Source organism: Dipodomys merriami, unplaced genomic scaffold, assembly GCF_024711535.1.
Source record: "Dipodomys merriami isolate MVZ:Mamm:240054 unplaced genomic scaffold, mDipMer1.0.p SCAF_227, whole genome shotgun sequence".
Classification (NCBI taxonomy): Eukaryota; Metazoa; Chordata; class Mammalia; order Rodentia; family Heteromyidae; genus Dipodomys; species Dipodomys merriami.
Genome location: NW_027203682.1, coordinates 596,428 through 668,516, shown reverse-complemented (window position 1 = coordinate 668,516; position 72,089 = coordinate 596,428). Strand labels below are relative to the sequence as shown.

The following is a 72,089-nucleotide window of genomic DNA, read 5'->3' as shown; positions in this document are numbered from 1 at the left end:
TTTATCATAACAATGATAACCTATCCTTTATTAAAGGAAGGGAAGAATCAGGTTTGAATTTTTACTGGGAAACTTCATCTAGCTAGTTTATTTTTTTTTAAGATGCTCTGTTTTGTATATAAAATTGTAACTTATTCCAATCCCCTGAATTACAAATAAGTGTTCAAAGTAAAGACCTAGTCATGCTGTCTCCTCTACAAACCTCCCTAAAATCAAAGGCTCCTTCGCTCCTTATTGTTTTATCTCTAAAAATTTCAATAAGCTGTTCTGCTGAAATTCAGGTGACACCTGTTTTTATTGTATTCAGGCCACCGTTTCTGCAAATGTCTTCATTGGGTTGTCAAAAGGCATTTCAACCATCCAACCTGGGTAAAAGTAAACTCAACTGAAATATACATGTTCATAACTGAGACAACTTTATTAAAGAAAAACATAAGTTTAAATGATTTTGTAGTAAGTTCTGCAATCCTGTCTTAATTTTAACCTAGTTAAATTCAGATGATTTATTATATAATATATGTAGATATTAGATAAAAATATCTGGCTACAGTAAATGAGTATATAGTCAGTTGATTGAATTTATGTTATTTACCAGTCACTATGTTTAACTCTAAAAAAAGGAAGGTAAATAAAATATGTTAATAGATTTAATTTCTGTAAACTTTAAATTTACGATACTAGTTTTACAATATTCATCTAAAATTTATACCTGAAGTAAGTTTTTGAGAGTTAGGTAATATATCCCATGGCATTAAACAGTCAGGCTAGCTGAAATATGCCCAAGACTTATCCTTGTGTTCTTCATGATACCTTATTTAACTCTCAGAATCTCAAAATCTAAACTGTTACAACTTCAGCAAATATATTCACTTAGTATTTGCAGTATTCTAAGTTGCTATTTTTTATAACATTACACATGGCCATGTTTCAAAACTGAATGGAATGTAAATAGTTTGGAGTAGTCACACTTCTTTGCATCCTAGATTTTATCAATTGCAAAAGAAGTTGGTTTTAAAGACGTTTAGATGGTTTGGAAGGTTCTTAAGGCAGGTAAATGGAGATGAACAACAAAAAGATGAGAAAAGAAAAACTAGGAAATGATAAACTTTTGATGATTAGAGGAGGGTATATAATGCTAGCAGAGGGAGAAGAAAAGAAAGGTTGACTAGACTTTTAAATGAAGTTGACTCACAAAAGATCTTAAATAGGAAGACTATATGAAGAACTGTGTTTTAAGATCCACCTGACAAGAATGTACAGGTTGAATCAAGAGATACAGGAATAAAAGAGTATGGAAACTATGTCTGAGGACATGTAAATAACTTCATGGTGGTGAAGGCATGGACTGAGTGGCAGTCATGGAGCCAAAAAGAAAGGATACTTCCAACTACTCACTAACTGTCCTGAGATTATATATCTGCAGAGCTTCCAGGCACTGGTCTCCCCTCTAGAAAAAAAAGACAACAATAGAAAGTTGAGGAGATGAGCAGCAGACATGCCCCAAGGTATGAACACCAAAGGAAGTAATCTAATTGTATCAGGGCAAGTGAGATCCCAATAGCAGTACCTCAAGGAACTACTAGGAGGCACAGGAGCAAACCATCAGAATCAGATAAGCCCCTATGAGCCAATATAGGCAAACTTCAGGAAAACAGGGATTATTCTGTTTTTCTGAAGATCTTGATGAAACTAAGGCTATAGAAAAAATATTTCACACCTTTGAAATACTACCTCTTAAGGTGAGATGGAGTAGACAAGGAAAGTGAGGCATAGGAAACAGCAGCACAGAATTCAGAGACACTGTATTAATAATTCTATTAAAAGCAAAAAAGCATTATCTTTAAGGCTGACATTCCATCAAAAGCTTCAGTATTAGTTAAAAGAAAAAGAATAAAGAAAAAGAGTAGATCTCTTCCTCTGACTTAGCCTGCTTGTCCAAAATAAAGTGTGATCTCAATGGAATTCTATGCCTCCATCAGAAAGAATGACATTGCCCTATTTGTTAGGAAATGGAAAGACTTGGAAAAAATTATATTAAGTGAAGTAAGCCAGGCCCAAAGAAACATAGGTCCCATGGTTTCCCTTATTTGTAATAACTAGTATATGTCTGAGCCAAGCACTAAAAGTCAGATAAGTTGATGTTAGGGGAATGAACCCCAAGATAAGTATTCAATTTTTTTTTCTTTCATGCAATTGTTTCTAACACATTTATAAGATGAGTTCTATGTTGCCTTATACGTCCCTCCCCCACAGTATAACCTCTGCCTTCACTGTATTTGATGTTCGTATAATTTGTGGAGGGGAAGGGCAAAAACAAATTGTTTAACCAGGGATACAGGTGGACCCATTGCAACAATGAGATGTACAAGTCGTTATGTCAAAAAACGAACTTTACAACTTTGGGGGAGGGGAAGATCGGGTGGGGGAAGGTGGGGAGAGTATGGGAAGAGATGGGAAGGGGAAACAAAGAGGAGGAAACAATGCTTGATAAGAAATGTACCCGTTATCTTGCCCATGTAATTGTAACTCCTATGTACGGTATTCTTACAATAAAAAAAATATATAAAGTGTGATCTGGAAACTTAACTACGATATCTTAAAGAGACTCATCCTGGAAAAAACAGACATTTGGGAAAAATAACTTTTCTTGATAAAATGTGATTAAAGTTTTATTTATCTCACGAATGGACACCTGTCTTGGAGCATGTGGCAAAATTCATCCTTTTAAGGGCTTACCAGACATCAATGACCAAAATTTAACAAATAGGTCAGTCTAGAAGTCTCTGAGCCTAATTGATGAAAGTGTACCTTATGTATTTATCTTTGTTCACACACTTGGTACATTTAATCACTCTTAATAAATATGAGTCAAACCCTCAACCTCCATTTGAGCACAGATATGCAGATAGTTTTAAGATCATGAAGAATTTATGGTCAGATATGCCCATACCCATGGCTGGGTTGTGCACTATCTTTCTTTGTTTCATTAACTCTGCTTTACTAATAAACTTTCTTGGCCTTTAATTTGTATCCTCAAATTCTTTTCTGAGACAAATCAGGAACTCAGTATGCAAGGGCCAGGCAGATGACTCCCTGTTGGAGACATCCTCCTTGGGGCATCAAGGATCAGCAATCCTGTAACAATGGAATTATCTTCAGTGTGCTCTTGCTGTGAGTTGCCTGCTGGAACATTACTGTGTAATTTCAAAATGGCTGCCTAAGCAGGTTTTGGTGGCTCAGAGTTCTATTCCTAGCTACTCAGGAGGCTGATCGTAACCATCATGAAGAAGCAAACTCTGTGAGATTCTTATCTCCAATTAACCACCAAAAACCCTAGAACTGGAGCTGTGACTCAAGTTTTAAAATGCTAAACTTGAGTAAAAAAATTCAGGGGCAGAGTCCAGGCCCTGAGTTCAAGCCCTAGAACAGGCACAGAAAAAGGCTCCCTGTTTTGACATGTAATTTCTACATTCTAATTTACAGTCATGCATATTTTCTATTTTCCTTGTTTGACTGTCCATTTATGAAACATAATTAGGATCTAGTAAGCTATAAGTAAGGTAGAGCTATACATGTGAGAGATTCTTTTCTGTGACTGATTACCCTTGGCACAAACTGTACAGTGGCATGATCTTCTTAAAAACAGAATAATGATCTTTCCAACTGGCAAACTTGCATAATTAAAGGCATCAGCAGTGCATAGAATTAGCACTTCATGTTTTTTTCCACAGGTTTGGACAGCATCCTTCATCAGCTTGACAGATGGAATTTTTTTAAGTTCTTCATTTTGTTCTCATGTCTATAGCTACACAGTCCCTTTCGAGGACCCCATGGAAGATAAAGAGTCATGGGCCCAGGATACTTGTCTGTAGGCATGATCTGTTAGCTTGTTTTATTATTTATCACCAGAAACTCTTAACTATGTGCCATTAAAGACCAATCTGGGCTGGGAAGATGGCTCAGTGGTAGATCGCTTGCCTTGCATGCCTGAGGCCCTGGGTTCGATTCCTCAGCACCACATAAGCAAAATGAAAAAAGCCGGAAGTGGAGCTGTGACTCAAGTGGTAGAGCTCTAGCCTTGAGCTGAAGAGCTGAGGGACAGCGCCCAGGCCCAGAGTTCAGGCCCCACAACCGGACCAAAAAAAAAAAAAAAAAAAAAAAAAGACCAATCTGCCCAATCTGACATAGGAGAGAACTAGTAACAGAGCACACAAGCATTGGCATTCTCTAGCTGGAAATTGAAAAGATGACATCTTTGCTTGCTGGAAAAATTTTCGGAGAACCTCTATGCACTTAGTTCTAGGTGTTACTACCGCAATTATAGATGGTTTGTGCTTGCAGCTGCACATTCTAGCTTTAGTTATCCCTTTAATAATAACTACTAGAGTTCTTGACATGTCACAGACTCTGTCCTCTCATGTTAAAGCTGAATAAACTTGAGAGCTAAAGTCACATGCTTAGTAATAGAATCATATATAGAACAACCTATATAAGTAGATACATGTAGCTTATTAGTAGGCAGAATGATTTATTTTGTTTTCAGATATGTAAGAAAGTCCATAAGGAAGATAGAGCAGAAAAATAATCTATTATTTAACTGTAGGCAGAAGCAAAAGCAATATTCAAATCAGAGGGATAGGTTCTAAAACTATCTGCTATTAGACATTTATCCATGGAATGGTATGATAATATGGCGATTTTTTTGGTCAGTTGTGGGGCCTGAATTCTGGGCCTGTCAAGGTCCCTCAGCTATTCAGCTCAAGGCTAACGCTCTGGGAGCCCTGAGTCCTAATAGCCTGCAAGTCTTAACACTGTACTTCCTTAGTGATGGGATAGGAATTTCAGCCTTACTGGACTTAGCATTGATTTCTATGTCCTTTCCTAGAACCTGGCCAAAATTATGATACATAGTTACAGAATTAAAATGTAATGCCATCTTAAGAAAGTCATTTAGGGCTCTGGGAATGTGACTTCATTCCTAGCATACATGAAACTCTAGGTTAAATTCTTCAATACCACATAAACAGAAAAAGAAACACTGGAAGTGCTGCTGTGCCTCAAGTAGTAGAGTGCTAGCCTTGAGCAAAAAAAAAAAAATGCTCAGGATAATTCCCTAGCCCCAGGGACTAGTTTAAGCCCCAGGACTGGCAAAAATAAATAAATAAATAAATAAATAAATAAATAAATAAATAAATAAATAAATAAATAAATAAAACAAAGACAACATTTAGTTAGTAAATGCAAAATAAATAACCCATACTTGGAATATATAATTGCTCCTTTCATACTGATACCTGACAATAGTCTCTAATTCATGTACTTTACCTATATTAGGATACCGTGTTGAAAAAAAAAAAGATTTGTTCATTAGGTCACAGCAATTAATGCCAGGAATGTGGTTAGATGTCAGGTGAAGATTAATTCTGGAAATTCAAAGATTCCAGGCTTTGAGTGATCACTACTAATCACAATCAAAAGGGTAGTCTAAGTGAGATTTGGAAATCTTTTTGGTCAGTCATGGCATCAAAAAGGCAAAGGCTAATTAGCAGTTGTGACAGAAGAGAACGAATGACTCCAGATGGAAGGAATAAATGATAGTAATTAAGGTATACCAGAAACTGTTCTCAGGAACCATTTTTGGTTATTGAAGAACTAATTATCAACTAGGCTTATTCCTCATTGCCTTTAACATTCTAAATCTCTTAGGCTAATTCTTAATCTCTGTATGATATATGTCTCTCCTTCTATATTGTTCTTTCAAGTAATCACTATTAAAGGGATCAGATCCAATGAAGAATGAATCAGAGACCCTGCAGGTGCATCTGAAAATGTTCATATCCTGTGTCAAATGTTAGAACATCTTTGAATCTAGTACATAAACAGTCTGAGCAGTCAGTCTAGTGGATATCATTGGAGAAATTCAGGTCACATTTTTTCCAGCAAATCTTATCCCCTATAATAAATGACAGCCTCCTGTGTCAGCCTCCTATTAATATGACAAAGTACTTTATAAAATCAACTTAAAAGAAGAAAATATTAATCTTGGCTTCTGATTTTATACATTTCAGTTTATGTTTCTTATCCTCATTGCTTTGGATTGGTGGTGGCACTGTACCCCTTGTCAGGAACATTAGATGGAGCATGTGTTCATAGAAGCCAGCAAGTAAAGAAGAGGAGGAATAGGAGTGGGAGAGGAAGAAAGAGGAGGAGGGGGAGAGGGAGAGGAAGAGGGAGAGGGAGAAGAAAAAATAGACGGAGACAGAGAAGAAAAAGAAGGAACAGGAGGAAAGGACTTTGATCTTAATGTCCTCTTTGATCACAATTTCTCAGTGACCAAATCTCTGTGCCCACTTGAAAAGGTTCACTACCTCTTTATGGCAACATAGTGAAAGCTAATTATTAATCCCAATACTTTATGATTTCAGATTTAATTTCTAGAGTGGTGGGTAAATATTTCTATACAATTGTGATAACTTCTGTTCAAAAATATTTTTTTTTAATTTAATTTTATTTTATTTGAGAACATACTGTACAGAGGGGCTACAATTACATGGGCAGGATAATGCATACATTTCTTACCAAGCATTGCAGCCTCCTCCTTTGTTTACACTTCACCTCCCTTCCCCGCCTCCCCCCTCCCCCCACCCAATTATACCCCCCCACACACCGATATTGTAAAGCTGGTTTTGACATGACATTTTGTACTTCTCATTGTTGCAACAGGTCCACCTGAATCCTTAAACGACTTGTTTGTCCCCATCTACTCCATATGTTATACTGACATCAAATATAGTGAAAGCGGGGGTTACACTGTGGGGGAGGGACATACAAAGCAACAAAGAAATAATCTTATAAATGCGTTAGAAACACATGCATGAAAGAAACAAAAAAATTAAAATACATATTTAAGGGTTCATTTTCCTAACACCACATTATCTGACCTTTTCCGCTTGACTCATACCTATACTACATATTACAAATAAGGGAAACCATGGGACCTATGCTCCTTTGGGCCTGGCTTACTTCACTTAACATAATTTTTTCCAAACCTTTCCATTTCCTAACAAATGGGGAAATGTCATTCTTTCTGATGGAGGCATAGAATTCCACTGTGTATATATACCACATTTTCTTGATCCATTCATCTACTGAGGGGCATCTAGGTTGGTTCCATATCTTAGCTATGGTAAATAATGCTGCAATAAACATAGTTGTGCTGGTAGCTTTAGTGCGGTCTTGTTTGTAAACATTTGGATAAATGCCCAAAAGTGGGATTGCTGGATCATAGGGGAGATCTATGTGAAGTCTTTTGAGGAACCTCCATACTGCTTTCCAAAGTGGTTGAACAAGTTTACATTCCCACCAACAATGAAGTAAGGTTCCTTTCTGTCCACATCCCCTCCAGCATCGGTTGTTGTTAGAGTTCTTGATTTTTGCTGTTCTAACTGGAGTGAGGTGATATCTCAATGTTGTTTTGATTTGCATTTCTTTTATGGCTAGGGATGTTGAACATTTCTTCATGTGTCTATTGGCCATCCTTCTTTCTTCTTCAGAGAAGCTTCTCTTTAAGTCTTTCGCCCACTTATTTATTGGGAAGTTGTTTCTTTGAGGATTTGTTGTTGGGTGGTTTAATTTTTTGAGTTCCAAGTATATTTTAGATATCAGACACTTGTCCGTTGTATGGCTAGTAAAGATCTTCTCCCAATCGGTGGGCTTTCTTTTGATCTTGCCAGCTATGTCATTTGCCCTGCAGAAGCTCGGCAACCTTATGCAATCCCATTTGTCCAAATTTTCTTTGATTTGTTGTGCTTCCGGGTCTCTATTCAGAAAATTTCGGCCTGAGCCAAGGAGACCTAGGGTTTCTCCTATTCCATCCTGTAATGTTTTCAGAGTGTCTGATTTGAGTTCAAGGTCTTTGATCCATTTGGAGTTGATTCTGGTGCAGGGTGATATATAATGATCTAACTTTAGTTTTCTACATGTAGTTAACCAATTTTGCCAGCACCATTTACTGAAGAGGCTGTCTTTCTTCCATTCTATTTTTTTAGCTTCCTTATCGAAGATTAGATGGCTATAGGTCTGTAGGTTCATTTCTGGGTTTTCAATTCTATTCCTTTGTTCCTGAGGTCTGTTCTTATGCCAATACCAAGCTGTTTTGATTACTATGGCTTTATAGTAGAGTTTGAAATTTGGTATTGATATTCCTCCAGCAGTGTTCTTTCCGTTGAGGAGCGTTTTTGCTATTCGGGGTCTTTTATTGTTCCATATGAATTTTTGGATTGCCTCTTCTATTTCCTTGAAGAATGAGGGTGGAATTTTGATAGGTATAGCTTTGAATTTGTAGATAGCCTTGGGAAGTATTGCCATTTTCACGATGTTAATCTTGCCAATCCAGGAGCATGGGAGGCTTTGCCATTTATTAAGTTCTGTGTTGATTTCCTTTTTCAAGATTTTAAAGTTTTCTTCATAGAGGTCCTTCACTTCTTTGGTTAAGTTAATTCCTAGGTATTTTATTTTTTGTGGGGCTATTACAAATGGAGTTGCTTTCCTAATTTCAGCCACACTTTTCTCATTGTTGGCATATAGAAAAGCCATTGATTTTGGGGGTTAATTTTATAACCTGCTACTTTGCCAAAGTTTTGAATCAGCTTGAGTAATTTGGGAGTGGAGTCTATGGGATTCTTTAAATACAAGATCATGTCATCTGCAAAGAGGGAGAGTTTTATTTCTTCTTTCCCTATTTGGATCCCCTTTATGTCTGCATCTTGTCTTATTGCTGTAGCTAGGCATTCTAATACTAGATTGAAGAGAAGTGGAGAGAGTGGGCATCCTTGTCTTGTTCCTGAGTTAAGAGGAAATGGCTTTAGTTTTTCACCATTGAGTATAATGCTGGCTGTAGGTTTGTCATATACAGCCTTTATTGTATTGAGGAATGTTCCATGGATTCCTAATTTTTCCAGGGGTGATGGATCTTGTCAAATGCTTTTTCTGCATCTATTGAGATAACCATGTGGTTCTTATTCTTGCTCCTGTTGATGTGATGAATAATATTAATTGATTTGCGTATATTGAACCAGCTTTGCATCCCTGAAATGAATCCTGTTTGATCATGGTGTATGATTTTTTGGATGAATTGTTGAAGTCGATTGGCCAAAATTTTGTTGAGAAGTTTTGCATCAATGTTCATCAAAGAAATGAGTCTATAGTTCTCTTTCTTTGATGAGTCCCTGCCTGGGTTTGGGATGAGGGTTATGATGGCTTCATAGAATGTGTTCGGTAGTGAGCTTTCTCTTTCAATTTCATTGAAGACTTGGAGGAGTATTGGTGTGATCTCTGCTTTGAAGGCCTTGTAAAATTCCGCTGTAAAACCATCTGGTCCTGGACTTTTCTTAGCTGGGAGGTCTCTTATTGCTGTTTCTATTTCAATGCTTGATAAGGGCCTGTTAAGCTGGTTTAACTCATCTTGGTTTAGTTTTGGCATGTCAATATTTGCTAGGAAAAGGTCCATTTCTGTCAAGTTCTCAAACTTATTAGCATAAAGTTTTGAGAAGTATTCCCTTATAATGTTCTGAATCTTGGTTGTTTCTGTGGTGATGTTTCCATTCTCATCTCTGAGTTTATTAATTTGGGTGTGTTCTCTCCTTTTTCTGATAAGGTTTGCTAAGGGTCTGTCAATTTTGTTAAGGTTTTCGAAGAACCAACTCTTTGTTTTGTTGATTCTTTCTATAGTTTTTTGGATTCTAATTCATTTAATTCTGATTTAAATTTGATTATTTCTTTCCATCTACTGGATTGGGGTTTATCTTGCTGCTCTTTTTCAAGGAGGTTTAGATGTGTCATTAAATTGTTAGTTTCAGATCTCTCCAATTTGTTGATGTAGGAGCTCAGAGGTATAAACTTGCCTCTGAGTACTGCCTTTGCTGTGTCCCAGAGGAGCTGGTAATTTGTGTGTTCATTTTTGTTGAATAGTATGAACATTTGAATTTCCTTTCTAATCTCTTCCATGACCCACTCATGATTCAGCAGTGTGTTGTTAAGCCTCCATGTGATACTGGACTTTCTTTGGTGGCTTTTGGTGTTGAGTTCTAATTTTATTCCCTTGTGGTCAGAGAGAATGCAAGGTATAACTTCAATGTTTCTGAATTTAGACAAGTTTGCTTTGTGGCCTAGAATGTGGTCTATTTTAGAAAACGTTCCATGTGCTGCTGAGAAGAACGTGTATTCTGATGCTGCTGGGTGAAATGTTCGGTAAATGTCTGTTAAGTCTAGTTGATCTATGCAGCTGTTTAGATCTGCGGTTTCTCTGTTGAGTTTTTGCCGAGTTGATCTATCTAGTGGGGAAAGTGGTGTGTTAAAATCCCCAACAATTAATGTCTTTGGATCTATATGGGATTTGAGGGAAAGTAGTGTTTCTTTGATAAATTTGGGTGCTCCATTGTTTGGTGAATAGGTATTTAGAACTGTAATATCCTCCTGAAAGAGAGATCCTTTAATTAGTATGTAGCGACCTTCTTTATCTCTTCTCACGAATTTTAATTTGAAGTCTATTTTATCTGATATTAGGATTGCAACTCCCGCCTGTTTATGAGGGCTGTTTGATTGGTAGATTTTGTTCCAGCCTTTAACCTTGAAAATGTGTTTGTTTTTGCGGGCAAGATGTGACTCCTGCAGGCAGCAGATAGAAGGGTCTTGTTTTTTAATCCAACTAGACAGTCTATGTCGCTTAATTGGAGAGTTCAGTCCGTTAACGTTAAGAGATAGGACTGAGAGTTATTTGGGAGTTCCTGCCATGTTATCCACCTTCTTGGGGGCTGTGAAAACTGGGTTCTTCCTAAGGTTCTTGGATTCTCAGTTTGGGTGCAGTTTCTTGGCCTTTGTTGCGTTCTTGTTGGTTTTCTATGTGTAGGACATCTTTAAGAATCTTTTGCAGGGCTGGTTTGGTGGAGATGTATTGTTTCAATTTTTCTTTGCTATGGAAGGTTTTTATTTGGCCTTCAGTTATGAAGGAGAGTTTAGCTGTGTACAGTATTCTTGGTTGATAGTTGTTTGTTTTTAGGGCTTGGCATACGTCATTCCAGGCTCTTCTTGCTTTGATTGTCTCTGCTGAGAAATCTGAGGTAATTCTAATTGGTTTCCCTTTATAGGTGATTAACCTTTTCTCCTTGACAGCTTTAAGGATCTTTTCCTTGGTCTGGGTTGATCCTGTGTGGATTATAATGTGACGGTGGGATGTCCTATTCTGGTCTGGTCTATTTGGGGTTCTAAAAGCTTCTTGTATCTGAATAGGCCTATCTTTTTATATGTTTGGGAAGTTCTCTGCTAGGATCCTGTTAAACAAATTTCCTAGACCATTAACTTCTGTTTCTAGGTGCTCCTCTACACCCATTATCCTTAGATTGGGCCTTCTGATGGTGTCTTCCAGGTGTTGGATAGACCTATCATATTTCTTGGACTTGTCTTGGATGGTTGTATGTTCTTTCTCTATAATATCTAGGCTGTCTTCAATCCGTGAGATTCGATCTTCTGCATGGTCTAACCTGCTGTCAAGACTCTCTACTTTGTTTTTTATCTTTTTCCTTCTAATTGGTCAGCTTTGATGGCTTCAAGTTCTTTGTTGAAGCTCTGTTTTAGGTCTTGTATGAATTTCTTTACTTCCTTAATTTGGTTTTCAGTGTTTGTTCTCAAATCACTTAGTTGATTGGTTATGGTTTCTTTGGACTCCCATTCCTTCTGTTGGGTTCCATTCAGCATTCCCTTTGTGGTCTACCTGAATTCCTTCAGCTCTTTGTTAATGGATTCCATGAATGCCTTTAGTGATCTTTGTGTATTCTCTACCTGGTCTCTTAATTCGTGAATTACTTTTTGATTAGCTTCCTCCCGTCTGTGGGATTCCTGGAGTTCTCTTTCTTGCCGTTCCTGGGATTCCTGCAGTTCTCTTTGAGTGTTCTCTGCCTGCTCACGCCATTCCTCCCTTTCTCTTTGAGTATTCTCAAGTTGTTCACGCAAATCCTGTATCAGTTTTTGAGTAGCTTCCTCACGCTTATGATATTCCTGTATAAACTTCTGGGATGCCTCCTCTCTCTCCCTATCACGCTCATACAGAGTCCTTTGTACATTGTCAAACTTCTCATTTATCATGTTTGCTAGTAGTGTTTGTAGAGCTATTTGGGAACTCTCCTCTGGATTATTCTTTATCTGTTCTAATCCCTGATTATCAAGATTGGGAATTGAGATATCTGAATTTGCCATTTTTCTTGTGTTTTTCCGACTTACTCGGCCCATTTGAAATGAAGATTGCACCAGTTTTTTGCTAGAACACTATCTTAAGGCAACCATCAACCAAAGTTTGTATTTGTACAGTCAATAGTCTACAGATACAATCTAGTTCAACAGATACATCTATTCGACATCAAACAACTATATGTTAAAGGACTTCGAACCACAGAAAAGAATTTGGAAAACCAGAAATTATTAGGATTAGGGAGAGATGTGGGTAAAAAATAGGAATAGATTGGTGTGGGGAGGCACAGGGAGAGTTAACTATGTCCTAAGCACAATGCAGGAAATGGGTTGGGTAGGATGCAAGTAGAGAGAGAGAGAAAAAGAAGAGACGGAAAGGGGAATAAAAAGAGACCAGAAAAAAAATAGAAACGTAAAAATTAATGTTATTATAGAGGTTAAAAGACCGTCTATTTAGAGAGGAATGTGAATATGTTCAGAGAAGGGGAGGGACATAGAGGAGATGTGAAAAACTTTAAGGATGGGAAAGGGAGAAGAAAAGATAAGAAGTTCAGTAGAGCTAGATAAAAAACAAAAAGATAATTAAGAAAGAAAGAAAAAGAGAAAGAAGACAAGAAAAGAAATGAAAACGCTCATTCACGTATTCCTAAAATAAAAATTATAAGATGAGGAAAGAAAAAAAAAAAAAAGAAAGTTACTGGAAAACGATTTTTTTTTCAGAAGAGGCAAAAATTAAAGATTAATAAAAGTTTTAGAAGGGAAATAAATTTATATATATATATATATATATATATATATATATATATATAAGGTAACAAAAAACAAAATACAAGCAAAAAAAAAGAAAAGAAGAAGAAGAAAAAAAAAGAAAAAGAAAAGAAAAAAAAAGGAAAAAAAAAAGTCTTTTGATTTTTTTTTGAGGGGGGAGGGGTGGGAAGAATCCTGTATCTCCCTTTTGTCTGTAACCAGTCTCGTTGGAGTCTCTGGTCAGCTTGAGGTCCTGTGGCTTGATTGGTTTCTTAACTCGGTTGGTTGGAAGAGGCAGAAAAATGCTCTGCTTTACCCAAGATTTTGAGATCCCCCTCCCAGGTTAGTTTTCTGGGAGGGTGGTCTGCTTTGAGAATCACAAAAGAGGGGGATGTGGTGGTGAGGCTAGGTTCTGGGTAGAGTTGAGGCCTTTCAACAAGCAGTAGCTTTTCCCTGGGGCTATTTTGTGATAAAGCTCACAGCGCCCAGCCTGCAGCCGTTCTCAGGGATTCTGTTTTTCAATTGATTGTTGAGGCTGCTAGAGGGAGGGGCAGCCTCTGGCTCTGGTTACCCAGTGAGGGAAGCCACTCCAATGTCTGGCGCCTGAGCTGGGTGACTTTTCCCTGGATGGAGCCGAGTCTTGCAGGTCACTTTGCCGTTAAGTTCTTGTGACCTGCTAAATGACTCGTTTTATTCCAAGGCCTGAGCTGGAGCTAGCAGCTCCTCCGAGCTTTGTCGGTATCCAAGATGGAGATCACCGGTGCTGGGGGGGGAGGGGTGGCCTTCCCTCCTCTGCTCCCTGAGGAGTCAGGATCTCGGGCTTGTACTCACGCCGAGTCTTGGATCCTGGGTCGTCTCTGGTCTGCAAACAGCAGGATGAAGATGTTCGCTCCTTGTCGGTTCTTGTTGGTGTTGAGTAGAATCCGCTTGTCCGCTGCGTCTGGCTCCTTCGTCCCCGACTCTCTGTGTCTCAGGTATGACCCCGCGGCGGTGGTTGCCGCCGCGACCCTGCTGCCGCAGCGGCAGCTGCTGGCAGGCGCTCAGATGTGTCTTTTTGCCTTGGCTTCCCCTCTCTTGTCTAACTCTCTGTCCTGTGATTGCACACTTGGTGTGATTCTCTGGCTTAGGACTGTTCACTGGAACTCTATAACTGCTTTCTATGTGAGAGCTTGTTCAGATTCCAGCTTCTCCTCCGCCATTTTCCCGGAACCTTCCTGTTCCTAAATATGTACTTGAATTAATCAGAGGATCTATTTGCCATGGAGTTGGTTTGGTTATACAATTGTTGGATAGATGAATGACATATTTAGAATGCAAATACATTTTATTTAATAGATAAAGAAGCTTCAAGAGATGTAATTTTGTGATTTTCAAAAATGACTATTTTGATGGAGTTCCAGGAGGATGGCAGAGGAGAAGCTGGAGGCGAAACAAGCTCTTGCATAGAAAGCAGTTTTAGTGTTCCAGTGAACAGTCCTAAAACGAGAGAATCACACCAAATGTGCCATCACAGTGCAGAGACTTAGGCCAGAGAGGGAAAATCCAGGCAAGGAGACAGATCTGAGCACTTGCCAGCCGCCGCAGCTGTGGTAGCAGTGGCCATAGCCGCCATACTTGCAACACAGAGAGTCCAGGACAAAGGTGTCAGATGCGGCAGGTGATCGGATTCTACTCAACACCAGCAAGAACCAGCAAGGAGCAGACATCTTCATCCTGCACTTCGCAGACCAGAGATGATCCAGGAACTAAGACTCTGGTGTGAGTAGAAGCCTGACATCCTCACTCCTTCTCAGGGAGCAGAGGAGGGAAGGCCACCCCCCCATTAATACATAGTTGTTTGATGTTGAATAGATATATCTATTGAACTAGATTGTATCTGCAGACTTTTGACTGTGCAACTACAGACTTTGGTTGATGCTTGCCTTAAAATAGTGTGCTAACACAAAACTGGTGTTACTTTCATCCCAAATGGGCAGAGCAATCCGGAAAAACACAAGAAAAATGGCAAGTCTGTGTATCTCAACTCCCACTCATAATCAGGGGACAGAACAGATAATGAATAATCCAGAGGAGAGTTCCCAAAAAGCTCTACAAACACTACTGGTAAACATGGTAAATGAAAAGATTGAAAACCTGCAAAGGACTCTGTATGAGCATGATAGGGAGAGAGAGGAGGAAAAACAAACTTTAAATGCAGGAATATCATAAGCATGAGGAAGCTACTCAGAGATTGATACAGGAATTGTGTGAGCAACTTGAGAACACTCAAAAAGAAAGTCAGGAATGGCATGAGCAGGTTGAGAACACTCAAAGAGAACTACAGGAAGTGCGTGAATGTGAGGAAGCTAATCAGAGAGTAATACAGGAATTGAGAGAGCAGGATGAGAATACAGAAAGATCACTAAAGGGATTCATGGAATACATAAACACAGAGCTGAAGGAAGTCAGGGAGACCACAAAGGGAATGCTGAATGGAACACAACAGAAGGAATGGGAGTCCAAGGAAACCATAACCAATCAACTAAGTGATTTGAGAATAAACACTGAACACCAAATTAAGGAAGAAAAGAAGTTAATACAAGATCTAAAACAAAGCTCCAACAAAGAATTTGAAGCCATGAAAGCCGACCAAGTAGAAGGAAAATAAATAAGAAACAAAGTAGAAAGCCTTGATAATAGGTTAGACCATGCAGAAGATCGAATTTCAGGGATTGAAGACAGCCTAGCTATTATAGAGAAAGAACATACAACCATCCAAGCCAAATCCAAGAAATATGATAGATCTATTCAACACTTGGAAGACACAATCAGAAGACTTAATCTGAGGATAATGGTTGTAGAGGAGCACATAGAGACAGAAGTTAATGGTCTAGGAAATTTGTTTAACAGGATCCTAGCAGAGAACTTCCCAAACATGCAAAAAGAAAGGCCTATTCAGACACAAGAAGCTTTTAGAACTCCAAATAGACCAGACCAGAATAGGATATACCACTGCCCCATTATAATTCACACAGGATCAATTCAGACCAAAGAAAGGATCCTTAAAACTGTCAAGAACAAAGTGTCAATCACCTATAAAGGGAAACCAGTTAGAATCACCTCAGATTTCTCAGCAGAGACAATCAAAGCAAGAAGAGCCTGGAATGATGTATGCCATGCCCTAAAGACAAACAACTATCAACCCAGAATTCTGTATCCAGCTAAACTTTCCTTCATAGCCTCAGGTCAAATAAAACCTTCCATAGCAAAGAAAAGCTGAAACAATATATCTCCACCAAACCAGCCCTACAAAAGATTCTTAAAGATGTCCTGCACATAGAAAACCAATAAGACCACAATAAAGGCCAAGAAACCTCACCCAAACTGAGAATCCAAGAACCATAGGAATAACCCAGTTGCCGCAACCCCCAAGAAGGTGGATAAAATGGCAGGAACTCCCAAATACCTCTCAGTCCTATCTCTCAACATTAACGGACTTAAGTCTCCAATTAAGCGACATAGACTGTCTAGTTGGATTAAAAAGCAAGATCTTTCTATCTGCTGCCTTCAGGAGTCACAACTTGCCCATAAAAACAAACACATTTTCAATATGAAAGGCTGGAACAAAATCTACCAAGCAAATGGCCCCCATAAACAGGTGGGAGTTGCAATCCTAATATCAGATAACATAGACTTCAAATTAAAATTAGTGAGAAGAGATAAAGAAGGTCGCTACATACTAATTAAGGGATCTCTCCTTCAGGAGCATATTACAATCCTAAATATCTATTCGCCAAAAAAACAGAGCACCCAAATTTAACCAAGAAACACTACTATAACTCAAATCCCACATAGATCCAAAGACATTAATTGTTGGGGATTTTAACACACCACTTTCCCCACTAGATAGATCAACTCTGCAAAAACTCAACAGAGAAATCGCAGACCTAAACAACTGCAAAGATCAATTAGACGTAACAGACATCTACTGAATATTTCACCCAGCAGCATCAGAATACACGTTTTTCTCAGAAGCACATGGAACATTTTCCAAAATAGACAACATTTTAGGCCACAAAGCAAACTTGTCCAAATTCAGAAACATTGAAGTTATACCTTGAATTCTCTCAGACCAAAAGGTAACAAAATTAGAACTCAGCACCAAAAGCCACCAAAGAAAATCCTGTAACACATGGAGGCTTAAAAACACACTGCTGAATCACGAGTGGGTCATGGAAGAGATTAGAAAGGAGATTCAAATGTTCATGATATTCAAGAAAAATGAACACAAAAATTACCAGCTCCTCTGAGACACAGCAAAGGCAGAACTTAGAGGCAAGTTTATAGCTCTGAGTTCCTACATCAACAAATTGGAGAGATCTGAAACCAACAATTTAATGAGATATCTGAGCCTCCTTAAAAAGAGAAGCAAGAAAAGACCCAATCCAGTAGATGGAAAGAAATAATTAAAACTAAATCAAAATTAAATGAATTAGAATACAAAAAATCATACAAAGAATCAACAAAACGAAGAGTTGGTTCTTTGAAAGAATTAACAAAATTGACAGACCCTTGGCAAATCTTATCAGAAAAAGAAGAGAACATACCCAAATAAATAAACTCAGAGATGAGAATAAAAACATCACCACAGAAACAACCAAGATTCAGAACATTATACTGGAATACTTCTCAAAACTTTATGCTAATAAGTTTGAGAACTTGGCAGAAATAGGCTTTTTCCTAGCAAATATTGACATGTCAAAACTAAACCAAGATGAGTTAAACCATCTTAACAGGCCCATATCAAGCATTGAAATAGAAACAGCACTAAGAGACCTCGCATCTAAGAAAATCCCAGGACCAGATGGCTTTACAATGGAATTCTACAAAGCCTTCAAAGCAGAGCTCACACCAATACTCCTCCAACTCTTCAATGAAACTGAAAGAGAAAGTTCACTACCGAACTCATTCTATGAAGACATCATAACCCTCATCCTAAAACCAGGCAGGGAGTCATCAAAGAAAGAGTCCTATAGACTCATTTCTTTCATGAACATTGATGCAAAACTTCTCAACAAAATTCTGGCCAATCGACTTCAATAATTCATCCAAAAAATCATACACCACAATCAAACAGGATTCATTTCAGGGATGCAAAGCTGGGTCAATATACACAAATCAATAAATAAATTCATCATATTAACAGGAGCAAGGATAAGAACCACAGGGTTATCTCAATAAATGCAGAAAAAGCATTTGACAAGATCCAACACTCCCTTATGATGAAGGTTCTGGAAAAATTAGGAATCCATGGAACATTCCTCAATACAATAAAGGCTGTATATGTCAAACCTACAGCCAGCATTATACTTAATGGTGAAAAACTAAAACCATTTCCTCTTAACTCAGGAATGAGACAAGGATGTCCACTCTCTCCACTTCTCTTCAATCTAATATTAGAATGCCTAGTTACAGCAATAAGACAAGATGCAAACATAAAATGGATCCAAATAGGGAAAGAAGAAGTAAAACTCTCCCTCTTTGAAGATGACATAATCTTGTATTTAAAGAATCCCACAGAATCCACTCCAAAATTACTCGAGCTGATTCAAAATTTTGGTAAAGCAGCAGGTTATAAATTTAACCCTCAAAAATCAATGGCTTTTCTGTATTTCAACAATGAGAAAAGTGTGGCTGAAATTAGGAAAGCAACTCTATTAGTAATATTCCCACATAAAATAAAATACCTAGAAATTAACTTAACCAAAGAAGTGAAGGACCTCTATGATAGAAACTTTAACAACTTGAAAAAGGAAATCAAAACAGAACTTAGAAAGTGGCAAAAAAAAAAAAGGGGCTGGGAAGGTGGCTCAGTGGTAGAGCGCTTGCCTTGCATGCATGAGGCCCTGGGTTCGATTCCTCAGCAACACATAAGCAAAAAGAAAAAAGCCGGAAGTGGCGCTGTGGCTCAAGTGGTAGAGCGCTAGCCTTGAGCTGAAGAGCTGAGGGACAGCGCCCAGGCCCAGAGTTCAGGCCCCACGACCGGACCCCCAAAAAAAAAAAAAAAAAAAAACCTCCCATGCTCCTGGATTGGAAAGATCAACATCGTGAAAATGGCAATACTTCCCAAGGCTATCTACAAATTCAAGGCTATACCTATCAATATTCCAACCTCATTCTTCAAGGAAATAGAAGAAGCAATCCAAAAATTCATATGTAACAATAAAAGACCCCGAATAGCAAAAACGATCCTCAACAGAAAGAACAGTGCTGAAGGAATATCAATACCAAATTTCAAACTCTACTATAAAGCCATAATAATCAAAACAGCTTGGTACTAGCACAAGAACAGACCTCCTGACCAGTGGAATAGAATTGAAAACCCAGAAATGAACCTACAGACCTATAGCCATCTAATCTTCGATAAGGGAGCAAAAAAAAATAGAATGGAAGAAAGATAGCCTCTTCAGTAAATGGTGCTGGCAAAATTGGTTACCCACTTGTAGAAAACTAAAGCAAGATCCTTATATATCACCCTGCACCAGAATTAACTCCAAATGGATCAAAGACCTCGAAATCAAAGCAGACACTCTGAAAACAGTACAGGATGGAATAGGAGAAACCCTAGGTCTCCTTGGACAGGCCAAAATTTTCTTAATAGAGACCCAGAAACACAACAAATCAAAGAAAGGTTGGAGAAATGGGATTGCATGACACTGCAGAGCTTCTGCATGGCAAAGGACATAGCTAGCAAGATCAATAGAAAGCCCACAGATTGGGAGATCTTCACTAACCATACAACAAACAAGGGTTTCACATCTAAAATATACCTGGAACTCTCAAAAGTAAATCCAACAACAACAAATCTTCAAAGAAACAACTGCCCAGTAAATAAGTGGTCTAAAGACTTAAAGAGAAACTTCTCTGAAGAGGAAAGAAGGATGACCAATAGACACATGAAGAAATGCTCAATCTCCCTAGCTATAAAAGAAATGCAAATCAAAACAACATTAAAATACCACCTCATCCCAGTTAGAATGGCTATAATCAAGAACTCTAATAACAACAGATGCTGGAGGAGATGTGGACAGAAGGGAACTCTACTGCATTGTTGGTGGTCGTGCAAAGTTGTTCAACCACTTTGGAAAGTAGTATGGAGGTTCCTCAAAAGACTCCACATAGAGCTCCCCTATGATCCAGCAATCCCACTTTTTGACATTTACCCAAATGTTCACAAACAAGACCACACTAAAGCTACCAGCACGACTATGTTTATTGAAGCCTTATTTACCATAGCTAAGATATGGAAACAACCCAGATGCCCCTCAGTAGATGAATGGATCAAGAAAATGTGGTATATATACACAATGGAATTCTATGCCTCATCAGAAAGAATGAGATTGCCCCATTTGTTAGGAAATGGAAAGACTTGGGGAAAAAATTATATTAAGTGAAATAAGCCAGGCCCAAAGAAGCATAGGTCCCATGGTTTCCCTTATTTGCAATAGTTAGTATATGTCTGAGTCAAGCAGAAAAGATCAGATTAGTTGGTGTTAAGGAAATGAAGCCTAAGATATGTATTTAAATTTTTTTTTCATACGATTGTTTCTAACACATTTATAAGATGATTTCTATGTTGCCTTGTACGTTCCTCCCCCACGGTATAACCCCTGCCTTCACTGTATTTGATGTTGTCATAATTTGTGAAGGGGAAGGGAAAAAACAAATTGTTTAACCAGGGAATCAGGTGGACGCATTGCAGCCATGAGATATACAAGTCGTTTTGTCGAAAACGAACTTTACAAGTTTGGTGGGGGCAGAGGAGGATTGGGGAGAGGGCCGGCGGGAGAATGGGAAGTGATGGGAAGGGGAAACAAAGGAAGAAGCTACAATGCTTGATAAGGAATGTACTCATTATCTTGCCTAGGTAATTGTAACCCCTCTGTACAGTATTTTCAAACACACACACACACAAAGAAAACAAATTAGAACAATCTTGAATCAGTACTAATGTTGCAACACTAGGTCCTTGAAAAACAGGAGCAGGCCTAACCAAAACCCAGTAGACAGAAATAATACAAATTCGATTAAAGATGTAAATAAATTAGAGTCTCAAAAGAAACATACAAGAAATCATAATTGACTTTTTTTTTTTTTTTTTTTTTTTTTTTTGTCGGTCGTGGGGCTTGAACTCTGGGCCTGAGCGCTGTCCCTCAGCTCTTCAGCTCAAGGCGAGCGCTCTACCACTTGAGCTACAGCGCCACTTCCGGTTTTCTGGTGGTTTATTGGAGATAGGAGTCTCACGGTCTCTCCTGCCCGGGCTGGCTTTGAACCGCGATCCTCAGATCTCAGCCTCCTGAGTAGCTAGGATTACAGGCGTGAGCCACCAGCGCCCGGCTCATAATTGACTTTTATATACTAGTAGCTCACAAATTCACTCAATGAATATCAATGTAGATATTTTTAGAAATAGACTCAAGCAGCCAAAACCAGTGAACAAAAAAAATCTAGAATTCTAAGAAACAACATTCTGTTTGAGTTTTAAAATTTTTCTCTGTTGTTATTATTAAGGTGATTTATAGAGGGATTACAATTACATAAGTCATGTAATGAGTACATTTCCTTTTATAGAATATCTTCAGTTCCCTCACTTGTTCCTCATCCCTCCCTCCTGTCCCCATCCATGTGTTAAATCATCAATGTTCAATGAACTCCACTACTGCAATTTTCACCCTTTTCCCTAAAGCTCTGTGCCCACCTCCCACCTTCCTGAAGACGTACAATGAATATACCATGCATATGGTAAAGAAGACAGAATCATCCCATTCTATAACGAACAACAAACACAAAAATAAAAAAGGAGTCTTTTGTTTCCATATCTCATACTTTGAGTACGTATATCATGTTATATAAATATAATTGTTTTTATCATAAAATCAATTCAGGAATTAAGGTGTGATAACTTACAATGTTGCTTTCTATTTAATAATTCTTTTTGTTTTAAAATTAAAGTTGTCGTGAAGTTGAAGTAATAATGAAATTTGAATGTTCAGATTTAAAGTTAAAATTTCAAAATGTCTAACAGTTCCATTTTGGCAACCAAAATGAAAAACAGTGATGTTTTATCCTCATGAATGTCATTATTTCATGGGCCAAAAAGGAAAATAAATGCAATATTAATTCAGCGGAAATAAGAAATCTGTAGGGAGCCAGGGTAAACGCCATTACAAGATGGCGCCCACTCCCTTGCAGCTTTGAGGTAACCACTCCATTTCAGGCGGTGCTTGACGGGACGGTGGGTCCTGGGCTTTGCGCATGCGCGAGCCACGTAGAGTCCCCAGCCAATCCCGTGGCACCTGGTGACGGTGAAAGGCAGACGACCAATGATAGAAAGACCCGTGTTCCTATTCCCTATATAAGCGGCCATGTTTCAGGTGCACGCTCTCTCGTGCTCAAGCTCTCCCATCAACTAAAAGGCTCTCCAATAAAGCGTGATCTGAGAAGACTCCTGGTGTGGTGTTCGTTCTTCCTCGCTGGTAGAGAAGGCGCGCGCCGCAGAAATCAAATACTTATGCAATGCCTCAATTCCGTAGATTATGAGATCTATTGATAAAAGTAATAAAACTTGTAAAGTTGGTTTTTGGACATAACATCTTGTACATCTCATTGTTGCAATGGGTCCACCTATATGCTATTAAAACAATGTGTTTTTTTTTTTTCCCTTCCCCTCCAGAACTTATACCAATGGGGAGATGGAAAGGGATGGGAAGGGGAAATAAAGGAGAAGGCAAAAATGCTTGATAAGAAATGTACTCATTACCTTATCCATGTAATTGTAACCCCTCTGTACGGTATTTTCACAATTAAAAAATAAATAATAAATAATTTTAGAAACCCAGGACTGGCAAAAAAAAATTATTTTAAGAGAAAAAGACTAATAAAACTTGTTTTAAGTAGATTACTTAAGACATGAAGCAAGTGATAATTTTCTTTTCTAGGTGAAGTTGATATAGAAATGAAAGCGCAAAGATTCCAGAGTTCTGTGTGCTTGATATATGTCGATTTACACATATGCTTGACTCATCTCAACGTTATTTGAAGATAACTGAGAACAGGACTAGAATTTAAAAAGTCACTCAAATGTTTAGCTTTATTTTGTGACTAAATATGTCTTTTTATATCTATTTATTTTATTTTAATAATGTGGTAAATTTATTTAGGTCACATCAACAATAATGAGAAATAAACAGCCCCTAGCTCCTTAAAAGACAATAAGACAAAAAGGAAACAACAAAGAAAAAAATTGAACCTCATTTTGCACGTGGTCTTTGTATATTGTGGTGCTTTGTAATTGTGGATTATGTGCTATCACATGAATCTGGGCTCAAATTACAAGGACTACTGGAAGAAATTTTCAAAATCTAGAGCAGCTAACACAGCTGTGCAGTTGTTTGTGGGTTTCACTACAGTAGCAGCTGGGCATAAACTGTACAAAGGAAATAATTCTACTGCTTTGCAGGCAAGAATGTGATGAAAAGCATACTTTTATCTTGTTAGATGAAATAAGAAAACCACACTTTAAAAGCTTACTAAACGATCATCCCTTTAAAGAACAGTACCATTTTTTTTTTTTTTTTTTTGGTCGGTCGTGGGGCTTGAACTCTGGGCTTGGGCGCTGTCCCTCAGCTCTTCAGCTCAAGGCGAGCGCTCTACCACTTGAGCTACAGCGCCACTTCCGGTTTTCTGGTGGTTTATTGGAGATAGGAGTCTCATGGTCTCTCCTGCCCGGGCTGGCTTTGAACCGCGATCCTCAGATCTCAGCCTCCTGAGTAGCTAGGATTACAGGCGTGAGAGAACAGTACCATTTTTAAGGTACTCTAGATAATTCAAGTCCTTCATCCCCCCACAACCATTACTGCCAGTCACAAATCATTGCCAAGTGAATTTCCAGTTCTTTTTGATGTTTCAAATGGCTTAGGAGTAACACCAACAATAATTCAAGTTGTTGAGAATATTTAATTTAGAATACGCAAACAAATCAGATTCAACTCCATAGCCTAACCTTTAGGAAAAATGAATTAAGGAATATGGCATGTCCTTTGTAATTTAATATTAGACATGATGGCAAAATGCCGGAAACAGACTCTGCAAGAAGGAAACAGAAGTCTTTGATAAGATATATTAAAGATTACCTAGGGACAAGTAATTTTACCTACATTTTCTATTATATGATAGCATATTTTTGTCTGCTAATCAGAGACTCAGAAAGATTTTTAATTATTATATGAAAAATGAATCATCATGAATGAATGAAATCAGGGAGTAAATGGCTCAGGAGCTGGATGGTTCTTTTAAATATTCTCATTATTTTGAATGATCTGGTATTTTTGTATGTGTGGAATTATGAATGTATTTTATATCTGGGCAGGAAAGTTTGATTATTAGATCATTGTCTGATACTCAATGTCAGGAACCTAACCTGAGTCAGAATGGTAAATATGTGTGTATGTGTGTGTGTGTGTGTGTGTGTGTGTGTGTGTGTGTGTGTGTGTGTGTGTGCGCGTGGGCACGTGTATGCCTGCAAATCTGTATTTAGAAGGAAGAATCTTATTTCTCTCAAGGTATATACTTAATTGTATTAGTTATACTACATTAATGACAGCAGATAAAGGTAATTAACATTTTGAGCCATATGTTTATGTTTCTATGATTGCATGAACAAACTAAAAAGTTATGTTTGGGGTATGATTTTTGTGGAAGGTCAGTAGAAAATATAAACGTTTGGAATATTGAGAAAGGTACAATGGCAATTATTTCAGTGTAGATCAGTTTTAGACAACACTTGAAAGGATATGTAATCCTATATGAAAATGCAACATTTATTTATTTTCCAAAGCTACACTATTCTATAAATTTGTAGGAAATTTAAATTATGGAAACAAAAAAGTAATGTGATTGTTTATTGCATACAGTTTTACACTTTAGTTTTGTCAAATCAAACTACCATTTATTTCTACTGTATAGGAAGGAAAACCCTAAATATTAGAGTTTGTGCCATATTTGACATTGGGAAAGTCTGTCTGTATCAATGTTTATTTCTTTTGTTTCTGCTTTCCTATTCATAGCTCTGTTTCTCATAGTATTCTAAGGACTTTTTCTTTCTCCCAATTTGGGCTTGAACATACCTCATGTTCTCTGTTTGTTAACAATAATCAGTCTACCATTTGAACCATGTCTCCAGCCCAGAAATTTTTATAGTTAATTGGAGATAGTATTCATGAATTTTCCTACTAGCCTGAAAAGCATTATCCCCCATGTCTCATCCTTCTTAATCACTAGCATTGTAGAGATGAGTCATGGACCCCAAGAGTCAATGACTTTTCATGTCTTATAGATTCCACATTTGTTATTAATTGTAATAACACACTACCACAGATTGGGTAGCATTAACACTGTAAATACATTGCCTCTGAGTTGGTGGAACTAAAACTCCAAGATCAGAGTTGGCTTCTTCAGAGTCCTCTTTCCTTGGAATATTCAAGGCCTTCTGATTTTCTTGGAGGAGACTTCAACTTAAATGCTACCTTTGAGATTCTGTTTCCAAATGCAGTCACTTTCTAAGGCAATGGATTTTTTATCTTTAGTGTGATTTCATTGGGACAGTATCCAACACATAACATATTCGTTAACGGATAGGAGAAAAGCTCTGATAGGAAATTATTTGGTTTGGGCATGGAAGTTATGGTATATTTTTTAAAAAATACCAAAAGAGGTAAAGGTTTTATTAGAGCTTGTAAAAAGAGTGTGAAATCTTGACCTTAGACATGCCAAATTCTTGCCCGGTCACACACTTAAATGCCTAGCAGTGCTGGAAGATTGAACCCAAAACTCTATACTTGTGAAACAGCATCTCTACTACTGCCATAACTGCAGAATGTAATTTGATTGCTTATTTTGAGGTAGTATCACTATGCCTGGGCCTGCTTGAACAAGCAAAACACATTGCACCCAGCAAATGGTTAGAGTTTCTGAAACTTTGTTTGTCTGTGCTTGCCTGGAACTGGAATTCTCTAATCTATGTTTTCCAGGCAGATAATATTACAGGTTTGAACCACTTTATCCAGTAAAAATATACAATTTCAAAATATCTTGATATTGCCTATATTTGTGCTTAACATATATAGCTAACCTTCATTTTCTCCCTCTTTTGTTTAGTACTCTGAGTTGAAAACATTGGCTTTCTTGATATACTTGGCTTCGTTTTCAATGGAATCCTATCAGAATCAAAAAAAGTCCTAAAAGTTTATGTTAAAAATCATGGAAAAGAAGGTTTCGGGTTGGAAAAAAAAACACTGATCCTTAAGTGATAAATGCAGTATATTTACAGGGTTAGTCAATGCTTTCTGAAGTATGAGAAGAGAAGGAAGGCAGAAATGTGAACGATGTCAGGTCTCTGTAGAAATTCTGTAGTTGTCACTTCATGTTATCTTCCTTCCTTAAAGCTTGCTTTATTAAAAGCCTCTGGGTGTATATTGGTTGGACTGATTGGTAACCTTACCTAGGAAATGAAGCTGGTTTTAGAAGGCAGATTGTGTGGTAAATAAAGGAATGATGAGAATGAGCACAGATATTGTCACAGAATGAGCTGACCAGTTTCAGCTTCCGAACAAAATAACAAAGCAAAGTTTCAAGTCTATTTATCCACATTGGAATATATATATATAGAGAGAGAATACAGAATATATAGATATAAATAGATAGATATGTAGATAGATAGATAGATAGATAGATAGATAGATACATAGATAGATAGATAGATAGGTAGATACATGTACATATACATATATATACATACATGAAAAAGTAAATCTCCAGTAGAATATAGAAAAACTTGGCATGACAAATATTAAACTATATCAAACTGATTGCAGGAAAGGTACAGTAAATATCAATAGTTTAGCATAGATTTTGCATACATTTTGTAAAGGCTGAACATTCTTTATTATAAACTTTACAAATATCCATGTTTTAAGGTTTTTTTTACTGTGAAAATACCATAAAGAGGGGTTGCAATTACATGGGCAAGGTAATGAGTATATTTCTTATCAAGCATTGTTGCCTCCTCCTTTGTTTCCCCTTACCATCCCTACCTATCTCCCCTACCCCGCTCCCCACTCCTGTGCCAAAGTTGTAAAGTTCATTTTTCTACATAACGTCTTGTACATCTCACTGTTGCAATAGGTCCATCTGTATCCCTATTTAAACAATTTGTTTGTTCCCTTCCCCCCACACACACACAAATTATACCATCATCAAATACAATGGAAACAGGGTTACTTTTTTAAAAATATTGTAGTAAGAGCATCTACACAATGCTGGAAATTGGAATTACACAAAATATGCAACATGGTTAGGCACTGGTAGTTCAAGGATGTAATCTTAGCTAGTTAAGAGATTGAGATCCGAAGATCACAGTTCAAAGCCATCCTAAGTAGGAAACTTCATTAGATTCTCATCTCCAATTAACCACCAGGGGAAATGGAGTTCAGTTCAGATTGTATGTCAAGCTCTGGCCTAGAAAACAAAAGAACCATCCAGGTCCTGAGTTTAAGCCCTAGGACTAGCAGAAACAAAAACACAAAATACAATATGGAGTTAGATATTTTATAATGAAGCACATTTTAATATATTCTACATTGTTAGAAAGACTAGACTTCTGTGTTAGCTTAATAACCTACCATAATAATGATATTGTCCATTTATTAAGCAGCTTACTCAGATTTACAAGTTCGAAGATTTCAGGGTATGTTCAGTTGGTTTTATTGCTTTGGTGGCCTGTGACAAGACAATGTGAAAGTGGAGAGTATGTCAAAGAGAAAAGTTTTTGACTTAGAATGATTAAAGATAAAAGAAGATGAGAGTCTATGTTCTCATGGGTTTCACTCTGAAGAACTTAATCTCCAGAGGAAATATTCAGGTATTCTCAGGAAATGGTAAATCATTTTTCTTTAACACAGGTCTTTCTGGGGCATTCTAAATTCAAATGGCAACATCTTCACCAGTGATGATGACTTGTCCAGGGGTGGAAGCAGCTAGATATTACTATAAATTCAAGTCAGATCTCAGCAGACAATATTATATGGAATTCCTATTAAAATATTTCCTTGCAGACTGCCTGGGTCTTTATACTACACGTGTTTGTATGTGTGTATGTGTGTATTTGAATAAATATATAGCAACTGTTGGCAATGAAGATGGATATGCGTTTCTTTTATCAAAGAAACAAACATATGAAATGGTAGCCTTTATATATAAAACCTTAATAGTAACAATAAAATTAATATTATTACTATTATTATTTTTTGATGGCTGTAGGGCTTGAACTCTGGGTCTGGGCATTGTCCCTAAGCTCTGCAGCTCAAGGCTAGCACTCTACTACTTGAGCAACAGTGCCACTTCACATTTTCTGAACCTTTAGTTGGAGATAAGGGTCTCACAGACTTTCCTGCCTGGACTGGCTTTGAACAGAGAACCTCAATTCTCAGCCTCCTTAGTAGCTAGGATTACAGGTGTGAGCCACTGGCACCCGGCAGTAAAGTTATTTTGAAAAAGAAAAAAATCCCACAATTGTATACTGAAAAAAAAAATCACAATCTGGCAAGTGTATCTCTAATGTTGCTATGTCAAGTAACCATAGGCAGCAATCATTTTTAGATCTCACTATGCCCTGAACAATGCCAGATAATATTTCATTAATTTACTTTAATTTTTCATAACAAAGTTCATTATGAATGCCCAACAGCACAATTTTCTAGTGAACATAAAGAATTCTTCAACATATTTATTTCAACAAACAGCATTTTGTGCTTGGTTGGTTTGTTTTTGTTTTTCTTTTTGTTTTTAATTTTGCCAGCCCTGGGGGCTTGAAATCAGGGCCTGGGCACTCTCTCTAAACTTCTCTTGCTCTAGGCTAGCACACTACCAATTGAGCCACAGCACCACTTCCAGTTTTTCTGCTTACATCATACTGAGGAATCAAATCAAGTGTATCATGCATGCTAGGCCAGCATTCTACCACTAACCACATACCCAGTCATTGGGTCCTGGTATATTTCCCCTTCTAGATTAATAGAAACATTCCAGGTTCCGAACTTGAAGCTGATCCTTGCCATCCAACAACATCACATTCTTGTGAATAGCACTAGCTGGCCTCATGAGCATAGCAGCCACCTGGAGCTCAGCTATCTGATGGCCTTGGCCTCCAACAATGCAATCATTTCTGTGCACAGACTGAAAACTGTTATAGGAAATTTTGATTTATTCCATCCTATTCTCAGCTAGTTGCCATTCTCAGCTTTGTATGTTTTAAATTCTGTTAGACATTTATTACTCTTTCCTGCCATTCTCAAAAGTAACATATATGTTTTACTTTAAAGTTCATCAAACATGCAAAAATGTTAATGTAGTTGCTATCCAACAGTGGCTCATGTTTTAAAAACCTAGCTACTTTAGAGGTCAAAAAGTGAGGATTCAGGTTTAAATCATCCCATGCAGAAAAATCTGAGATATTTCTCCAATTAAGAAACCAAAATCGAGAAGTGGAGATGTGGCTCAAGTGGTAATGTCAGCTTTGAGCAAAAAGACTAAGCAAGAATAATAGGTCGACTTCTAACTCCATTATTTACTCATGGAACACACACACACACACACACACACACACACACACACAGAGTCAACATTCTCCTAGACTCCCCTTCTTGAACAATATTCAATGCCATTAACTGAATGCAAGTTTTCTCCAAATTCTTATAGTAGGGATTAAACTACATTTGTATTTATGATAATGTATTTTTTGTTTTGCAATTTTTTGTACTAATGTGAGAGAACAGTGTTTTGTGAAGACTAAACAGAAATCAATGTGTTGGTAAATAGGTAGGTGACAAGTAGACTGAAAGATTCAGATAATACCACTTGAAATTTTATTTCTCCAAATTTAAATATATATACATATGTATGTATTTATAATTTCTGCCAAGATTTTATTTCCATTAACAATGATCTATTTGTTCCATTACATAAATTTAACATATTGTGTGCTTCATAGTAGATTAATATTTTTAGAATTTCTTTCACTTGGAGACCAGGTTCTGCAGTGTAGACCAAGCTTTCCTCAACTCCTTATTCTCCTGAGTATTGGCTGGCATTACCATGTGGTTGCATATTACCATGTCCAGCTATATTGTTTACATTTTGTCCAGTAGAATATTACTGTGAACAGCTTTAAGCCATATATCTTCATAAGTAGGAATGGATTTCTTGCAGAAAATATAATAAATAAAGTTACTGAGTGAAGCCAATTATGGTAGGCATGCCTGTAATCCCAGCGCCCAGGAGGATTGTAAGTTTAAGAGCAGTCTGAGCTACACAGCAAGTCCCTTTTAAAACAAAAAAAACAACAACTGGTGAACTTGGAAGAGGGAAAGTATTATTAAGTGGGATGATAGGAACATACAAAATTTAGTGTGTGTGTGTGTGTGTGTGTGTGTGTGTGTGTGTGTGTGTGTGTGTGTGTGTGTGTGTGTGTGTGTGTGTGTGTGCTTGTCCTAGGGCTTGAACTAAGGGTCTGGGCACTGTTCCTGAGGTTTATGCTAAGTCTAGCACTCTACCACTTGAACCAAACTCCACCTCAAGCTTTTTTAGAGCTCATTGGAGATGAGTCTGCTCCAGTTTCCTGTTCAGGCTTAGAACCTTTTGTAAGTAAGATTACAGGAGTGAGTCTGTAGTAGTTGTTGTATTACTGTTAAGTAATATAGTAAACATCATGCCAGTTTATACTCCTTCCAGCAGTGTTTGAGTGTTGAACACACACCTAAAATAAAACCCGCTCCATGTTTGATGACATCCAGATCTCATAATCCCTTGATATAAGTATTGTTATGCTCACTTTACCTGTGAAGAATTTGAGATCCAGAGAGTTTAGTTAATTTTGAGTCCCCAGCTAGTATACAGTGGAGCCTGTATTCAAGCCCAACTAGGTCTGTTTATTTCAGAAAACATAGAGTCATCATGTGTTCTAGTCAACATGTGTTCTAGCAAGTACTGCTCATTGCAAGTACAGTTCTGTTCCTGACAGATTACCTTTCTCTCTCTTTAACTGTTTGCACCCCCTTTCATAAGCTAGGGAAAGCACAAGTGATGAGAAGAGCCATTTTTTGAAGGGGAAATTGATGATGGGGTTTGAACTTGGTATCACATACATATTAGTCTGATCTTCCATTTGGGTTATGCCTCCAGCACTATATTTCTGTTTTTTCTTTTGTATTATTATTATTATCAAGGTGAGTTACACAGAGGTTACAGTCATATAAGTCAGGTCAGGATACATTTCTTTTTTGAAATGTCACTCCTTCCCTTGCTCTCTCAATTTTTCTCTCTCACTGGTTTGGTTTTATTAACTTCCTCCTCCTCCTCCTCCTCCTCCTCCTGCCCAGGGAGGAAGGCTTTTATGCTAGACCTCCAAGTTGAACAAAGAATAATTCTTCTACCTCAGACTACATGTCCAGGCTATACATACCAAAGAAAGCTAAGGACAAGAGATTAGTCTGACTTGGGAACAATGCAGATCACAAACATGAATTCCATGTAAACAGAAATGAAAAAAATTTTTTCTTTATTTATATAATACAATAAAAAGCACTACTTTTCTCATTATCACTTAATTGTGGTTATATGTACTTAGTACTAGCTTCTTGAAAGTCCTAAAAAAAACACTTTGACATGAACTCAGAAGTTCTGTTAGTATCAGCTTGAGATTTTTATGAAAAAACCTTTTTTAATTTTTATATTTCTAAAAATCAATTTTATTATAAAGATGCTGTACATAGGGGTTACATTTACATGATTAAGTAACACTTCTCATTGAACATTGGTACCTACTCCAGTGTTTTTCACCCTCTGTCCCTTCCCTCCACTCCCCCCCTTACATTGTAAAGTTAATTTCTGCCATAGTGTACTGTGAGTATCATTGTTGCAATGGGTCACCTTTTGTACTTCTTTCAGCATTTTGTTATTTCCCTTCCCTTCTCCCAATCAGATAAAGGCATATACAGGACTTTTCACACACTAGGGCTTTTCACACACTGAGCTATGCTACACAGAATGCTTGAGACTAAAGGTGAGGTAAATGATGTCATCATCCCATTCATCTACATCTCTTGCTAACATATGCATATACTGTGGTGTTGACATGCTTATTTTGTGTATGAGAGCTTTGAGTATGGGGCGTGAATTCAGGACCTAAATACTGTCCCTTAGCTTTTGTATGTGATGCTAGCACTCTACCAGTTGAAGCACAGCTCAGCTTTCTTTTAATTTAATCTTACAGGAGGTAAGAGTCTTTTTTGCTCAGTTGTCTTTGAACTGAGTTCCTCATATCTCAGCGTTCTGAGTAGCTAGTTTTACAGGCCTGAGCTTCCAGTGCCTAGCTTTTCATTACTTCTTTCACAAGCTACATGCTCACACACATTTCATTCAAAAATCTCAGTTTAACCCCTGCTTTCACTATATTTGATGTCGGTATAATTTGTGGAGGAGATGGGGAAAAACAAGTCGTTTAAGAATACAGGTGGAGCCGGGCACTGGTGGCTCACGCCTGTAATACTAGCTACTCAGGAGGCTGAGATCTGAGGATCACGGTTCAAAGCCAGCCCGGGCAGGAGAGACAGTGAGACTCCTATCTCCAATAAACCACCAGAAAACCACTTCCAATAAACCACCAGAAAACCAGAAGTGGCGCTGTAGCTCAAGTGGTAGAGCGCTCACCTTGAGCTGAAGAGCTGAGGGACAGCGCCCAGGCCCAGAGTTCAAGCCCCACGACCGACAAAAAAAAAAAAAAAAAAGAATACAGGTGGACCTGTTGCTACAATGAAAAGTACAAGTTGTCATGTCGAAAATGAACTTTACAACTTTGGTGCGGGGGGGGGGATTGGGGGAGCAAGGGGAGACTGGGAAGTCATATGAAGGGTAAACAAAGGAGGAGGCTGCAATGCTTGATAAGAAATGTACTCATTATCTTGCCCATGTAATTGTAACCCCTCTGTACAATATGTGCACAAAAAATAAAAACAAAAAACCAAAAATCTCACTATTCAGGCTGACTGACAAGTTGTGAGGAAAGATGGTTGAATGAATAAGTTACCAAATAGGCCTCTAGCCCTATTAACATCATTCTAGTCAGTGACTTAGCTTTCAGTGAGTGAGTACATATTTCCACTTTCACTCTTCCTTTTTTAACTGGAACTCAGTGAAATGTTTTTGATGCATCTTTTAAATGTTATCTCCCAAACAGAAGATACTATTTGAATGTATTTGATAATATTTTAGATGCGGGTGGTCTTGTGTGTCTGGATGTCTGTGGGCAGAGGTCATCCTGCTGGGCTTCAGGCCCAGAGCTGATGCTTCCTATCTGCTGGTTGCAGAGAGGAAGGTTTTCTTCCTGGCCAGTCTTTGAATTGAGATCCTTTCATTTTAGATTTCTAAGTATCTAGGATAAAAAGCATGAACCACCACCAACTGGCTTGTTTTAGAAGCATTAATTGCTTTTCATTCATCCCTTTTTTTCCTTGAAGTTTGATCTAGACAGGCTGCTTGTGCCTCATGATAAGGTGATTTGAATAATACCCTTTGCCTCTGGCATTTCTGAAACTAATTTCCTCAGTTCCAGGCTAATGAATTTGTTCTAAAGCCAATAGCATTTTCCTTCTGAGATGTTAGGTAGCTTAATTAAATCTCTTATCCTTTGCTTTGGCAATGCAATCAGGATGTTTCTGTAAAACCCTACTTCTTGAGAGTATTATAGTTAGAAGGTATCATGTGTACACTTTCATATACTCTCTAGTTTTATAAACTTATGTTACAAGATTGGGTGGAAGAATGATGACTGTTGAATTAATTTGATAACCACTCTAGAGTTTTTAAGCCTTAATGGTAATTAACTCAAAGGGGGATTAAAAATATTCAGAGTAGTGGAATGTGGCTACTATTCATTTCATGTATGTGGATAGATGATAAGAATTCTTGTGATTAATAAAATAAATCTTCAAATTTCTAGTGGTACACTGCTATGTTAACTGGGAGGAGACAGTGGTGATGCCAGGACTTTGAAAACTGGTAATGAAGCAAAATATCCGGGAGAGCATTTGCTAAGGATATAATTCCAAGGCTAATACTAAATATATTGAACTAGAATGCTAAATGATGAATGACAGCACCAAAATTTATTTGTTGGCTTCTTTGTTTTGCGAAGTCCTTGGATTTGGACCTGGGGCCTGAGTGCTGTCCCTTAGTTTTTTCCTCAAGGCTAGTGCTCTACCAGCTGAATCACAGCTTCATGTCCATATTTTTGGTGTTTAATTGGAGATCAGTCTTACCAAATTTCCTTTGGGCTTGCTTCAAACCTGAATCTCAGATATCAGCCTCCTGAGTAACTAGGATTCCAGTTATGAGACACCAGAGACCCATATGTTTGACTACTTTGGTTCCAGTGGGTCACGTCAGATTTAAACTAAAATCATAACTTTTCTTCTTGTAACCTGCAGCATCCAATAAATATCTAATTTATTTCTATCTTCATTTCTGATTTCTCTTTTCTTCATTGTACCCTTCCATTCTTATTTCACAAGCAAGCATGTCAGTGCTGTTTTCCTTTTCTGAAGCAAGTCAGGTCCATTCCCATCAATGGGGGATGTACTTACTGTTCTTACTGCCTGGAAAACCTGCTCCTAGGGCTGGGAAGGTGGCTCAGTGGTAGAGCACTTGCCTTGCATGCATGAGGCCCTGGGTTCAATTCCTCAGCACCACATGAGCAAAAAGAAAAAAGCTGGAAGTGGCGCTGTGTCTCAAGTGGTAGAGCCTTGAGCTGAAGAGCTGAGGGACAGCGCCCAGGCCCAGAGATCAGGCCCCACGAACGGACCCAAAAAAAGAAATAAAGAAAGAAAACTTGCTCCTAGATAATTGCCTGGATGATGGCTCTCATATCAACTATCTCCTCTTTAGGGATGTCTCTCCCCATCCCCAATGTGAAGTTGTTGCCACAAAACCACCAATTTCGTGTCTCTGATTTACAGAAAGTATCATTATGATTTCTGGTTTTCTTTTAAGCATGAAATTGGTGAGGAGAGAGCCATATTCACTTCTGTTTCTCCAATACCTGTAATAGTGCCTAGTCCTTAGTGCTCAGGAGCCTTACATGGAGATTAGCCTTCTCCAGCTCAATTAATCATAGCTTCTGGTCAGGACAGCTTCTCAAGCTGAAGTCTGGTGGCTAGTAATCATTCCCTCTTATTCTTTGTGCCATTTGGTGGTGTTGAGTCTACTTCAGGGAAAAATCAGTGTTTGACACTTATTTGCTGCTATGGCAAAGGTGACTGTGACATCATAGAAGTTATGGCTATTGTTTTGTAAAGCTGTGTGAGGACACCCAACCCCACACAATTTCCCCAATATATGTGTCTCCTTTGCTCAGGAGTGCATTCAACAATTCAGCAACCAAACTGTCACCCAGTTCCTGATACACTCAGAGTATGTTTCCATTTCCTTTTAAAAAGAAAAAAGAAAAATTAAAGACATGCCTTTGATGACTTTCATTGAATTACTAAAACAGAGTAAATTTATGTATTTGTAAATCTTTGCCCATCTCTCTTGAGCCCTTGCTATATTTCTATGTGTTTGCAGCTTGGGAAGGGAAATAAGGTTTAATTCAGTATTGTCAGATACTATAGTTCAGAAGGCTCTTTTTAGACCCTTTTGGAGGGAATGCCAACTTTCCATCTTATGTTCTACAGATGGCCATCTTGGTACAGGAACTGAATAGACTGTCATAACATAAGAGGCTTGTCCTGATTTCTACTGACTTTCCTCTGGGGTCAGGGAGTGTGATCCCACTGCATATGTGTCTCTTTGTTACACTGAAAGGCCCAGGCCTCCTCAGAAAATCTAAGGCCAAGGGGGTAAGAGAGATTAAAACTCAGAACCCAGCTTCCCATATCATTGGGATTACAGGATTGAGTCTCATGGCCTCAACTCATAGCTGCTTTTATATACATACTGTAGTCAGTTTCATTATATTCACTTCCTAGACAGATATATACAAATATATGTATATAATTATTCATCTATTTTTAATCAATGTTATATCTAGAAATGCACAAATATATATTCATATAATTATAATCAAATTATATCCCTACTATCCCCAATAATATTTTACATTAATGTTTTGTGAAAAAAATACTAGACTAAAAATTTAAATGCCTTTGTAGTTTGAAAAATCATATTCAATCTTATATATTATATAATATACTATATATAACATAAAGAATATAACACATATTAACATATAACTAATTTAATTGTGGTTTCTTTTCTTCCTGATTTTGTGTTTTTTCATCTATGTAAACTTTCTTTCTTCTATTGATGATGGCTTTTACTTTCCAGTATACATATTTTCTATATATTTTGTCAAATATTTTCATTTGTCAAATATTTTATATTACTGGAGTCAAATTTTTCTTCCATATTTACCCAAAGCACAATGAAGATGTATACAGATTTAAACTCACTGTTGGAAGAGCATCCCACAGACCACTATAAGTATTGTGGCATTTGTCACAATTGACAGAATAGATTTTTAGGACATCTGATCTGCTATGTCCTAGACCTTTTGTAGCCACCTTATCACCCCATGCAGTCATGACCTGCTTCATTGCCACTCCCTGTACATTTAACAGTTCCCATTATATGCAGTAGGCTGTCTTGTACAGCCCCCTGTCACTCTCTGTTCCCCCCCCCCAGAACATGTATGCACGATGTTTCAGATTGTAGGTTTAAAAAGAAACATATTTAGGATTCATGAATTTTAGAATATATCAAAAACATTGACATTTTAATAAAGTTAGAAAAATAAATAGAATGAACCTTTTACAACAATCAGGACAAAAAGAAAAATAAAGATTTTCCCAGGAAGAGGGAAAGGAATCTCTAAATCTAGATTGGCCTCTAAGTTGCCTTCAGCAGAAATTCTGCCTCGGAGTCCTCAAAGGGATCTACTTCCTCATTAAAGACAGGATTTTCTTCCTGAGTCCAGAGAGGGACAGATTCTAATTTCTCAATTGGAAATTGGATCCCCTGCAGGAGGACAGATTGGTCTGGGTATTCTTTGAGGAAAGATTCCTTTTCTTCAACTGAATCTAGATTTTGGACCTCACTTATTGGTTTCACTGAACATAGACTGTGGTCATTTTCCATTAGCACACATTTACCCTGCACACCAAGAAGTGTTCTTTTTGACTGGTTTGGAGCTGATCTAGCTGGATTGTGAACATCAATGGAAGACATTCTGGATCGTCTTCTTCCTTGGTGCAGGTACACCTGCATCACATGTGGGATGTCCATAGGACTCAAAACCTGCTTGGGCCTTTCTACAAATTAAAAAAAAAAAACTCTATGTTCACATGCTTTCTGGAGATTAGTGATGGCTTCTGATCTCCATCAGTCCCCATAGACTACATCACTGAAGGTTATTTATCTGTAGTTCTGCAGGAGCTGCTCTATGTTGATGCAAACCTGAGAATGGAAATAGGTACAAGATTCTTAAAGTAGACTCTAGAAGTTAAGGTGTGACTAAACTTCCATGAGGATCTAATGGGGGAAGCTGTAGAACTTGAGTTTGGACTGCTGAACACTGATGGGAAGGTAGGGTATTTCTGAATGTATACTTCCAAGTTCTTTCAAAAAGAGAACATATTACCGGCAAAGAATATCCATAAAAGGACATTTTGCCAAGCTGGAGAGTACTAAGGGCTGTTGGCCAATCAGGCCCATCTCTAGAGACCCAGGTTCCATTCCTACTCACAAGCTCTGAGGCATTGAAACAAGGACTTCTTCCTCTTTTTCTTGGTCTCATGGGTCATGTGTTCCTCCAGCTGGTCCAGAAGAATATGTAAGTGGAAGAGCAGGTCTGAAGAGGGCATGTTGAGCTTGACATACTGTGTAAGTTCTTTTAGGGTGCAATGGTTCTTGGGTTCATAGAAATCATCAGGGTAGAAGTCCATCCACATAAGGAGGATGGAATAAACGATGCTGTGGGCAGTTTGGTGACAAGGAATATGAAATTCCACCCTCCTCATCCTGAGCCTTGTACTAGAGCTTCTTTCTGCAGGACTTGCAGGTTGGGAAGTGGGAAGAGACTTCTGCAAGCAGGGTGGTCCTCAAAATATCACTTCTAGAAATTTCTTAAATATAATTCTCTAAAATTCTCCCTGTGATAGGAAGAGAAAGTTGTTTCCCCACTGAATCTGACTTGCTATACACAGCCCTCCCTGTCTTCCATGAGAGTCCCAAACCACAACCACATCCACAACTGTGTAATCTGCTATGCACTGAAGTGCCAAGACTCAACCCCTTGGTGAAAATCACAACTTGTGTGCAAAGAAGAAAGTTGCTTTGATTCGGAAACCTCAAAGATACCCAGTTTTCAAGGACAGAACTTCTTTTTGTGCCAACATCCACTTACTTCTTCACTTGTTCATCTTCCAGTTATGGTAGTAGGATCTGTACCAATGGAAGGAGAGAAGGAAGTTAACTCTATGCTTCTCCTTTTCTGAACTAACAGGACACACATGGGACTGGCTAAGACCCACATGGTAATGTAAACATGACAGACAAAAAGTGGAGATATGTTTACACAATTTCATGCAAATTCTGTGAGGATGCTTATATGCATCTGTCCAAATAAATGCACAATGACTCATGCCTCTAATTCTACTAATCACAGTTTGAACGCAGTCTAGTTTGTAAAATTCCAAAGACACTAATCTTCAATTAACCAGCCAAAGGCCAGAACTGGACCTGGGGCTCAAATGGTAGAGTGTTACAAATGGGACAGCACTCAAGCCCCCAATTCAAGTTTCAGTTGCATCCTTTCTTCTGTCTATATTCCTTCAAAGGCCTCCAAGATAGTGATTTTCTAGGTGAGGGTGGACGTTGGATGCCACGGGCTCATTCCTTTAATGCTGGTCTCTCAGCAAGCAAATTGCTAAGGCTCCACTAGCTTCTGAGGCAAATGAAATGCTCTGGCAGCCCAGTCCTAAGGAATTAGCCAGAGAGTGTACTTCTTCGTCTCTAGCCAAGCTCCTTGATCAGACTCCAGTGAAACAGTCTCAGAAAGGTGCCAAGTATACCAATACTCTGCCAGGGGGTCTCATCAACCCTGAGTTTGAAAGAGGAACACTCACTTTTTTTTGTTGGTTGTGGGGCTTGAACTCTGGGCTTGGGTGATATCCTTTAGCTCTTCAGTTAAAGGCTATCATTCACCCACTTGAGCCACAGCGCCACTTCCGGTTTTCTAGTCGTTTATTGGACATAAGAGTCTCATGGACTTTCCTGTCAAGGCTGGCTTTGAACTACGGTCCTCAGATCTCAGCCTCCTGAGTAGCTAGGATTACAGGCATGATCCACTGGCACCTGGCTTAGGAACATTCACTTTTTAAACAGAATATCCAGCAACTGCTCCATTGTCCCCCACTCTCTATAGTGGTAGAGGAAGTTTCCAACATAGAAGGGATCACCTTTCTGGTAGTCAGGGACCAGGTCCATTACCAGCATTTCCAGCAAGCCTGAGTCCAGGATCCATATGTTATAAGGCACATTCAGGGTTTGGGCTGATTCATTGTCACACTGAGGTGGTAAAAAGAATGGATCTTTGAAATGTGAAAGTGGGAGTACCCTTCAAATTGAGTAATTGTAATAGAGTGGATTGAAAAGTACACAGTAAATATTTTCTCAGTATACACATATAAAAGCACACAAGAAGAAGTTTCTAATGTGGGCTGGATGAGATTAGATAGGTTTCCTGTTATAGTTATACTTGCCTGAGTTGCCTTATGATTCCCTTGGTTTCTTCTTATAAAAAAGGCCTGAGACATTGGATTCGTGATTTGGCACTGATCCAAAGTCTGCAGCATTGAGTGAGGCACTCATACCTCTCATGCCTGAGAGCTGAGTCTCTTGAACTTTGAAAACAACACAAGAACATCTTTCTTGTTCCTGCACCACAGGCCAAGTGAGCTGGCTTGAGCTGAATGTCAGTTACAGTTGCTTGGCTCTCATAGTTCTATATTCTATTCCATTGTGAGGTAGGTAGTGTCATTTCTCAGAGCCCAATGATCTAAGCTGTTTGGTCACATAAGACCATCCCAAAGACAAACTGGAGACTGAAATCTCCCCTCTCACATCACTATATCCACATGTGGACATTGTCAATTCCCAACATCCTCAGCTAAGCCTAGATACAGGCATGGTCTCAGCCTCAAGGAGCCCTTCCTAGGTCAGATCCAAGCCGTATTTGTCACTATTTCTCTCATAATGCACAAATCATTTTGGGTCTCATGGCCCTCTCAGCCTGTCATGTGCTTCTTGCATCTATTTTTGACATCTACTTCCTAGGACATTGTAAGGTTTTTGTTTCCTAATCTGTTTGCTCTTGATGCCCCTGTGTGCTGTCATCTGGGAAAAAGGCAAGTACTTAGAGGTGGGAAAATCAAACAAGTATTGAAAAACAAACATTACACATATAGTCAGACATTTTTACAAGTGTTCATTCTTGTAAGATAAAAGACTATTTTTGATAATTTTGTCATATTTTATGACAGAGGGGAAGGGGAGAAGGGAAGAGGTGCTGCATTGTCTTCTCATAATTCAATGATTATTATTTAAAAATACTATAGTTGAAGGAATGTACTATTTAAAGATAAAAGCTGTGCTCCTGTTCTTTTTATAAGCTAGTCATTTATAAAGTATTCCTCACTAAAGTCTTGTCATCTGTGTCCCATGAACTATCTTCCTCCTTCAAAATAATCAAGGAAAACCTTCACAAATAAGTGGACTGTTGTCCAACCCCTGGATAAGAATTTAAGGTACAACATTGCCTGCAATTTTGTTTGTGTACATGTGTGTGAGAGTGTGTGTGTATGTGGGTGAATGTGTGTCTGTGCATATGTGTGTTTTAGGGCTTGTTCTCAGGGGCTATATGACAATCCCGAGTGTTTTTTCCTTGCGTGTAGTGCCCTACCAATTGTGCTACAGTTTCACTGCAAGTTTTCTGTACTGAACTGGAGAGGAGAGACTCATAAAATTCCCTGTTCAGGCTGTCTGAAGTAAATCTCAGGTCTCAACCTCCTGTTAGCTAGAGTGATAATTATGTGCTTCCAGATCCTAGTAAGAAAGCATTGTTATTGGAGGCAGTGGGGTTGCAAGTTTCAGTCCACCTTCACCACACTCTATATTATTAAACAGCAACAATAAAACCCTATATCAAAATACAATAATAAGAGGTAATTAGAATAAAATTTAGTGATATAGTCTGCTGGCATCACTTTCAGGCACCCTTGGTCTTAATGTTTAGCATCACAAAACCAAACAAAATGAGATAATTACAGTAGACTCAACGAATTTTAATTCCATCTTAAAATAATTTCAAAACATTATAAGAAACAAGAAAGCATTCATACTTATAAGGAGAATGTAAAAAAGATAAAAGATGGCAGATTATGAAATGGAAAATTCTACACTGCAAGAAAATTATTGTCATGGTGAATATATGATGGTATTGTCACAGTGAATATATGATAATGTACTTCAGAGCAGCAATGGATAAATATATATTTACTACACATAGTCTAACTTGTCTCAATCTCTATAAACTTTCAATCTTCTAGTTCACATCATCATTGTATTCATGTTTATGGTATATTCTAAAATAACTAGCACAGTCAGGAGGTTACCAAAATACATTAGCTTCAATGTTTTAGGAGATTAACCTGCTAATTGTATTGACTTCTATATATTAAACATGTAGTGTGTTATCATTGTACTCTCTAAGTATGTACAAACACTACTTCAAAGTGAAATTGAATACAACAAGGTTTTGAAGGCATATGCCTGTAAAGCTAGCTATTTGGGACATCAGTTCAAGACCAGTGTAGTTTTTTCTGCAATGCTCCCCAACCACTGGCTCTGCGTGATGGAATACATCTATCATCCCAGGTTCATTGGGAGCTGAGAGCTGGAGGATTTCAATTTCATGCCATAGGCAAGAACTTCCACATGGCTCCATCTCAACCAAAGAAGGTTCAACACTGGCTAGTACCTATCACCCCCACCTAGGTGAAAATAAAAATAAGAGCAATGTAGTATAAGAAACAAACAATATCAAAACATGCCAATATAAACCATCATGAACAACACACACCTAGTGTTTGTTTCTCATACCTGTAATCCTAACTATAGCTAGGATTATATATGTGAGCCAGAGGCACCAAGCAGTTCATCATTTTAAAAATGACTATTGAAGCCAGGTGCCAGTGGCTCATTCCTGTAATCCCAGCTACTCAGGATGCTGAGATCTGAGGATCACAGTTCTAAGTCAGCTCAGGAAGAAAAAAACCCATAAGACTCTTACCTCCAATTAACAACTCAGAAGTCAGAAGTGTCTCTGTGGCTCAATTGGTAGAGTGCTAACTATGTTGAGCACAGAGTCTCACAGACAGTGCCCAGGCACTGAGTTCAAGCCCCACATCTGACAAAAAATAGATAAATAAACATTTAAATGTCTGAATTTTTTGTGAATTAAAATGATGGTGTTCATACGCAATTCTACAGACAACTACATATTTCATTATATTTGTGGTTAGAAAAAGTAGCAGCACTTGAATAATGGATATTTTTTCATAAACTAGGGCATACTGATCTCTAATTAGAGGAAATTGCTGGACTCATAGGTAGTATTTTTTGGTTGGTTTTTGTTTTGTTTATAGAACAGGATGAGAAACCTTATTTCTGCCAATGACCATTTGGATACGTATAACATCATCCACAGGCCATGCAGAATTAACAGTAAAGACATGACACAGTCAACTGGCAATAAACTTATTTGTCTTTATGCCATGTTCCCAATGATTTGTTTAGCTTATATGTCCCTATGGCCTACAGTTTCCTATTCCTGCCTTCCTCAAAATACAGCATGTTCCACTTATTCAGATTTGAGCCAAGCAATATGTAGTATTAGTGCCAAGAGTTAAGGAAAGTTGTAACACAAACAGGGAAGGATGAAACCAACACTTTAGTAGCTGGACACTGGGGACTCAGGCCTAGAATACTAGCTACTCAGGAGGCTGATGATGATCTCAGTTCAAAACCAGATGGAGTGAGAAAATCTCTGAGACTCTTCTCTCCAATTAACAACCAAAAAGCCATAAAAGGAGCTGGGGCTCCAGAGGTAAAGTAGCCTTGATTACAAAAAACTCAGGGGCAACACCCAATCCTGAGTTCAAGCTGAAGGTCAGGAACAAAAACAAAAACAATCAACAACAACAACAAAAAAAACAGAAACTGGGAAAAAGCTCAGGAAAGGATGGCATTGTCTACAAGACAAGTGTACACATTACATGAATTGTGAAATCACTGTACACACCTTAGTAACAATTACATTTTAAAAAGAATGTGAGAAATCCCAAAGCCATGGGGCCTTATGATGTGCATCTGCTTTCCAGAATTTCAAAGTCCCATCATCTAAGCTGGTAGCACACAGGTTGTAGCTCAGGGTGATGAGAAAATAAGAAGCCAGAGATCCTTTCAGATTGTCCCACCAATTCTTCTATTACTGTAAGCAAAAAAAAAAAAAAAAAAAAAAAAAAAGCAAAGCAAATAAATTAGACTTTAAGGTTAAACTAAGCTACTATTAAAGATTCCAGGCAGAATTATACGGTGCCTGCTTCAAGGCAAGAGTGAGGCCAAGCCCACAGCCTCCAGAGAGGCATGACTACCACTTGTCCAACACTGCTGTCCTCCCCGCCCCCAGAGTTTACCTACAAGTCCCAAGTCCCTGCCTTTCTTCTTGTAATTCTTCAGCCACTGGTTGTCTCATTTCTCATTGTCTGTTTAGGTGGGATTTGAGACTCCTTCCTCTCCTCACCCAGCCACCAGACCCCAGGGGCCAAACTCTGCACCTCACAGACACTCCCCAGAACCCAGCTGCCTTTGCAGTTGCTGCTTCCTGAGCCACCGGGCTACTGCCTCCTTCCTCCCTTCACCAGCCTCTGCCAGGGCCTCCCATCCTCTCCCTACCACCACCATCCCCAATCCCAGCTTGGCCTCCCCCGTGGCCACCCCTCCTCTCCACAAATCTCCCAGCCCCAACCCCAGCAGGATCACTGCTCTGGGGATACAACTGTGGGCCAGGCCCTGCAGAATCAAAGGTGCCACAGTGTGCAGCTGGCTGAGAACTGGAGACAGCATAGGTCTCTGATCAGTGTCTTTCACTTCACTTACACAATTATTAATTGTATTGATTTGGTATTTAAGTTTAGATTTCATAACTTCTTATTAAGCCTTTGCAGAAGAGCTGGTAGAAATATAGTCCCCAAATTCGGATTGTCTCTAGTTTAATTCTTTTGAGATTCAGAGATGTTTAAGTAGTTATAACAATCATGAACTCTCATTTTCATAGCAGATGCTATTCAGAAAATAATTGCTTATGCATCTGTTATCAATTATTTACAAGACTTGAAACTTTTAAAGTTTCAAATATTACAGGAAGATCTTTGATTCATGTTGAATGGATGTGAGTAGGTTGAGCTGTTGCATACATTCTTGTGTGTGTGTGTGTGTGTGTTTGTGTGTGTGTGTGTGTGTGTGTGTGAGTGAGTGTTTCTGTGTGTGTGTAGGGGGGGTGTATGTGTATCATTGAAATCAAGGATAAGGATGTTGAGCCCTGGTCTGAACTTGTTTCCTTTTTCTGAGATATACATTATGGTGTTTCTTTGTTGGTGGTAGGCTCTGATTGCTTGCCTTTGCCTGATGCTCACATTCCAGCTGAATTTTTCAATTAAAGCTTCTTATTTAGTATTGAGCATATAGGGCCCTGATGTTGCTTTGTCTTTAGTCTGCCATCTAGGATCTTCTTTTCCTCTTTAAAAATTTACATTCAATATAAATTTTACCTCCTGACTGATTTTCCCTTTAATTTGCATTTTGAAAAAAATATTATAAGAACTTTGATCTCTGTATTCATGAAGAAAAACCATTTTGAATTCTCTGTTTAATGTAACAACACCTGGACACATTTGTTAACACCAAGATCTTAAAATTTATTTTGTAGTTTTAGTTTAAAATGCCTCCTCCATGTTTACAGCATGAGGAGACAAACAATTTCTGGTAACAATGATAACAGTTTTATTCATTAAAATATCAGATAATTCATAATTTTGAATATGTATAGTGGCAAATAAACACATTTGGTAAATAGATTTGCTTGATAGATCCGTGCACAAAAATACCACTCCTAAGGGCTGAAAAGGTGGATTGGTGGTAGACAGCTTATCTTGAATGCACGAGACCCTGGGTTTGATTCTGCAGCACCACCTAAGCAGAAAAGCTAGAAGAGGTACTGAGGCTCAAGTGGTAGAGCACTAATCTTGAGCTGAAGGGCTGAAGGACAGCGACCAGGCCCAGAGTTCACCACCAAAAACAAATTAAATAAATAAATAAAACTCATATCAAGTACATTAATTTCAAACGTTGATTACCATTTTAGTTAGGGGCAGGGTGCCAAGATATAGCAGACTTCTGTTGCAAAGCTTTAAGAAGGATTTCAACACCTGACAAGTACTAAAGACAAGAAGAAAAAGAATTAGCTCTGCCAACAACATATAGAATCACCACTCAAAGAGAAACCAGTACTAAGAATGAAATGCTTTTCATAAAATTTCTTAAGAGATTCTGGCTCTATATTAATTATCATATAAGTTAACCTTCAAAATCTCCATCGATGGGCCTTAAGGGCACCTACAAAACCTGGAGGAGAGAATCATCAACCTAGATTTTTAATTTTGTAAATTAGGTATTGAGTTCATTTCTGGTTTGACAATCTCATCCCTTCATTTGCTCTCTGTCTCTGATTTTCCCTCCTGTCCCTGTCCACAGTGGTATAGTTCATTGTGAACATAATATCGACAGAGTAGAACTGAAACCAACCCAGCTTGACATATCCATTACATGTTTATCTGCAGTTAATCAGAAGAAATTGAGAATTGTGTGTTTCAACTGGTAGAGCTAGAACACCACCAGACTTCAATTGGAAACCTAAAGGACAGCGTCAATATTGTGATTTTTAAGAACCAATGCTGTCCCATACATAAACTCAGACTCCACACACACACACACACACACACACACACACACACACACACACACACACACACACACACACAACTTAAAATAGATGTTAGTACTGAAATCCAAATAGTTTTTTTATTTTTATAAGTTTTATTTTTAGCTTTAATGAGGTTGACTTGATAGTTTCTACTAATGAGCCACAACTTAGAACTTTGTTATAATTTTACCCTGTCTGTATTCAGAGAAACAGTCTCTGAATTTCTCCATTTCCAGCAATGATAAGTTTTCTCTCCTTGGTCCAGTTTCTTCTTTTGAGACTCAGTCTCTTAGACTTTTCTGTCTTGCATTGTCTGTAAGTTCATTGATCCAGTAGATCTCATCCATCCTAATACCTGGACAGAACCTGCCTTGGGAAAAGTGTTCTAAGCTCACCATGCAATGGAGGCTGTTAGTACTCACCCATAATCATTTTTTCTTCAGAAATGAGAAATTGGGGGCTGGGAAGGTGGCTCAGTGGTAGAGTGCTTGCCTTGCAGAAATGAGAGATTGTTAGGTCCAGGAATTCAGGGGAAGCACTCACTGTGTGCTATTTCATACTTTTTTGGGGAGGGGCACGGTCCGGTCCTGGGGCCTGAATTCTGGGCCTGGGCACTGTCCCTCAGCTCTTCAACTCAAGGCTCGTACTCTACCACTTGAGCCACAGCGCCACTTCCGGCTTTTTTCTTTTTGCTTATGTGGTGCTGAGTAATTGAACCCAGGGCCTCATGCATGCAAGGCAAGCGCTCTACCACTGAGCCATCTTCCCAGCCTGATTTCATACTTTTTTTATTTAATGGCAGCTTCCACCTATTGTCTACTTTAAGCATTGTGTGAAGAGAAAGATTGCCCCTAAGAGACAGAAGTACTGTACTAACTGTTGCTCTCAAAACACAGGAGGAGGGAAAGAAGTTCTGAAGGAGCCATGTAGCCTAGAAACTGAGTTCTTAGAAACTCAAACTGCCTTTTATCTTACCTTCAACATAGAAAGTCAGAGATTGCAGTGGCTTGTAAGCTCCATTTATATTCCTGTGCAGGGGGTCCCTTCCCCTTTGCCCTTCTGACTGTTTACATCAGTGGCAGGTGTGAAGACGTAACAAGAACACCTAAAGTTTGGGCCTGGGATTAAAAACTCCACTTTGTGATTATAAACATTCCACCACTTCCTGAATTGAATCTGAGGGGCAGAAGAAAGTTAGGTTAGGAATTCGTATAATTACTTCTAAGTTTGCTATCTAAAATCATCCCTTCCTACCCCTCAGAATCCTATTTCCCAACTGTGTAGACACCCTTACACTCTGTTCTCCTGAAGCATTTGAGTGTGGCCCATCATCTGCTTCTTATGTGTACTGCTTTTCAAATGGAGAGTTTCTCCTAGGCTCAAAATGATTTCATTGATGAGGACACTGTGCAATAAGCTAAACTGGGTTTGTTCATGTGTTCATACCCGAGGGAGAACAAGTAAGGGCTAAGTAGTAGTCAGGGCTCACTTGCTGCCAGTGGTATTGCTCTGAGGAATTACTGTCAATGTTGCCCACAGTACCTAGTCCAAGGCCTCTCAGAAAGGCTACAGAACCAAACTTCTTGAGTCTCTGTGTGAGCTAATCATCATTGGCCAACTATGTTCCATGGTTTGTGAGACATTCACTTCTGTGAGTATATGCATATGAGGGCCCAAGAATAGACTTACCTAGAAGGAAGATCCTAGAATGCAAAACTTCTACTAGGACAATGGAAACCCATGGTTTGGCATGCTTAATGTTTTTGAAAGACCCCAGACTCCTGGGATACTTTCATCAACGGGAGTGCGCCCCAGAAACTCAGACTCCAGGCCGGGACATGCAATAAGCAAGAGGAGTTTATTTGACGTTTGCACAAACGGACTCTCTGGCCCGAGCAGACAGGGAGCCCCGAGAAGTGGTTACAAGCCCTTTTTTAAGGGCAAAAACCACAAGATTAACGCATAACACAAAGCATCCCATGATTGGTTCATTTAAAGGTCATCATATACGCCAACAATCACTTTGCCACGTGGGAAATTTTGTAAAATGACTGGCCCATGGTTGGTTTAAGGGGGGTTTACATGGTTACAGGCCTATGATTGGTTGACATTTGGCTTAGCTTGTGGTCTTGCCAGGTGGTCGTTATCTCAAGGTCCTGTCTGGGGAATTTCTAAATGGGAACTGAGGAACACGTACTGTCTGTTCTTTATCTATGACCACTGACCTTGTCCTAGGGCCGACATCTGGTCCCTGAAACTTGTTAACTCATTTTTGGGAAGGGAAGGGTCAGTGCCAGCGTAAGCAAGTTTACATAAGCAGAATCAGCAGTTAGCAAATTAGCAAATTGTAAAATGGACTCAGCCCTAATTTTTCTAATTCTTCAGTTTTAACCTGTGCACTGAACTAACAGGAGAAAGTGGCACACTAAGAAACTTGCCAATTTTGCCAAATAAAGAACTATGGTGAAGGTCAGAGAAAGGACATTGATTTCATGGTAGTCATGACAAGACAACAACTTAGCATACCTTCAGAATACTAATCCATACTCACCTACTGTTTTTGTTTTTGTTTTTGTTTTTTTGTCGGTCGTGGGGCTTGAACTCTGGGCCTGGGCGCTCTCCCTCAGCTCTTCAGCTCAAGGAGAGCGCTCTACCACTTGAGCTACAGTGCCACTTCCGGTTTTCCGGTGATTTATTGGAGATAGGAGTCTCATGGTCTCTCCTGCCCAGGCTGGCTTTGAACCGCGATCCTCAGATCTCAGCCTCCTGAGTAGCTAGGATTACAGGCGTGGGCCACCAGTGCCCGGCTCTCACCTACTGTTTTATTTACCCATGTCATTAAGTCTGAGTTGTATGTAGGAGTCTTCAGGGCCTTCAGAACAGGAAGATCTAGGCGAGAGCCTAAGATTGGTCTGCCATTTTGGACATAACATAACTAGTCAGATGAAAGCCCTTAGTAGTGTCCTATAAATATGTGCATTCATCCTACTACATTTGATAAGTATCCCCTCGCAAAATTATCTTTCGTTGGGTCACTTTCTGACATAGCAGCTGTCTGGTAGCTCCATTGTGAATTCACTTTATTCTGCTGAGCCAGAAATGGAGAAGGAGAGACTGACCACAACACAATTGCATCTTTCTCAATGAGCAGTGAATGGCATGGGAGTATTTAAGATGCTTCCCATGTTCTCAGTGAGCTAGTACCACCTTGGATTCCAACTCAAATCTTGATAAACAGATACAGAAGTTACATATAGCTTGTTGTGCCAGATTCACAGCTACAGAGGTAAATGAGAAAGTGGAAGGCCTTGGTGTGATATGAAGCAGAATTCAAAGGATGTGGGGATGAAGTGAGCTACCTGGAGGGAAAAGGAGAGGCAGCTGAAGCTGAAGCTGAAGAGCACTTAGAGAGAGAAGATAGATCAAGTTTGAGGCCACCTGGACATCAAAGTAACCCATCTGAGGTACAAGAGTCTGGCTGTCCAGAGCCACAGAGAGAAGTTGGAAGAGCCACAGCAAGTGCTCTTTCCCATTGCTAGGGAGCTCCCAGAATGCCAGAGTAAGAATTGGTAGCTTCCCAGAGCACTGCTGCTGAGCACATCTCAGATCCCTTGCTATCATAATTGACATTGGAGAGGAGCAGCAAGAGTTGTATGAGGTGATTGCAGCTCACTATGTGGAGCCTGTTCTGCAGCATTGTGGAGTGTGGTCTCTCAGGATGCTTAGAGCAAAGATCCTATAACTGGTGTCAAAGAATGCAATCTACTTGGAGTAGACATTTATAGATGGCACGTGCCTGAACACAACAAGCTGATAATAGTTGCTAGAGGTAGTTTCCCTAAAGATCTAACAGCCAAAACTGGAGAGGCAAACCCAGAGCTCTGCTCCACATCAGTCCACCATGAAAATTGCTTCTACCATAGTACTGGCTACCCAGTTTGCACACTCATGACCTTTTTACCCTGATTGTGCCCCACAATCCCTCACAACTTTTGCTCTTTCACTTTGTCTATGCTTCCTTGTCCCTACTAAACAGTTCTGGATGCCTGTATTAGCTAGCCCAACCCCTGCAAAGCTGTAGCTGCTACCCAATTTCCTGACACTGCAACTCAGCAATTACAGTCACAGTTACCCTTTCCCTGGTATCCTAGTCTCTACTACTCTTTTCTGCTACCCATAATTCATAACACCATGGTTCCAGCTACCTGATCCCTGACACCCCTCTCTCTGATACCCCATTCCCAAACAAAGGGTAGATTGGGCACAGACAGTCGACTTGGGTACTCCTCTTGCAGGCACATTGGGCCAAGTTATTCCTCAGGTATTTAACATGAGGGACTAACTGGTGGTGGAAAGAAAAGAGGTTACTCAGAGGTCACTAAAATCCAAGGACATCACTTATAACTTCTTGCTAGGAAAAGAAGGCTCTAAGGTGAAAGAAAATTTTACAAAGAATATTGATGAAGATGCAAAAGGTTTAGCTTAGTGTCTTCTACTAGTGGTCTGAATTATTTTTGACATATATATGTAACTACTTTGCATTTTAAAAATTATATGAAAATGCACATTTATGTGGTACTTATATTAATTTATGGAATAGTTGTATGAGATCACGTTAATAATATTCAAGATTTTATGCTCTATGATATGCTCAAGAGGCTGCCTTTGGAAATATAAATAAATATAAATTGAGCTCTCTAACAACAAATGAAATCTCATTGTCAAATACTACAAGGAGATTATGGATGCTAGTACCAAAATGAAAGCTGTAACAATAAAACTGAATAAAGCTGCAAGATTGAAGGGAGGGAGTCAGTGGTAAGGGCAATTATAAAAGAGAAATTATTCACCATGGAATCGTGGAAGGATAGAATGTGTTTGTTGAATTACTAGCTTTTAAAACCATCTTAGAAAGCAAAACATTGGTTTTTATTATTGCTATTTGGAACCTCTTTAACGAATGGTTTAACAAAAATTTATCAAAACAACTTTGAAAATTCAATGATGTGAATTATCAGATTAACATTATACTCAAAGTTGCCTTCACATGCAGGCAGGCTGCATTCCTTTTCTATAAAATTAATGGACTAAGCTTCCTTTTAAATGGTTGGACAGTCCATGACACTTGTTCCAAAACAAGAAAAGATACTGGAGAGAAAAAAAAAGAGGAAGGAGATTCAAGATTGCTGAAATTAGCATATTTCCCATTTAGACTTTAATGGGATTTTTCTACAAAGAATAAGATTTTCATCTTACCATAATAATGTCAAAATTGATGTGCTATAGGATAGCTTCTAAATGTAATATTTAATGCTGTTGGATTACTTGAAGACAAAGGTTTATAGAAAACTTTAAATTTCAGAAAAACTGTAATGTTCCAATAAACACGTAGAAGAAATATAATTTAAAAATTTGCTGCTTAAAGCAAACCCTGGCAGGAAAGTCTGAGAGATCCTTGTCTAGAAACAGGAAGTGGCACTGTGGCTCAAGCGGTCAGGGCTTTCCTTGATCTGAAGAAAGTAGGGATATGTTGACACCCAGGTCCTGAGTTCAAACCTCATGACTGACAAGAAGAAATTTTAAAGAATTAAAGCATTAGGCCTGGGAAGGAGACTCAGTGGTAGAGTGTTTGTCTTGCATGCATGAGGTCCTGGGTTCAATTCCTCAGCACCACACAAGCAGAAAAAAGTGGAAATGGCACTATGGCTCAAGTGATAGAGCACTAGCCTTGAGCTGAACATATCAGGATCAGCACCCAGACCCAGAGTTCAGGCCCCCCTACCACCACCACCACCAACAACAAATTAAAGCATCCAACAACCTGAAGATGTTGTCCAGAATAATGAATGGGGCATTATCTGTTTACATGACTTAGTGACTTAAAACCTAGTTTACCAGGGGAGGTGGTGGGCAATTTGTGTGTTTAATAAAACCTGCAAAATTATTTTGTATTTTCCCAAGGAGGGAGAAAGAAGGGGATGGGGGGAGGAGGGGAGGTGTTTGGTGACTTTGCCTTTTGGTTCAGTGATTTTTCTGGGCACAAATTCAGAGAAATACTGCTTGCAATCCTAGTTGCATGGGGAATGAAGAAGCCAGGCCCTGGAAGTGGTTTTGTCCTGTCCTTGGCCTGGTTCCAACAACCAATGGATAATTCAAGTCCACTTCAGGACCAAGATGCCTTGAAGACTACTGATCCACTGGACAGGCAGACCTAACCACAGCCAAAAAAGGCAAAAAATGCAATGCCGAGGGCAGCATTGGAAATCTACACCAGGCAGAGATTTTTTTATATTTTTTATTGTAAAATTACTGCACAGAGGGTTTACAGTTACATGAGTAGGGTAATGAGTTCATTTCCTATCGAGCATTGTTACCTCCTCCTTTGTTTTTCCCCTAGCCCTTCCCTCCCCACCTCCCCAACTCCTCCCTTCTTGACCCCTGCCCAACACTGTAAATTCATTTTTGACACAGTGTCCTCTACATCTCATCATCACAATAGGTCAACCTGCATCCCCATTTAAGCATTCTGCTATATCCCTTCCACTCCCCAAATTACAAAAATGTATATACAAAATGCAGAACACTTGATCAAATACAGTGAAAACAGGGATTATATCATGGGGGGGATGAACGTACAAAAGAATCACATAGTACATTATATTAAAAACAAAAGCAAGAAAGAAAAAACCACTCTGTCTCTGACTTGGGGTACATTTCGCTTAACATCATTTTATATGGTCATATGTACATAGCCTTTGATCTTCTCTGCTTGTCCTAGACATGTACTAGTCCTTGCAAACAAGGGAAACCATGGACCTATGTTTCTTTGGGCCTGGCTTACTTCACTTAATTTAATTTTTACCAAGTCTTTCCATTTCCTAACAAATGGGGTAATGGCATTCTTTCTAATGGAGGCATAGAATTCCATTGCGTGTGTATGTCTATATCTATATACGTATATATAGATATATATCACATTTTCTTGATCCATTCATCTACTGAGGAGCATCAGAGTTGATTCCATATCATAGCTATGGTGATTAATTCTGCAAAAAACATGGTTGCGCTGGCAGCTTTGGTATGACCTTGTTTGTGATCATTTGGGTAAATGCCCTAAAGTGAGATTGCTGGATCATAGGGGAGCTCTACACGGATTCTTTTGAACAACTTCCATACTGCTTTCCGAAGTGGTTAAACAAGTTTACAATCCCACCAACAATGCAGTAGGGTTCCCTTTTAACCACATCCCCTCCAACATCTGTTGTTATTACATTTCTTGATTATTGCCATTCTAACTAGAGTGAGGTGCAATCTCAATGTTGTCTTGATTTGCATTTCTTTTATGGCAAGAAAAGTTGAGCATTTCTTTATGTGTCTAATGGCCATTTTTATTTCCTCTTCAGAGAAGTCTCTCTTTAAGTCTTTAGCCCACTTAGTTACTGAGTAGATTTATTGTTGGGGGATTTTTTTTGAGTCCTAAGTATATTTTAGATATAAGACCTTGTGTCGAGAAGATCTTCTCCAAGTATGTGAGCTTTCTATTGATCTTGCTAGCTATGACCTTTGCCATGCAGAAGATCTGATGTTTCATGCAATCCCATTTGTCCAAACTTCCTTTGATTTCTTTTGTTTCTGGCTCTCTATTAAGAAAATTTCTGTCTGTGCTAAAAAAAAAAAAAACCCTAGATTTATTCCTATTCCTTTTTTTTTAATTGTATTTTATTTTATTTGAGAACACACTGTACAGAGGGGCTACAATTACATGGGCAGGATAATGCATACATTTCTTACCAAGCATTGCAGCCTCCTCCTTTGTTTACACTTCACTTCCCTTCCCCGCCTCCCCCCTCCCCCCACCCAATTTTACCCCCCTCCCCCCACCCACTTATACCCCCCTCCCCCCCACACACCGACATTGTAAAGCTGGTTTTGACATGACATTTTGTAATTCTCATTGTTGCAACAGGTCCACCTGAATCTTTAAACGACTTGTTTGTCCCCATCTCCTCCACATGTTATACTGACATCAAATATAGTGAAAGCGGGGGTTACACTGTGGGGGAGGGACATACAAAGCAACAAAGAAATAATCTTATAAATGCGTTAGAAACACATGCATGAAAGAAACGAAAACATTAAAATACATAGTTAAGGGTTCATTTTCCTAACATCACATTATCTGAGCTTTTCCGCTTGACTCATACCTATACTAGATATTGCAAATAAGGGAAACCATGGGACCTATGCTTCTTTGGGCCTGGCTTACTTCACTTAATATAATTTTTTCCAAACCTTTCCATTTCCTAACAAATGGGGAAATGTCATTCTTTCTGATGGAGGCATAGAATTCCATTGTGTATATATACCACATTTTCTTGATCCATTCATCTACTGAGGGGCATCTGGGTTGGTTCCATATCTTAGCTATGGTAAATAATGCTGCAATAAACATAGTTGTGCTGGTAGCTTTAGTGTGGTCTTGTTTGTAAACATTTGGATAAATGCCCAAAAGTGGGATTGCTGGATCATAGGAGAGATCTATGTGAAGTCTTTTGAGGAACCTCCATACTGCTTTCCAAAGTGGTTGAACAAGTTTACATTCCCACCAACAATGAAGTAAGGTTCCTTTCTGTCCACATCCCCTCCAGCATCTGTTGTTGTTAGAGTTCTTGATTTTTGCTGTTCTAACTGGAGTGAGGAGATATCTCAATGTTGTTTTGATTTGCATTTCTTTTATGGCTAGGGATGTTGAACATTTCTTCATGTGTCTATTGGCCATCCTTCTTTCTTCTTCAGAGAAGCTTCTCTTTAAGTCTTTCGCCCACTTATTTATTGGGCAGTTGTTTCTTTGAGGATTTGTTGTTGGGTGGTTTAATTTTTTGAGTTACAAGTATATTTTAGATATGAGACCCTTGTCCGTTGTATGGCTAGTAAAGATCTTCTCCCAATCAGTGGGCTTTCTATTGATCTTGCCAGCTATGTCATTTGCCCTGCAGAAGCTCGGCAATCTTATGCAATCCCATTTGTCCAAACTTTCTTTGATTTGTTGTGCTTCCGGGTCTCTATTCAGAAAATTTCGGCCTGAGCCAAGGAGACCTAGTGTTTCTCCTATTCCATCCTGTAATGTTTTCAGAGTGTCTGCTTTGAGTTCAAGGTCTTTGATCCATTTGGAGTTGATTCTGGTGCAGGGTGATATATAAGGATCTAGCTTTAGTTTTCTACATGTAGTTAACCAATTTTGCCAGCACCATTTACTGAAGAGGCTGTCTTTCTTCCATTCTATTGTTTTAGCTTCCTTATCGAAGATTAGATGGCTATAGGTCTGTAGGTTCATTTCTGGGTTTTCAATTCTATTCCATTGGTCCTGAGGTCTGTTCTTATGCCAATACCAAGCTGTTTTGATTACTATGTCTTTATAGGAGAGTTTGAAATTTGGTATTGATATTCCTCCAGCAGTGTTCTTTCCGTTGAGGAGCGTTTTTGCTATTCGGGGTCTTTTATTGTTCCATATGAATTTTTGGATTGCCTCCTCTATTTCCTTGAAGAATGAGGGTGGAATTTTGATAGGTATCGCGTTGAATTTGTAGATAGCCTTGGGAAGTATTGCCATTTTCACGATGTTAATCTTGCCAATCCAGGAGCATGGGAGGTTTTGCCATTTTTTAAGTTCTGTCTTGATTTCCTTTTTCAAGATTTTAAAGTTTTCATCATAGTGGTCCTTCACTTCTGTGGTTAAGTTAATTCCTAGGTATTTTATTTTTTGTGGGGCTATTACAATTGAAGTTGTTTCCTAATTTCAGCCACACTTTTCTCCTTGTTGGCATATAGAAAAGCCATTGATTTTGGGGGGTTAATTTTATAACCTGCTACTTCGCCAAAGTTTTGAATCAGCTTGAGTAATTTGGGAGTGGAGTCTATGGGATTCTTTAAATACAAGATCATGTCATCTGCAAAGAGGGAGAGTTTTATTTCTTCTTTCCCTATTTGGATCCCCTTTATGTCTGCATCTTTTCTTATTGCTGTAGCTAGGCATTCTAATACTAGATTGAAGAGAAGTGGAGAGAGTGGGCATCCTTGTCTTGTTCCTGAGTTAAGAGGAAATGGCTTTAGTTTTTCACCATTGAGTATAATGCTGGCTGTAGGTTTGTCATATACAGCCTTTATTGTATTGAGGAATGTTCCATGGATTCCTAATTTTTCCAGAACCTTCATCATAAAGGGGTGTTTGATCTTGTCAAATGCTTTTTCTGCATCTATTGAGATAACCATGTGGTTCTTATTCTTGCTCCTGTTGATGTGATGAATAATATTAATTGATTTGCGTATATTGAACCAGCTTTGCATCCCTGAAATGAATCCTGTTTGATCATGGTGTATGATTTTTTGGATGAATTGTTGAAGTCGATTGGCCAAAATTTTGTTGAGAAGTTTTGCATCAATGTTCATCAAAGAAATGGGTGTATAGTTCTCTTTCTTTGATGAGTCCCTGCCTGGTTTTGGGATGAGGGTTATGATGGCTTCATAGAATGTGTTCGGTAGTGAGCTTTCTCTTTCAATTTCATTGAAGACTTGGAGGAGTATTGGTGTGATCTCTGCTTTGAAGGCCTTGTAAAATTCCGCTGTAAAACCATCTGGTCCTGGACTTTTCTTAGCTGGGAGGTCTCTTATTGCTGTTTCTATTTCAATGCTTGATAAGGGCCTGTTAAGCTGGTTTAACTCATCTTGGTTTAGTTTTGGCATGTCAATATTTGCTAGGAAAAGGTCCATTTCTGTCAAGTTCTCAAACTTATTAGCATAAAGTTTTGAGAAGTATTCCCTTATAATGTTCTGAATCTTGGTTGTTTCCGTGGTGATGTTTCCATTCTCATCTCTGAGTTTATTAATTTGGGTGTGTTCTCTCCTTTTTCTGATAAGGTTTGCTAAGGGTCTGTCAATTTTGTTAAGTTTTTCGAAGAACCAACTCTTTGTTTTGTTGATACTTTCTATAGTTTTTTGGATTCTAATTCATTTATTTCTGATTTAATTTTGATTATTTCTTTCCGTCTACTGGATTGGGGTTTATCTTGCTGCTCTTTTTCAAGGAGGTTTAGGTGTGTCATTAAATTGTTAGTTTCCGATCTCTCCAATTTGTTGATGTAGGAGCTCAGAGCTCTAAACTTGCCTCTGAGTACTGCCTTTGCTGTGTCCCAGAGGAGCTGGTAATTTGTGTGTTCATTTTTGTTGAATAGCATGAATATTTGAATTTCCTTTCTAATCTCTTCCATGACCCACTCATGATTCAGCAGTGTGTTGTTCAGCCTCCATGTGATACCGGACTTTCTTTGGTGGCTTTTGGTGTTGAGTTCTAATTTTATTCCCTTGTGGTCAGAGAGAATGCAAGGTATAACTTCAATGTTTCTGAATTTGGACAAGTTTGCTTTGTGGCCTAAAATGTGGTCTATTTTAGAAAACGTTCCATGTGCTGCTGATAAGAACGTGTATTTGGATGCTGCTGGGTGAAATGTTCGGTAAATGTCTGTTAAGTCTAGTTGATCTATGCAGCTGTTTAGATCTGCGGTTTCTCTGTTGAGTTTTTGCCGAGTTGATCTATCTAGTGGGGAGAGTGGTGTGTTAAAATCCCCAACAATTAATGTCTTTGGATCTATATGGGATTTGAGGGAAAGTAGTGTTTCTTTGATAAATTTGGGTGCTCCATTGTTTGGCGAATAGATATTTAGAATTGTAATATCCTCCTGAAGTAGAGATCTTTAATTAGTATGTAGCGACCTTCTTTATCTCTTCTCACGAATTTTAATTTGAAGTCTATTTTATCTGATATTAGGATTGCAACTCCCGCCTGTTTATGAGGGCCGTTTGATTGGTAGATTTTGTTCCAGCCTTTAACCTTGAAAATGTGTTTGTTTTTGCGGGCAAGATGTGACTACTGCAGGCAGCAGATAGAAGGGTCTTGTTTTTTAATCCAACTAGACAGTCTATGTCGCTTAATTGGAGAGTTCAGTCCGTTAACGTTAAGAGATAGGACTGAGAGTTATTTGGGATTTCCTGCCATGTTATCCACCTTCTTGCGGGCTGTGAAAACTGGGTTCTTCCTATGGTTCTTGGATTCTCAGTTTGGGTGCAGTTTCTTGGCCTTTGTTGCGTTCTTGTTGGTTTTCTATGTGTAGGACATCTTTAAGAATCTTTTGCAGGGCTGGTTTGGTGGAGATGTATTGTTTCAATTTTTCTTTGCTATGGAAGGTTTTTATTTGGCCTTCAGTTATGAAGGAGAGTTTAGCTGGGTACAGTATTCTTGGTTGATAGTTGTTTGTTTTTAGGGCATGGCATACGTCATTCCAGGCTCTTCTTGCTTTGATTGTCTCTGCTGAGAAATCTGAGGAATTCTAATTGGTTTCCCTTTATAGGTGATTAACCTTTTCTCTTTGACAGCTTTAAGGATCTTTTCCTTGGTCTGGGTTGATCCTGTGTGGATTATAATGTGACGGTGGGATGTCCTATTCTGGTCTAGTCTATTTGGGGTTCTAAAAGCTTCTTGTATCTGAATAGGCCTATCTTTTTGTATGTTTGGGAAGTTCTCTGCTAGGATCCTGTTAAACAAATTTCCTAGACCATTAACTTCTGTTTCTAGGTGCTCCTCTACACCCATTATCCTTAGATTGGGCCTTCTGATGGTGTCTTCCAGGTGTTGGATAGACCTATCATATTTCTTGGACTTGTCTTGGATGGTTGTATGTACTTTCTCTATAATATCTAGGCTGTCTTCAATCCCTGAGATTCGATCTTCTGCATGGTCTAACCTGCTGTCAAGACTCTCTACTTTGTTTTTTTATCTCTTTTCCTTCTAATTGGTCAGCTTTGATGGCTTCAAGTTCTTTGTTGAAGCTCTGTTTTAGGTCTTGTATGAATTTCATTACTTCCTTAATTTGGTGTTCAGTGTTTGTTCTCAAATCACTTAGTTGATTGGTTATGGTTTCTTTGGACTCCCATTCCTTCTGTTGGGTTCCATTCAGCATTCCCTTTGTGATCTCCCTGACTTCCTTCAGCTCTTTGTTAATGGATTCCATGAATGCCTTTAGTGATCTTTGTGTATTCTCTACCTGGTCTCTTAATTCGTGAATTACTCTTTGATTAGTTTCCTCCCTTCTGTGGGATTCCTGCAGTTCTCTTTGAGTGTTCTCTGCCTGCTCACGCCATTCCTCCCTTTCTCTTTGAGTATTCTCAAGTTGTTCACGCAAATCCTGTAGCAGTTTTTGAGAAGCTTCCTCACGCTTATGATATTCCTGTATAAACTTCTGGGATGCCTCCTCTCTCTCCCTATCACGCTCATACAGAGTCCTTTGTACATTGTCAAACTTCTCATTTATCATGTTTGCTATTAGTGTTTGTAGAGCTATTTGGGAACTCTCCTCTGGATTATTCTTTATCTGTTCTAATCCCTGATTATCAAGGTTGGGAATTGAGATACCCGAATTTGCCATTTTTCTTGTGTTTTTCCGACTTACTCGGCCCATTTGAGATAAAGATTGCACCAGTTTTGTGCTAGAACACTATCTTAAGGCAACCATCAACCAAAGTTTGCATTTGTACAGTCAATAGTCTACAGATACAATCTAGTTCAACAGATACATCTATTCAACATCAAACGACTATATGTTAAAGGACTTTGAACCGCAGAAAAGAGTTTGGAAAATCAGAAATTATTAGGATTAGGGAGAGATGTGGGTAAAAAATAGGAATAGATTGGTGTGGGGAGGCACAGGGAGAGTTAACTATGTCCTAATCACAGTGCAGGAAATGGGTTGGGTAGGATGCAAGTAGAGAGAGAGAGAAAAAGAAGAGACGGAAAGGGGAATAAAGAGAGACCAGAAAAAGAATAGAAACGTAAAAATTAATGTTATTATAGAGGTTAAAAGACCGTCTATTTAGAGAAGAATGGGAATATGTTCAGAGAAGGGGAGGGACATAGAGGAGATGTGAAAAGCTTTAAGGATGGGAAAGGGAGAAGAAAAGATCAGAAGTTCAGTAGAGCTAGATAAAAAACAAAAAGATAATTAAGAAAGAAAGAAAAAGAGAAAGAAGACAAGAAAAGAAAGGAAAACTCTCATTCACGTATTCCTAAAATAAAAATTATAAGATGAGAAAAAAAAAAGTTACTGGAAAACAATTATTTTTTCAGAAGAGGCAAAAATTAAAGATTAATAAAAGTTTTAGAAGGGAAAAAATTTATATATATATATATATATATATGTATATATATATATATATATATATATATATATGGTAACAAAAAACAAAAAACAAGCAAAAAAAAGAAAAGAAGAAGAAGAAGAAAAAAAAAAGAAAAAAAGTCTTTTGATTTTTTTTGGGGGGGGGGAAGGAGTGGGAAGAATCCTGTATCTCCCTTTTGTCTGCAACCAGTCTCTTGTTGGAGTCTCTGGTCAGCTTGAGGTCCTGTGGCTTGATTGGTTTTTTAAGTCGGTTGGTTGGAAGAGGCAGAAAAATGCTCTGCTTTACCCAAGATTTTGAGATCCCCCTCCCAGGTTAGTTTTCTGGGAGGGTGGTCTGCTTTGAGAGTCACAAAAGAGGGGGATGTGGTGATGGGGCTAGGTTCTGGGTAGAGTTGAGGCCTTTCAACAAACAGTAGCTTTTCCCTGGGGCTATTTTGTGATAAAGCTCACAGCGCCCAGCCTGGAGCCATTCTCAGGGTTTCTGTTTTTCAATTGATTGTGGTGGCTGCTAGAGGGAGGGGCAGCCTCTGGCTCTGGTTACCCAGTGAGGCAAGGCACTCCGATGGCTGGCGCCTGAGCTGGGTGACTTTTCCCTGGATGGAGCTGAGTCTGGCAGGTCACTTCGCCGTTAAGTTCTTGTGACCTGCTAAATGACTCATTTTATTCCAAGGCCTGAGCTGGAGCTAGCAGCTCCTCCGAGCTTTGTCTGTATCCAAGATGGAGATCACCGGTGCTGGGGGGGGAGGGGTGGCTTTCCCTCCTCTGCTCCCTGAGGAGTGAGGACGTCGGGCTTGTACTCACGCCGAGTCTTGGATCCTGGGTCGTCTCTGGTCTGCAAACAGCAGGATGAAGATGTTTGCTCCTTGTCGGTTCTTGTTGGTGTTGAGTAGAATCCGCTCGTCCGCTGCGTCTGGCTCCTTTGTCCCCGACTCTCTGTGTCTCAGGTATGACTCCGCGGCGTGGGTCGCTGCCGGGACCCCGCCGCCGGAGCGGCAGCTGATGCGTTTCCTTGGCTTCCCCTCTCTTGTCTAACTCTCTGTCCTGTGATGGCACACTTGGTGTGATTCTCTGGCTTAGGACTGTTCACTGGAACTCTAAAACTTCTTTCTATGCGAGAGCTTGTTCAGATTCCAGCTTCTCCTCCGCCATCTTCCCGGAACTCTTATTCCTATTCCTTCATGTAATGTTTTCTTGGTGTCTTCTTTTATTTTGAGGTCTTTGATCCATTCAGAGTTGATTCTCATGCAGGGTGACATATACAGAATCTAGCTTTAGTTTTCTACAGGTGTTTAACCAATTTTTTCCACACCATTTACTCAAAAGGCTGTCTGTCTTCCATTCTGTTTTTTTAGCTCCCTTGTGAAAGAGCAAGTGGCTATAGGTCAGTGGATTCATTTCTGAGTCTTCAGTCTTATTCCACTGGTCCTCAGGTCCATTCTTGTGTCAGTACCAAGCTGTTCTTTTACTATGGCTTTTTAGTAGAGTTTGAAATTTGGAATTGATATTGTTCCAGTACTGTTCTTTCTGTTAAGGATTGACAAACCTACAGCCAGTATTATACTTAATGGTGAAAAGTTACAGCCATTTCTTATAAATACAGGAGTGAGATTAAAAATGTCTACTCTCTCCACTCCTCTTCAACTTAATATTAGAATGCTAGCTGGGGCAGTAAGAGAAGATGCAAACTGAAAGGGGATCCAAATAGAGAAAGATGAATTAAAACTCTCCCTCTTTGCAGATGACATGATCTTGTATTTAAAGAACTCCATGACTCCACTCCCAAGTTACTTGAGCTGATCAGAAATTTTGGCAAACTAGCAGAGTATAAAATTAACCCTCGGAAACCAATGACTTTCCTGTATTCCAATAACAATAAGAGTATGGCTGAAATTAGGAAAGCAACCCCTTTTTAATAGCCGCACAAAAAAATAAAATACCTAGGAGTTAACTTAAGAGGTGAAGGACCTCTGTGATGGAAACTTTAAAAACCTTAAAAAGAAAAAGAAAGCAGAACTAAGGAAGTGGGAAACCTCCCATGCTCATGAATTGGGAGGATTAACATCATGAAAATGGCAATACTGCCAAAAGCTATATCCAAATTCAATGTGATACCTATCAATATCCCAATCTCACTCTTAAATGAAATAGAAGAAGCAATCCAAAAATTATTATGGAAGAATAAAAGACACCGAATAGCACAGAGGGTTTTTTGTGATTCTTATTTTGTATTACCATTTTGATTCTACAAAGTCATCTATGGATTTTAACTTCCTTCCCTCACTTTGGATAAAGCTCACAATAACCCTGCCTCTAGCTCCCAAAACACTTATATCTTAGATCTGAAAAATTGTTCCTAGATAGTGAATTACTTAATTGTATTTTGAACGTATAAAACATGCATATAAAAATAGCACATTTTGATCTCATGATAAAAGAGCCTTTTCCCCTCTCAAATTTATTTCCTGAAATGCAGTTTTAGAGAGAATCTGTTTTCAGTTTTAGATGAAAGGCTTATAGGAAACTGTGTTCATATTCTGGCTCCTCGTCCTGCACCTCAAAACCTAAAACACAAATTTTACAACCCATTTACAAGAAACAACACAAAAACCAAACACTGAGAATGATCAGATGCAGAACGTTTTACAAAACCCAGAATATAACTTTGCTGTCTGAGGGAGAGGCTCTCTGAATAAATTAACAAACAAACCCAAAAGAGCAGCCAGGAGTATCAGACGTGAGTTTCCTGGCTACTACTCCATCGACCAGGAGCATGGAAAGGCTTCTTGAGCCTGCTGGAGAGTGCGTGGAGGAAAGTTTCCTTGCCAGCCTGAATACAAAAGTTGGCATCACCCCTCCTGGGCCTGTCTTTCTTTTCTTCTCCCCACAGTGGAGCAGAATTGTCCCCTGCTTCATGAAGGATAAATACTGTACAAGCTGGCCCACAGAGTGGCTTCTATTCAGTCTGCACTCCTTCCTAGGTGGGCGGTCTCTGCCCCACGGTGTGTGTGTGCTCCCAGGGGCTGATCCTCAGAGCCCAGGCCCACGGGGCAGGCAGGTGCTAGATGTGAGTCAGTGGCACTGTGTCATTCACACAGAAGCTACTGGGTTGCTGCCCTAGCCCAACAGGAGGTGTACCCTGATCTTCTCCCACAGTCCCAGGCGAGGTGCCCATAAGGGCCCGATTTGGACAGACTGCCACTAGGATCCTACTTCACCAGAAGGATCAGCATGCCAGATGAAGTGGCTGCCACCTGAATTACTACTTATTTTATGGAGCAGTTTTAAACAAATGATACATATTACTGTATGATATATAATGCTATATCCTTGAGTCTATAGTCCAAAATCATTTTTCTTGATTCTAACAAAAATGGATTTTATTGTTTGTATTTATAAGGCCATAATGGCAAACTGAAATAAAAGTACAACAAAACTCTTATCCAAAACACATGATTAAATATCAGAATTTGAAAAAAAATTGTATGTAAGTAGTGCAAACGAAGTTATACTAGAATAGTAAAACACACACAAAATATTTATTAGTTACATTCAAAAGTAAAATAAGTAATTACAGAAAGAATTACTACTAGAGGGCTGGGAAAGTGGCTCAGGGGTAGAGTGCATGCCTTGCAAGCATGAGGACTTGGGTTCGATTCCTCAGCACCACATAAACAGAAAAAGCCGGAAGTGGCGCTGTGTCTCCAGTGGTAGAGCGCTAGACTTGAGCTGAAGAGCTGAGGGACAGCGCCCAGACCCAGAGTTCAGGCCCCTTGACCGGCAAAAAAAAAAAAAAAAAAAAAGAATTACTACTAGATAAAAAATATTACAATAGTTTAACAGGTTGAAGTGATATAGGTTAAATATTTGGTTTTTATAAAAGTTATTTAAATCTCCCAGTTCTGTTTATCTCAGTGAAGGAAAATGTTAGAACGTAGAAATTATATGTGGCACCTCTTGCTTCCAGTACCACAAAGGGGAGTGGCACTTCCTAATGGGAGTCCTGGGATGACACCCACACCCAGCGCATGTAGACCCATCAGAGGTCCCTGTGGTGACCCTGAGGGGGCCCAGGACATCACATTGCTGCTGCAGCAGGTGCAGCACTTGTTGTGGTGGGCTGCAGCCAAAAAGGCTCCATCAGTGACCAGATCATGCAAACCAGCCTCAGGGGCCAAAGCCAGGAGGGAAGGCAAGGCAGACCCCAAGTCCGGCCTTCCATCTGTGTGGACTACACTGCCAAGGCCAGACCCATTTCCCTGCTTTGGAGCACAACAAGGGTAGGGAGTGAGCCTCCAAACGGAGCATCCCCAGAATGTCACCCAGATCTGGGCCCATGCAGACCAAAAGGACGGAGGAGGCTACACAGCAAAGCCAAAGGACTTCAGGCCCCTGGTGCTGCAGCTGGTGCATTGAAAGTCCAGACTCCTCTGGCACTGATGGTCATATGCAGGGATGAGCCCATACCCGAGTTCACAGGGACCAGAAAATGGAAGTCTGTGGGGATGCTAAAGGGGCTCCAGGGTGCTGAGCTGTGCAGCTGTCACAAGCCTTCTGGCAGAGGGGCCAGCACACAACTCCAGTCTCCAGACCACCTTAAAGACTGATGAGGTGAGAGCAGGTGTTATACCGTGGAGGAGGGACATACAAAGCAACAAAGAAATCATCTTATAAATATGTTAGAAATAATCGAGTGAAAGAAAAACATTTGAATACCCCTGCTCTCTCTGTATTTGCTGTTGGTATAATTTGTGGAGGGGAAGGGCAAAAACAAATAGTTTAAATAGGGATATAGGTGGACTCATTGCAACAAGGAGATGTACAAGTCGTTATGTCGAAAAATGAACTTTACAATTTTGGTGGTGGGGGGAGGAGGATGGGAAAGGGCTTGATAAGAAATGTACTCATTGGGGCTAGGAAGGTGGCCCAGTGGTAGAGTGCTTGCCTTGCATGCATGAGGCCCTGGGTTCGATTCCTCAGCACCACATAAGCAAAAAGCCGGAAGTGGCACTGTGGCTCAAGTGGTAGAGCGCTAGCCTTGAGCTGAAGAGCTGAGGGACAGCGCCCAGGCCCAGAGTTCAGGCCTCACAACCGGACCACAAAAAAAAAAAAAAAAGAAATGTACTCATTGCCCTTGTAATTGTAACCCCTCTGTATGGTGTTTTCACAATAAATAAATAAATAAATAAATAAATAAATAAATAAATAAATAAATAAATAAATAAATGACTGTTAAGGTGAACCACAGCTGGGCTGCCTGGCCTCAAAGGGGTGGACTGCCCACCCAGCCTTCCTTCTCCCGTGGATTCTACAGTGTACAAACATGGTGTCCCCAGACCCCACACCCATGAGGGCAGGCAGTGACCTCAGAACGGAGTCTCCCTGGGATGGCACTCTCACCTAAGACCACTGCAGACCAGTACCAGCACCGCTGGAGGAGGAGAAGGCATCAGTGGATTCAACTCCAGCCCCATGGCTGCCAGATCCTGAGTGAAATGGAGCAACTGAGACTGGGAAGGGAGGTGGGAAGGATGGGTGGGGCTCATCTGGCAATGCTGGGGAGCATGCACACACATCCCCTCACTGTACATCCACCAGAAGGAAGGGGACCCCACTTCTCAACGGGTGACCTGAGGAGGCACCCACACCCACAGGGACTACAGAAATTGAGGTTCATGTGGTGACTTCAAAAGGGCTCCAGGGTACAGCCTTGCTGCTGCACTGAACAACTGGCAAAAAGAAAAAGAAAAAGAAAAAGAAAAACATCCACTAAAACTTCTCATCAATGATAATGTATTATACTTTAAAAACAGTTTTAATTCCCTCTTGTCGTATATTTTTGCATGGAGCCCTTTGAATTAACCAAAAATCTCCACGATTTCCTCATGCACAGTAATACTAATAAATATAGCTTCTATTCTTTTTTAATTAAGGGAGGTTGCATATAGTTCCTTCCCATGTTTAATTCATGAAAAAGAAATCCTGAATATATCTGTCAAACACCAAACAGGATTTCTTCTGAACTCCTCACTGAAGAAAGAATATAAAATGACCGAACAACAGGTATCACCCATATTGTCACCGTGCTAGCTTTCTCACTGATTAAAAATAATTCTGCCATGCACATGCAGATCACTTATGCAAAATTTTTCCAACAATTCTTGTTGTTATATTACATTTATCTTTCTCCTTCTGTCTCCTCTCCTGCTTCTTTTCCCCAGGGTCCTGTTTCCCTCTTACATCCCTTTTCCCTTCAACTTTCTCCCTGTCCCCTCCTCTTCTTCCTCCTGCTATGCCTTTCCTCCTCTCTTACACCTTTCTCCTCCTTTCCTTTCCTCTTTCTCCTACACTTTCACTTTCTTCTACCTCTTCTTTATGGTCCTGGGGGTTGGACTCAGTGCCTTGTGCTCACTATGCAGATGCTCTGCTGCTCACTACAGGCCTCCAGTCTAGGCTTCATCTCAATGACCATCTATTTCTGATTTGTTTTTAAATAGCAAAACCAACAAAGACTTTTGATTCAGGATTTAATTCATTGTACATATCCTGTGCCATAAATATGTGCTACTTCATACATTGTGGCTAATAGGTTTTGATTATGTCTTGGGGTTCAGATAAACTCATCAGAAACAATGTTTTGAAGGCAATCTAATGTGATCCTGTGTTACTCCCAAATTAATGAACTGGTTACTTTGTATCTTGCACACGTACTTCTATATTGTTCCCAGATTAATGAACTATCACTTTGTGGTAACACCCACAGTAACACTAATCCAAGGATTGCTGGGGATCATAAGATTAAGTCCAGACAGGAAAATCCATGTGATATGTATCTCAAATTAACTGCTAAAAAGCCAGAAGAAGACTTGTGGCTAAGTGGTTTAGTGCCATCCTTGCACTGAATAAGATGATGACAGAACCCAGGCCTGAGTTGAAGACCTGTGGTGGGTGCACGCACACTCGCACATGCACGCATGCACACACACACACATGCACACACGTGCACATACACACACACACACACACACACACACACACACACACACACAAACACACAATTTCCCAACTAGAGCAAGTAGAATATCTGTTTATTCTGATAAGATGTCTGAGTTTCTGTCCCATGTGTTTGTATATTTTTGAAAGCTGTATCATCAACTTACCTAATTTTAATAAATGACACCTTGTTCACTATTATTTATGTTTGAAAATATTTTAAGACCCATTTTCATGTAGAAAATTGAGTTTGTTCCCCAAATTGTGACTGTCTTGGTTTGTAAGAATGAAAGAATTGTGCCTTTAATTCATTAGTTCATAAATTAGAAAAGTAACCACAACCCTAGAACCAATTGCCTTTGAATTCTTTTTTTTTTTTTTTTAGGTTTTTATATATAGGTTTTTAATTTTGTACTGGAAATTTCCTTTCCCATATACCTTTACATGCCCTTATTTTGGATTATTACCAAATGATATAAAATAGTAGTACATTTAATTGACTTATTCTTTAGTACAACTCCTAATGACTATAACAATTTATTTTTCTACTAGCAGTACATTCTGGTGAAAAGATTTATCTATCTTATAAATATCAGCCAGAAAAAAATTAAAGTTTTTTCCTTAAAACATTAATACTTTAATTCCCTGTATTCTCAGCAAAGAGAATAATATTGCCATTCATTAAATAAAAGATGAATTACATAATAATAAAACCAAAGCACAGGATTGAACAATAAATCTGAAAACTTTGTGTCTAGGAAACCAGGAAAGTTCAGAATAAGCATGCTATCAGTTACACCTGTAATCCAGAATAAAAGAAGTAATTTCTTTTCACCAATGAAAGCCAACTTCCTGTGTGGAGTGTTATCACTTGTGAGTTAATGAGGGATCATTTAGGTGCATGGTATTAGTCTTTAGGGTCTCATAGTAGTATGGGTTGCTGCTGTCTGGAGACATCAAAATAGTAATTAGAAGATGCTATGAAATCAGATGAAATATGAGCCTGCTTGGATAAATGCTTTCACTTCAGATGCTTAGAGACAAAGTATTCTTGGGGATACTTGGGCTCACAGGGCTCTACCACTGCCAACCAACTAGGAAGACTCTTCTACAGCTAGTCTGCTTTGTTCTCTTAAAATGAGTTTCCAGTCAAGCTGACAAGAAGCTTCCAGGCATCATGTGTCCCTGGGCAAAGCATTTGCAGTCTTTCCTTATGAACTGAGAAATATTAGATAAAAAGGATCAATTCTGATGACAGGATGATTTCATTCTTTAAAAATACTATTTCTATAGAATTTATATTTTCATATAAAAATAGAACCTTGAGCCAGGCATTGGTGGCTCATGCTTGTAATCCTACCTACTCAAGAGGTTGAGATCTGAGGATCATGGTTCAAAGGCAGCCCGGGCAAGCTCAGAAAACTGGAAATAGCACTGTGGCTCAAGTGGCAGAGCGCTTGCCTTGAGCTGAAGAGCTGAGGGACAGTGCCCAGGCCCAGAGTTCAAGCCCCATGACTGACAAAAAAGTTAAAAAAATATATAGAACCTTGAGAGACATTTTGCTAATCATATCATAACCAAATAGGTCTTTTTTTAAGTTTAGAATTTGTAATTGTAAAGGCAGTAGTTATACTGAAATGGACTTTGATGTTGTTGCCTAAAATATCAATAATATCAAGATAGTAAAGGAAAGATTTTTTTTTTTTGGGTCTGGTCGTGGGGCCTGAACTTTGATTGCCTTTGAATTCTAAAAGCCACACAAATATATTAGTTTTTATTTATCCTATCTTTGATTCAACTCATCTTTCTCAAAATAGTTTTTAGTTTTACTTAAATATCCTGCCATTTTTCTAACCCGAACCCTAACTGGAACATTCAGGCTAACCCTCACACTAATCATACCCTAATCCTTCTATTATGAACAGTTTCCTATTTCACATTCATCCTAATTGTAACTTGACTTGTTTTTCAAAAATTTACTTTCAATTAGACCCTAAATTTTCCATTTCCCTAATGCTAACATTAAGCCCATCTAGAATGGAAACCTAACTTTCACCCTAATGATAGTCCAATTCTAATGTTTAAGAAAAATATTCTAGTTTTTATTCATTCTAGTGAATGCTCCAGTTTGCACTATGGAAATGAATTTCAATTTGCCCTAATTCCCACAAATTTCCTGACTCTACATCTGAAGTTATCTTGTTCCCTAACATGAACCATTATGTGTCCTCAAATTCTCACATCAGGAAAAATATGGTAGTTTCCCTTGATCTTACCTTTTCATGAACCCCTGTACCCTAAAACAGTTTCAGATTTACTCATCATCTAGTCCATTACTTAACGCTAACTCTCAACTGAAACCTGGCTGAAAACTCTCATTAATCATTACAAGAATGATCACTGAGAAATAAATATAATGATAATGCTCTAGTTACTATTCAATCTCACATTTTTTGCGCCCACTTTTTAGTGAAAACTCAATTTCATACTAAAAATATTCCTATTCATAACACTAACCATAATCAGAACAAAATACTGACCCTAATCTTAATATAAATTATATGTCAACACTAACACAAGTAAACTAATTTTCACTCATCCTGACTTGATTCAAATAAGGCTTCCAAACATAGGTTACAATTTTTTCCCAATACCTTAGTCATTTTCTAACCCTAAACTTAACCTTAACTGGAACATTGAGAATAACCATAAGCTGATTGTAAGTAGATTCTAATATAGCAATACTCTAGTTCACATTCATTCTAACTCTTACCAGGCTTATTCTAAAATTTACCTTCAATTTGAGCCTCATTTTTTTCTCCTTCACTCTAACCCTAATCATGGCTGTAATCCTAACCATAAACTTGACCCTAATGGTATCCCAATTATATAATTTATGAAAATCCCTCATTTTGGGTCATCCTAACTGAAATTGACTTGTAATTCTTGAAATAAATTGCAGGTTTTCCTAAACCCTACAGATTTTTTCACTCTTAACTCTGAATCTATCTTGTTCTATAACAGGAATCATAATACCCATTTGATCTCAAATCCTGATATTATGAAATAAAATGTATTTCCATTATTGTAACATATCCTGAATTCATAGAACCTAAAATAAGTTCAGATTTATTTAACATTTAACCCATTCCTTTTTTTTTCTTTTTGTTGGTCGTGGGGCTTGATTTCTGGGTCTGGGCATGATCCCTGAGCTCTAGGCATGGGCACGATCCCTGAGTTCTTTAGCTCAAGGTGTGCACTTTACCACTTGAGCCACAGCACAACTTTCAGGTTTTCTGGTGGTTAATTGGAGATAGGAGTCTCACAGACGCTCCTGCCAGGACTGGCTTTGAACTGCAATCCTCAGAAATCACCTTCCAGGAATGGGAGTTCAGGGAAACCATAACCAATCAACTAAGTGACTTGAGAATAAACAATGAACACAAATTAAGGAAGTAAAGAAGTTCATACAAGATCTATAACAAACCCCCAACAAAGCCAAACAATTAGAAGGAAAATAAATGAAAAACAAAGTAGAAAGTCTTGATAGTAGGTTAGACCATGCAGAAGATCGAATCCCAGGGATTGAAGACAGCCTAGATATTATAGAGAAAGAACATTCAACCATCCAAGACAAATCCAAGAAATATGGTAGATCTATTCAACATTTTGAAGACACCATCAGAAGGCTTAATCTGAGGATAATAGTTGTAGAGGAGCACCTAGAGACAGAAGGTAATGGTCTAGGAAATTTGTTTAATAGGATCTTAGCAGAGAACTTCCCAAACATGCAAAAAGATAGGCCTATTCAGACACAAGAAGCTTTTAGTAATCCAAATAGACCAGACCAAAACAGGACATCCCACCATCATGTTGTAATCTGCACAGGATCAATTCAGACCAAGGAAAAGATCCTTAAAGTTGTCAAGGAGAAAAGATCAATCACGTATAAAGGGAAACTAATTAGAATCACCTCAGATTTCTCAGCAGAGACAATCAAAGCAAGAAGAGCCTGGAATGATGTATGCCATGCCCTAAAGACAAACAACTATCAAGCAAGAATACTGTATCCAGCTAAACTCTCCTTCATAACCTCAGGTCAAATAAAAACCTTCCATAGCAAAGAAAAACTGAAACAATACATCTCCACCAAACCAGCCCTATAAAATATTTTTAAACATGTCCTATACATAGAAGACCACAGTAAAGGCCAAGAAACCTCACCCAAACTGAAAATCCAAGAACCATAGGAAGAACCTAGTTGCCACAGCCCCCAAGAAGGTGGATAAAATGGCAGGAACTCCCAAATACCTCTCAGTCCTATCTCTCAACATTAACAGACTTAAGTCTCCAATTAAGCGACATAGACTGTCTAGTTGGATTAAAAAGCAAGATCCTTATATCTGCTGCCTTCAGAAGTCACACCTTGCCCTTAAAAACAAACACATTTTCAATGTGAAAGGCTGGAACAAAATCTACCAAGCAAACGGCCCTCATAAACAGGCAGGAGTTGCAATACTAATATCAGATAAAATAGACTTCAAATTAAAATTAGTGAGAAGAGATAAAGAAGGTCGCTACATACTAATTAAGGGATTACTCCTTCAGGAGGATATTACAATTATAAATCTCCATACACCAAA

The 72,089-nt window shown here is 38.8% G+C and overlaps 1 long non-coding RNA gene across 1 annotated transcript; it reads right to left on the bottom strand.

Annotated features, from left to right (window-relative positions):
* Nucleotides 1-41,975: 41,975 nt before the first annotated feature.
* LOC138835074 (uncharacterized) lies at nt 41,976-47,262 on the bottom strand. Its single transcript, XR_011374415.1, has 5 exons — nt 47,207-47,262; nt 45,606-45,687; nt 43,493-43,681; nt 42,482-42,598; nt 41,976-42,182 (listed from the first exon to the last, which is right to left on the bottom strand). It is a non-coding gene; the product is annotated as an uncharacterized lncRNA (long non-coding RNA).
* Between the last annotated feature and the right edge of the window lie 24,827 nt (nt 47,263-72,089).